General features: G+C 40.2%; 7 protein-coding genes, 1 non-coding gene and 2 pseudogenes across 8 annotated transcripts; 7 read left to right on the top strand and 3 right to left on the bottom strand.

Moving 5' to 3' along the window:
* Positions 1-1,046: 1,046 nt before the first annotated feature.
* Positions 1,047-3,791, top strand: LOC137735160 (triosephosphate isomerase, cytosolic-like). Its single transcript, XM_068474554.1, has 9 exons — positions 1,047-1,148; positions 1,403-1,478; positions 1,619-1,742; positions 1,957-2,041; positions 2,123-2,255; positions 2,382-2,476; positions 2,856-2,934; positions 3,338-3,420; positions 3,547-3,791. Exons 1-9 carry the CDS (start codon positions 1,110-1,112, stop codon positions 3,613-3,615), a joined length of 783 nt encoding a protein of 260 aa, XP_068330655.1. The 5' UTR covers positions 1,047-1,109; the 3' UTR covers positions 3,616-3,791.
* Positions 3,792-10,868: 7,077 nt separating this feature from the next.
* LOC137734807 (receptor-like cytoplasmic kinase 176) lies at positions 10,869-14,502 on the top strand. Its single transcript, XM_068474090.1, has 6 exons — positions 10,869-11,168; positions 11,951-12,237; positions 12,475-12,610; positions 12,743-12,885; positions 12,979-13,102; positions 13,736-14,502. The coding sequence occupies exons 1-6, from the start codon at positions 11,117-11,119 to the stop codon at positions 14,200-14,202; spliced, it is 1,209 nt and encodes a 402-aa protein (XP_068330191.1). The 5' UTR covers positions 10,869-11,116; the 3' UTR covers positions 14,203-14,502.
* Positions 14,503-15,191: 689 nt separating this feature from the next.
* Positions 15,192-15,308, bottom strand: LOC137735789 (U5 spliceosomal RNA). The gene has a single exon (XR_011068697.1). It is a non-coding gene; the product is annotated as a U5 spliceosomal RNA (small nuclear RNA).
* A 1,064-nt stretch (positions 15,309-16,372) lies between these two features.
* On the top strand, positions 16,373-19,440 carry LOC137734806 (uncharacterized). Its single transcript, XM_068474088.1, has 10 exons — positions 16,373-16,645; positions 16,728-16,803; positions 16,916-17,013; positions 17,212-17,313; positions 17,442-17,528; positions 17,719-17,835; positions 18,000-18,103; positions 18,246-18,385; positions 18,479-18,615; positions 18,738-19,440. Exons 1-10 carry the CDS (start codon positions 16,424-16,426, stop codon positions 18,918-18,920), a joined length of 1,266 nt encoding a protein of 421 aa, XP_068330189.1. The 5' UTR covers positions 16,373-16,423; the 3' UTR covers positions 18,921-19,440.
* Positions 19,441-19,843: 403 nt separating this feature from the next.
* On the top strand, positions 19,844-22,675 carry LOC137734063 (serine/arginine-rich SC35-like splicing factor SCL30). Its single transcript, XM_068473322.1, has 8 exons — positions 19,844-19,974; positions 20,096-20,270; positions 20,377-20,454; positions 21,403-21,567; positions 21,653-21,693; positions 21,880-21,946; positions 22,045-22,221; positions 22,391-22,675. Exons 2-8 carry the CDS (start codon positions 20,104-20,106, stop codon positions 22,509-22,511), a joined length of 816 nt encoding a protein of 271 aa, XP_068329423.1. The 5' UTR covers positions 19,844-19,974; positions 20,096-20,103; the 3' UTR covers positions 22,512-22,675.
* A 968-nt stretch (positions 22,676-23,643) lies between these two features.
* On the top strand, positions 23,644-26,219 carry LOC137735598 (16 kDa phloem protein 1). The gene is made up of 5 exons (XM_068475028.1): positions 23,644-23,897; positions 24,515-24,580; positions 25,157-25,295; positions 25,582-25,717; positions 25,829-26,219. The coding sequence occupies exons 1-5, from the start codon at positions 23,831-23,833 to the stop codon at positions 25,889-25,891; spliced, it is 471 nt and encodes a 156-aa protein (XP_068331129.1). The 5' UTR covers positions 23,644-23,830; the 3' UTR covers positions 25,892-26,219.
* A 3,880-nt stretch (positions 26,220-30,099) lies between these two features.
* On the top strand, positions 30,100-32,814 carry LOC137733336 (uncharacterized; annotated as a pseudogene).
* A 94-nt stretch (positions 32,815-32,908) lies between these two features.
* On the bottom strand, positions 32,909-37,253 carry LOC137735544 (AP3-complex subunit beta-A-like; annotated as a pseudogene).
* A 3,642-nt stretch (positions 37,254-40,895) lies between these two features.
* LOC137734607 (protein INVOLVED IN DE NOVO 2-like) lies at positions 40,896-45,848 on the top strand. Its single transcript, XM_068473846.1, has 8 exons — positions 40,896-41,035; positions 41,948-42,894; positions 43,172-43,353; positions 43,680-43,769; positions 43,867-44,154; positions 44,438-44,647; positions 45,214-45,455; positions 45,557-45,848. Exons 2-7 carry the CDS (start codon positions 41,976-41,978, stop codon positions 45,451-45,453), a joined length of 1,929 nt encoding a protein of 642 aa, XP_068329947.1. The 5' UTR covers positions 40,896-41,035; positions 41,948-41,975; the 3' UTR covers positions 45,454-45,455; positions 45,557-45,848.
* Positions 45,849-63,607: 17,759 nt separating this feature from the next.
* On the bottom strand, positions 63,608-65,371 carry LOC137733646 (expansin-A4-like). The gene is made up of 3 exons (XM_068472785.1): positions 65,167-65,371; positions 64,674-64,992; positions 63,608-64,160 (listed from the first exon to the last, which is right to left on the bottom strand). Exons 1-3 carry the CDS (start codon positions 65,321-65,323, stop codon positions 63,851-63,853), a joined length of 786 nt encoding a protein of 261 aa, XP_068328886.1. The 5' UTR covers positions 65,324-65,371; the 3' UTR covers positions 63,608-63,850.
* Between the last annotated feature and the right edge of the window lie 4,228 nt (positions 65,372-69,599).

A 69,599-nucleotide genomic window follows, 5' to 3' on the forward strand; every position in this document is an offset into this window, starting at 1 on the left:
TATCTCAAAGTTCACAGAGTATATCTTATTTCCAACAAAACGATTAGGAGCCGTGTTACAACAAGTGACCTTTTATTATAGTGGTGGAAAGATGTTGAACATTGCATGACAGCGTAGGTTCAAATTCTATCGATATCTAATCTAACATCAACATATGGTCAAATAAAAACAAAGGAATATAAAACACCACGCATGCATATAACACTAGTAGGCATGACACTAAAGAGTGTTAGGTGTAACTACATACGCCGCATTGCCGCAATTGGCATGCCCTAAAAGAAAACACCCCGCATGCAGATTGGCGTCAGGACAACATTAGAAATTTCATGAATTTGTGTCAACTACCAAAATCGATTTGTAAGGTAAGTGTGCCAAAGAAATCTAAAACCCCTAAAACTAAGCTATTTTTAGAGACAATTGAATTTGAAAGTTCCACCACGCTTCTATATTCAACGTTCTCGTTGGTCTACTATATTAATATTGTCTCGATGAAATTTTTTTATCTAAGCATTCAATTTTTTCCCTTATGGTATAATCGGTATGAAATTTATTATCTAACCTCTTTCATAGGGAAATAACAATTGAATTGCTAATTGTCAAATTGAGTATTAGTCTATGTCACAATTGCCATTCTTATCTTTTTAGGCTACTTAACAAAAACTAACCGTATAATATACGATAATCGAATACGATTGATTGATTATTTAGATTCTACAAAGAGAATCAGGAAATGATCATATTCCATCTGAATGTGGCACACACCGAACCCCATGGACTCAGCTCGCCTTGGCTCCACCTAATCCGATAAATACCCACCCACTTCTTGTGACACACAGGAAAGAAAACCCGTGGGCCATAACAGTCACTTTTAATACCACACTAGATAGACGAAACTACCCCTCACACTTCCCCATATGCCAGTCAATGCGCCAAAGCATATTCCAAATTCCTAGACCAAAACCGTAATTTCGCTCTTTGACGTGGGCCCGAGCAACTGGAATCCACATATACCCCCAAAAGCCGCAGTTAAATCAGACCCCAAAAATCCGAAAGGCTCAGACACACTATCCGCTGTGCGATTTCGAGATTATCGAGATTATCGAGAAAAGATGGGCAGGAAGTTCTTCGTCGGCGGCAACTGGAAATGCGTGAGTTCTGCGATTCGTTATCTCCTGTGTTCTTTTCTTTCAATCTGTTTGGTTGCTGAGAAAATCAAAGAAAGTCACGGAAAATAATCAGATTCCTAATATTTATCGTAGTCTCCATCGATCGATTTTCCGATACTTTCTCATCAGCCAAACAGATGCTTGAATTTTCAATTCCGATCTGTTTTATGCTGTGATTTCGATCGAAGCGAGTGATGATTTAGTTAATCTGAGCTGAAATTTGAATCTGTGTGTAGAACGGAACCTTCGATGAGGTGAAGAAGATCGTCAATATACTGAATGAGGGACAGGTTCCGTCGCAAGATGTTGTGGGTGAGTTGATTGCTCCGATTATTTACTTATGATTTGGATTTGATTTGTTAGCCTTTTTATGCTTTAATCAGCTCATGAGATTTAGTGATCTGTTCGGGTTATCAAAGTGTTAATCTGTTCTGTGGTTTTTATGATCGCAGAGGTTGTGGTTAGCCCACCGTATGTGTTTATTCCAGTGGTGAAGAGTTTGTTGAGGCCCGATTTCCATGTCGCGGCACAAAACTGCTGGGTCAAGAAGGGTGGTGCCTTCACTGGTGAAGTTAGGTGTGTATGTTTATGATTTACTAGCTTTCGTTTCAATGCGGCGTTGGCATCTGGTTTTAACTTGGTGAATTTTGAAAATTGAGAATGTATGTTGCTGATTGTGTGGTTTTAATGATTTAATGATGTGTTAAGATGTTGATACTTTAGATAGAAGAAAATTTGAATACAATTGGAACGTAAGCTTAAAAGTTGATTTTTTGTGTACGTTGTTCAGTGCTGAGATGCTAGTCAATCTCGAGGTTCCTTGGGTCATTCTTGGTCATTCTGAAAGAAGACTTATTTTGGGTGAATCCAATGAGGTATTCTCCACGCCTGTAATTCTAATCAGCTTGTCATTAACAATTGCGTGATAGTTTCTCATATCACACACTTCGTTTCAGTTTGTTGCGGACAAGGTTGCATATGCACTTTCTCAAGGTTTGAAGGTAATAGCTTGTGTCGGTGAGACCCTTGAGCAGCGAGAAGCTGGCACTACTGTGGAGGTTGTAGCCGCACAAACCAAGGCAATTGCAGGTGCATAATGCAAGCAGAACTCCAGTTTCTTGGCCTACTGTTTGTGTGAAGAATATTTGTTGTGTGTTGATGTGAGACTGCTTTATTTTCTTTGTGTACTCATTTAAGTGATGCTTTCTATTGCAGAGAAAGTGAAAGATTGGACCAATATCGTTTTGGCATATGAGCCTGTGTGGGCCATTGGAACTGGGAAAGTTGCATCTCCAGCTCAGGCTCAGGAAGTGAGTAATGCCTTTATCTGATATCTGGATGTGGTTTTGTTTATTAGCTTCAGTTTGAAATTGATGTTGTTTGTGTATGTTAGAGCAAGGCAAAAGTGTTATTTGTAAAAAGATGAAAATAAAATGGGCACGATGGAGGAGATTGTTTAAGCTTCTTTGTCTTTAAGGTCTGATAAAACTGAACTAAACGCTGCTTGAATGTGCAATTCTTTCTAAACTGTCAGCAACCCACTTTTTCGGCTGGGATTTCCTGGGTCATATACTGATTTTATGCATGCATTATATGCATGTATGCATATGCGCGTGTGTGCGCGCGCGTGTGTGTATATATACATATTTCTCCCTGTCTGTTTCACACAAATGTTTCTCCATACAACAGGTGCATTCTGAATTAAGGAAATGGCTTCAAGCAAACGTCAGTTCTGAAGTTGCTGCATCAACCCGGATTATTTATGGAGGTATCTTTTTACACCATTACCGCATCATTTTGTTGTTTATCTGCTTGTACGTCCCGTCCTTTTCTCTATTATAACTTTCTGCTTATAGTGCAAGAATGGATGCTTATTAATTTAAAACACAATTTACCTTGACTGACTTGGGTGAAAGATCGAAACTCGAAAGGTGCTAGAGGATAGGATTAATCTATTGTATGGATGGAGGCTATCATGTGCCAAAATCATTTTGAGTTATAAATATCTCTGTTCTCTTGCCAAGAATTCTTTTATGTCTTGTGTTTGAAATTTGAATTAAGGAGTCCACTCAGTTTTCATGTCTAGTGTTTGTACATATGGGAAAGATAAGTGAACTTATCTTTCTCTGTTCACTTTCACAACAATTGGCTGAATCGAATAATTTTTTCAGGGTCTGTGAACGGTGCAAACAGCAAAGAACTCGCAGGTCAGCCTGATATCGACGGATTTTTGGTTGGTGGAGCTTCTCTAAAGGTAATGATCGTAGGTTATGCATACTTATTGCGTTCACCCAGTTTCGTTAGTCAAAAAAAGTTTGCTTATCCCTAGTCAAAAAAAGTTTGCTTATCCTCGGATTCTTACATTTGTGTCTCTCTCCAGCCTGAGTTTATTGACATCATCAAGTCTGCGGAGGTGAAGAAGAGTGCCACTTTTCCATCTCTTATCTGAAGAGTTGGACCTGGTGTCACTTTTACATCTCTTATCTGTGAGGTAGCGAATATTTTCCGTTCAATTTTACGCCTACTTTTTTGAGGAAATAATTATGCGTCTTTGTTTTTTGGTTCAGCACCTGGATATGGGTTTCTCTGTATTAATAAATGTTCTCAAGTGTTATTGCTTTTTTCGCTCTCGAGATCCAAATTTTCGAGTTTATTTGATGAAAGAAAAATGAAATTATTGAAGCTTGAGTAATTGCGGTAACACCTCATATAGAAGTGATGATTTCCGGACGCTCATTTTCTTCTATTCACAATAAAGAGAAGGAGGTATTCATCAATTCCCCCCTGAACTTGTGACCATTAGCCAATTTCCCCCCTCAACTTTAATTTTGGCCAATTTCCCCCCTCAACTCTCATAATTAGTCAATTTCCCTCCTTAACTTTTATAATTAGTCAATTTGCACCCTACTGTTAATTTTTTAATTTGATCATAATTAAACAAGTGTGTGTAAGAAACTAAATAAGATGTATGTTAATCATGTTCCTATATATTTATCCTATTACAAATAGATTAAAATTTAGAATTTTTGAATTTATCATAGATAGTATTATTAGTCATGATAAATCAGTATGGAGTAATTTGATTTGATTTTTGACTATACAAAATTGATAATGAAAATGATTGATGTGTAAATTTTTTGTATGTGAATACAATTTTCTTTATAAAAGTGAAAGCTAAGTTCAAGTAAATTGCGGAGAATCGAGCCTTAGTGAAAAAATGGCTAGTCTATTCATAATTTTCGACTCCTTATTCAGAATAACCCATTTTATTGAAATAGGTCTGATCCATGAGTTTAGGATTATTATTTCTTTTTGTTATTATTTCTTCTTCTACATGCTTTAAACCCGATTCATAACTTTTTCTTATAATCAACCCACATCACATACTAATTGTATTATGTTTTTGTACATTTTACCCTATATTATGCAGGTGAGTTTATGTTAATTTTAGTACTTTGTTGGAAGTTATTAGAAAGATTGAAAATTAAGAAAAGAATAGATGGAAAATTAAAATAAATAAATAAATAATTAACAGTAGGGTGCAAATTGACTAATTTTGAGAGTTGACGGGGGAAATTGGCCAAAATTAAAGTTAAGGGGGAAAATTGGCCAATGGTCACAAGTTCAGGAGGGAAATTGATGAATACCTCTAAAAAGAAGTATGCAAAAGGAGAGTGAGCGGCGGAAATTATTTCACTCAAATTATATAACGCACCAAGTATGAGTGGGCTAAAAAATAGCACCACCAACGAACAGGGAGTGAGTAAAGCTTTCATGATTCCATGCTTATGGCCATAAGGCTTAGGCTACATATCGATCATGTTGGATTGTTGATTGGCTCGTGGCCGATAACAGTTTAACACGTGTTGAAATAACTCATTAAAAATGCAAACATGAACTTTTGCTTATACGTTTCAAACTGTAATTGGCGGTTAAGTAAGAATGATAGCTTCCACTATAACGTTTTGCCTTTGCAGTCACGTCCTTGAATTACTTCATATTTTAGTGATCCTCATAGTATTTTCGTATCATTTCGTGTATCTTTGCTTTAGTTTAGTAATATCATTTGTGTTGCGAGTCCGAAAAGGTCACCTTCCATGAGAGGATTTTATCCCGTGTGGTGCCCCCAAATAGATTATGATTCTCTCTCCTCCTAAAGGGATGGGCAGCGGTTATGGCTGGCGGGTAACTGTGGTTATTTACTTATAACTGTTTATGTTCATATCCGTATAACCGTTTACCCGTTGGGTAATTGCAACTGTTTATATTCGTAAGAGTATAAGCACGTCGAATCGACACTAGACTATATAGACACAAATATTCAAAGGTGATGTATGTCTCGATGGTAAATATGGTTCAGCCGTCAGAATGCCGAACTTTGAAACTCACTTGTGAGTATCCAATCATAAAATCACTCGGCGTTCAATACGCCGAATGTCGTAACTCGTAACACCTTATTTCCCCGTGAAGGCTAATAAGATGACTTCTGCCAATAAGGATTCGGAAACCCTTCTCGACCGAGACTTGGATAGGTAACCAGTCGGCCTCGACGCAGTGTTGTTTATCCAAACTGAAGATGCTTCGGGAACGGCTGATTCTACGGCAACAATGCTGTTTATCCAAACTGAAGATGTCACTGGTTGCCTTCACAGTGCTGTTTATCCAAACTGAATGTGTGTTGACGGAAAAAGAAAATGAAAAATCTCAAGTTGCTTGAGAGGCTTGCGTAGGGCAGTTGTGTGTTGAATTCAAGAAGGCTTGATTGTTGCATGATGTCTTGTATTTATAGCACCAAATCCTCCTTAAGATCGAGTCAAGATCCTATCTGGATTGGAACTTCTTGTTCCTTTCTAACTCCACTTCGACCAATTCTACTCCTATTAGGACTTTGAACTTACCCTTTTTTGAGGCCATATTCATTGCTAGTCAAGAATCCAAATTAAACTAGGACCCCTTATATTAGGACTTCTTTGACCTCTTTGCTCATCCAAACTATTCTTTTTTGCGACAGAACTCGACTATCCTTACTGAACGGCCCAGTATCACCAGGCAGCCCGTAGTATATTTGGAAAAGCTCTGGGCCGAACATTACCCACACTCACCCAAACCCATGTGTATTTTGCCCATCCCTACCCTCTTCTCACATTCTCTATTTTGTCTTTCTTTTTGTATAAAAAATTAATATAAGATACTAACACCATTCAAATAGAAGAGAAAAAATAAAAAATAAAAAATAAAAATAAAGGGAGAGAATCTACTCTCCCCACCCACAAAAATATCTTTATAAACCCCCCCCCCCCCCCCCCCAAAACAAAAATATCTTTATACAAATTTTGGAGTGACGTGACACGGAAACATTTGTTCTTTTTATGTCTCTTTGTTTTGACTTTTGAAACGGGCTTTCACGTGATCCAACTGCTTCCAAAGAAATTCATGCATGCATGCACGAACGTTGCAATTACAATGAAAGGGGAGTGCTAACGTAACTCGTGAGTATGTATGTCTAAATCAAATGCTCACAGTGGTTCATTGGTATTGTCGAACTAATTTATGTGTGAGGATCGAGCCTAGAATCTTAAAATAGGAAGATTCTCGATTGTATTTGAGGATATGTCTCTCTCTATGGTCACGTGATAAATGCTATCAAAAGAGTCGGTTGATGTAATTGGCGTAAACAACTCAATAAAAATGCAAAAAGAAAAAGAAAAAAGGGCGCTTTCACAAGATCCAAAGTCTTGCAAAGATATTATTCATACAATTCATGAATGTTGTGATTACAATGAAACAAAATAGGAATTGCTAGGCTCAGTCGATCATGTTTAAAAGGTGATTGTGAGTCGTTAATGCAAGTGAACATCACTATACATCGACAACTCATAGTTATGACTGATTTACACGCATTACAGAACTGAACTATGCACGGGGACTAAGCCTAGTGCATTTCTTGCAATTGGAAAGATTGTTGGCTGTGCTCAAAGATATAACTCCCTCCTTTACGATCATATGATGAATGTTATAGAGCCAAAACGGCATATCTTCGACTGTATGTAAGAATCTCGCTTACGATGGATGGATGAGGCCGGTGGTACTGGTTGTACCGCCTCTGTCCGGAAAAGCATGACAGTCGCCCGTGAGCCACATCTCTCGTGAGTTGATGTCGTTGCTCATATTCTATATGTGACCCCTATTTTGTGTGCTTATGACCTTTCCAATCATAATTTTTCAGTAAGTTTTCAACAACAAAAAAAAGATACTTTTGGATAATATTGATCAGAATCTGATTAGGGTAGTTGGGTGAGTACAAGACTAAAAAAAAAAATTATAATATTAGCATGGGGTCAAGGATTACCAAACATTAACAGACTTTAATCAATCTTTAATCACAATTATGTACATATAAAATTGAATCACAATATTTAACATGTCTTTTGCACCCTTTTGGAAAGACAAAACTTTAAGCTAAGGCCAAAGATCAAAAAACTCAAATAATCACTAATTTTCTTGCCTTTTTTTTTTCCTACGTCAAATTCATCCACTCTCATTATATAATGGTCTCAACTTTTATTTTTTCGTTACATTAGAAACGTTATAGTTACGGCCGCTGTTTATTTAGATTTCAGTTGCCAGCTTTTTATTGAAAAATATTATATTGCTGAATGGTTAATTTACTAAACATTAGGACAACCTAATAAATTGACCCCATAGAAAAATTGAAACAAATATTTGACTGTTTATTTCTAATTTTCTAATTTCCACCCACTTGTTCTGACCGTACGAAATGGGGACTTTTATATGTTTGTTCATCATTTCTTTAACTTATAGAGTGTAGACAAATTAAATCTACACAAAATTCAATTTTTTTTTAATAATTTTAATAAAAAGGTCATTTTCATGCATTTACTTTGGGTAGATTTTGTTTTAAGAATTGTTTAAGAGTCGGGGTGCCAATAGAACAATGAGATCCTCTTTGTGAGAATCCTGGAAATCCTCAAATCATGTCCATTCATCGTACATCATGCGATAAAAAATTATTTCAAATACTTTTATTTAAAATTAAATATGAATAGTATATGACAAAAATTAATCGCACAATATACAATAAACGAATACGATTTAAGAATCCTCAAGATCTTTGGAAAGAGGATTAGGATCCTCATTCCCAATAGAAGAAGCCTCGCAGCAATTAAGGTACAAATACAATATCTATTTCAAAGGAGGGCCCACTGTGACACATCGGCTGATCAGACAAGCGCACTTAAATTATTAGTTAATCAAGATAATTGCACTCAACCCTCTCAAAAGCAAGAAATTTGTATTTTCTAACCAAAAAAGCAAGACATGTAGTATTTTTAAAGAAAACTAATGAAAAAGGTTTGAAAACTTTGAGTTTTAACGATAAAGATAAAATAAAGGGTAAAGTGAATAATATCATGATTGATTTTTTAGTGTAAAAATGTGGTTTTTTGTTAAAATAAATAGTATCGGGAGCTTTTTGTTAAAATTCCTTATTTCTTATTCATTGTGTTATAATGATTAATCAGCTACAAGCGACAGCACATTTTAAGGCAAAAACCATGATGTCAACAAAGAACTCTTTCATATGAGAAATGCTAAGAATATTTTCAAAAGTGGATTTTTTATAAATTCTCTGTCACTTTATGTTTTCGGCATAATATTTTATAATGTTGGCACTAGAATTAATGTTAAACTGTGAGCTGACAAAGAATCTAATAAAAGTCTCACTTTGAGAGATTCTCTTCAAGATTTCTCATTTCGCATATATTATATAAAAAGTCATTCGTATTTATTTTAAATCATAGTCAAATGCATAAAAAAAAAACTTTTATTTTTCAACATAGAGAAGTTTTTATGCATATAGCATTGCGATTGATATTTAAGAAGAAATTATTTCTTTTATATAAAATCCAAATAATTGTCGTTAGAACATTGTGCTTGGAATTGCTTTCAAGAAACTAACGTGGGAAAGTTGAAATTTCACTTTATAATAGTAGTTTTAGTACTTTAGATATTGATATTGTATATAATAAACTCACATTTATCGCGTTATATGTGATAATATGTAAGTTAGAAATAAGGGAAACTTTGGATGCGGTCCTTAGCTATGAATATTCTTTGATTGAAATCTTGTTGGTTTTAATTTTTATTCGAGGTCCCTGAAATTAATGTGATAATTTATTTCTATGTACGTTACTATATTTTTTAAATTAAAAATGAGAAATTTTAGTTGTTTATATAAATGAGATTTTAAATTAAAAAAAATCATAATATGTGGGATTAAAAATATTAAAATATAAATATACTATTTTGTGTGTGTATATATATAAACATGGGTACATTCATCAAAATTAGCCAAAAAATTTATTGTATCAAAACATGGGTACATTCTTTAAAATCATAAAAAAGAAGAAGATATTAGGCTTAATGACATTAGTAAATTTCTTCGATTAAAATTGACATGGATGCATTTTAAAATCAAAGAAAAAAGAATGTACTCATATAAGTTTAAAAATGGATTAGAAAAAAATAGAATAGATTTTATATATTAAAAAAAAAAGGTACATTTTACATATAACAAATTGGTATATTTAAGAATGAGTACATTTTAAGATTAAATTTTTTTTACATGAATGGGTACATATAATTAGCATGGGTCCATTTAGCAAAATAATAATAAAAAAATATATGGGTACAAACACAAATAAACTTTAAAAAATATGGGCACAAAAAGAAATTAATATATAGGTACAAATTAAAACTTAAAAGAAAATTGGTACAAGTTAAAAAAGAATTACAAATTAAAACTGGGTACAAACTAAAACTAAAAATATATGATACTTAGTCATAAATATAAATATATTAATTGTAACATTTTTAACATTAAATGAATATATTTAGAAATAAAAAATATTTTATTATTGAAATAATTAATGATGTTATTAATACCCAAGGACTTTGATCAAAAATTAAAAAGGAAAATGATTTTAATCAATGGAGTAGCAAAATGAAGGATGAGAACCTAATTTCTCCTAAAAATAATATTAGAGTAATTATTAGTCAGCTGATGATCCGTCGGTCAAAATAATTCTCATGGTTAAATCATTATCATCAGCATGATTAAACCAACATTAAACCTGTAACCTGAGTGAGAGAGTTGGCTTTCATTTTTCCTTTTAAATATGAAGTTTCAACGAAAAATCGACGGTAATGTTCACTTTAACGAAAAATAACATTTTTATATTAAAAAGTCAATCCTGGTACCCTTCATTTTATCTTATTTTATTCTTATCATTTAAACTCAAAATTTTCAAACCATTTCATTAGTTTTTTTTTTTAAAACGCACAGCAGTGGGTGCAGCCATGCAAAAGCTGCCTAACGCACGATGTGAGAGAGAGAGAGAGAGAGAGAGAGAGAGAGAGAGAGGAGAAAAGAGGAAGGAGAAAGAGAGGGGGGGGGGGGGGGGGGGGGTGGTGGTTTGGATTTGGAAAATGGCAAAGAAAAGTGTGTTGGAGCTTATCCAAATTAGGCATCTCTCTCTCTCCTTCTCTCTCTCTCTCCAAGTCGCAGACAAAGAAATGTCAACCCACTTTTCTCCTTCCCGAAGGTCTAATAAAAGAACCTTCCCAGCAACCAAACACCCCCATATACCTCCAAAATCTTCCATGTTCAAAACGAGGGGCTTTCTTTGATTCCGTCAATTTTTTTCCGCCTTTCGATTAGTGGGTTGCTGCGTGCTCGTGACAGCTAGGTGTTTGTGAAAAAGCCTAGCTGAGAGAGCTTTCACACCGATTGGTGAGAACATCATCTTTGATTCGCGGGCTTCTGCTTTTGCTTGCGCTTTTCAACTTGGTTGCAAACTTGGGTTTCTATTTCTTCCTCCTTTTCTGGCAGTTGGGTCCGGAAAGACCTCTTTTTCAGGCGTTTTCAAGTGATGGGTTCTTGCTTAAGTTCTAGAATCAAAGCTGACAGCCCCCTCCACAATGGTAATTAAGTTTAATCAATTAGTTTCTGATTAACTCTGTTAATTAAAAGTTTTGAACTTTGATTGAAGTTGGTCGGATTTGATTAATGAAACATGCAGTTCTGGAGCTTATAGCAGCTCAGCTAGCTGTTTTCTGTTTTGTTTTTGCTGAAATAGTTGATTTTGTTTGGAATTTTTGTTTTCAGCAATTCTGTGTTGGGTTCTACTTCAGGGGTTATGTGATATTGTGATTGTTACTGCTCTGATTCTCCCAAATAAGAAAGTTATTCAAAGTTAATAAGAAACTTGAATTTTATTGGCTTCCATTTCTTTTGCTATATAGAGGCATATCAAAGGCTAGAGCTTTTTAAACCACAACCTTTTAAGCTCGTTACGATCGAGTTTAACTCAGATTTGCATGGACTTGCTGGTTTTTATTACACCCTTCTGTTGTTATGTTTTGGATTATTTTCTAGGATTTAATGGAGCTTATATGTTTTCCCCATCAATTGGGGAGTGGGGGACCAGAGGTTTCAAAGCAAGACCTCTTGGAACCGAACCTCGAACACCATGTTAGATTACCATTGTACTTCATAAGCTGTGGCATCATCAAAAGCTAACCATTTTGTTGTTGAAAGTTAATCGATGCCAAAATTGAGATTTTAGTTTCTGTACTGTATACAGAAGCAACTAACTTGGCCCTACTCTTTTTTATTGTGATGTTATAGATTATTTTTAGAACTTTTATATGATGACTGAATGTTGAGCATTATTTATAAGTTATATGGTATTTGAAATGTGTAGGTTTACATTCAAATAGCAGGGTATCGTCTGTCTCAGTGCCTTCAACTCCTCGGACAGAGGGTGAGATCCTGCAGTCCTCCAATTTGAAGAACTTCTGCTTTAACGAACTGAAAAATGCCACCAGGAACTTCCGTCCTGATAGTGTGGTGGGTGAAGGGGGTTTCGGTTGTGTCTTTAAGGGGTGGGTTGATGAGAATTCATTAACAGCTGCCAAGGCTGGTACTGGCTTGGTTATTGCTGCGAAAAGGCTAAACCAAGAAGGTATCCAGGGTCACAAGGAATGGTTGGTGAGTATTACTTCTATCCTTCTTTAGCTTACATGCACTTTACGAATATTTGATTGATCATTTTTCGGTGCAATCAAATATTTGAAAATCTAAACGGATGTTTTTAGTTCAAAAGGCTTATATATTGAACCAACCTGAATGAATCTTCCTCCATAATAGTTTTTGCATGTATATAACGTTATATGTAATATTTTCAGAGAATAATTTATTAACTTTGTGGAGCCTCTTGAACTATAGACGGAAATCAACTACCTTGGGCAGCTGCATCACGAAAATCTTGTAAGGTTGGTTGGTTACTGCTTAGAGGATGACCACCGTATTTTGGTGTATGAATTTATGCCTCGTGGAAGCTTGGATAATCATCTATTTAGAAGTGAGTTATGAACTTCCTTCACTTTTTAGCCTTTTCTTTTAGAGTAAGCAGTGCCATTGCTAAGGAAATCAAATATTTCAATATGAACTATGTAAGTATAACTTATTGATTAAAATGTTATTGGTGGAACAGGGGCGTCTTACTTTCAACCACTTTCCTGGAACCTTCGTATGAAGATTGCTTTTGGTGCTGCTAAGGGTCTAGCATTTCTTCACAGTGACGCGGCAAAAGTGATATATCGGGACTTTAAAACTGCTAATATCCTGCTTGATTCGGTAAGTGAGACTTTTAATTGTTGAGTTTCATTGCTTCTAGATGAATTCTGGTATAAGACTTTCTGACACAAAATTTTAATTGAAAAACAACAGACGTACAATGCCAAGCTTTCTGATTTTGGACTAGCCAAGGATGGCCCAGCCGATGATACAAGCCATGTCTCAACAAGAGTCATGGGGACATATGGGTACGCAGCGCCTGAGTATATGGCCACAGGTACGTTTAGTTAACAGGATTGAGTTCACATTACAAAAGCAACCTAATATTTGTATCTACCATTCACCAATTCAGTCTAATTGTGACCACTTAATAACACTAACCAAATAGTTCTAGGCTCTAACCACAGCCAGGCTCCGATCAATATTAGAAAGAAAAAAAGGCTAATTCCGTCATAGACGATGATCATGAGATTATCCAGTCTTTGTAGGTAGTACACCAGTCTATTTCCCATTTACTTCATTTCTACTCGGTACCTATGTTGCATCTGAAACCTCTGCTACATATTACCCTGGCCTTGCTGGAAGATTTCCCTTCAGCAGTCCCCTAATGAATGACCAGCATTTGGTTTTAATTTTCTTGTTCATTTGTTTCACCTCCATGTAGTTGCAGAAAGTTTCGCTGTACTTTCTGGATACATGATTGACTTGCTCCCCACTTCGCTGTGTTGAAACAATTTGTTCTCCTTAGATTACTTTGTTTTCCTGTCACACTTCTGCTTTATAAGAGCTACGTTCCTATGTTTCATCGTCTTAATCGGTGCTGCAGCTACCATAATGCTTTATTTTCATCTTAAATATGGTCAAGAATGCATGATTGCTCCCTGCTGATCCTTATTTTACTTTTTTTTAGGTCATTTAACTGCGAAAAGTGACGTGTATAGCTTTGGGGTTGTTATGCTCGAACTATTGTCTGGCAGACGAGCGGTGGACAAGAACCGGCCAACGGGAGAACACAATTTAGTTGAATGGGCCAAACCTTACCTTGCAAGTAAACGCAAATTTATCCAAATATTTGACCTCCGTATTGAAGGCCAGTACTCTTTGGATGAAGCCCTCAGAGCAGTTAGCCTTGCAATTCGATGCTTAGCTTTTGAACCCAAGTCTAGGCCAAACATGAATGACGTGGTAAAAGCGTTGGAGCAACTTCAGGAACCCATTGACTCGGAGGGTGCAGGTATCTCTCCAAACCAACATCGCCCGAACCCTCATGCAAATTCAAACCACGCTCCCAGACATCGCAGGCGCAGTATCAACGGAGTCAACAGAGCATCAACTCCCCATCATCCCAGGGCATCCGCTTCCCGCACCCCTACATGAGACATTCATCATTCATGCATGCTTTATCATTAGTTTTATTGGTTCAAGGGAAGAGGGGGATTCAGTCTGAAAGGAAAGGGAAGGGAAAAGAAATAGGAACAAGGCGGCGGCAGATGGTGTATATTGAAAATTGTACGTAACTGCAGACGGACAGTTGATTGTTGTACAGTTTTGTTTTGTGAATGTCTTCTTGGTCAGAGGGGGCGTTGACGGGGTGCGAAAGGTGCAGTTGCATAGGATCCCAAATTTGAAGGGGCTCCTAAAATTTGTCATCTAATATTTATATGTAATAATATTTTATATTTAAAATTGTTTTTGTTACGAAATAAATTATATATTCAAAAAATGATTTTGTTAGCATTTTAAAATATCATTTTACACTCTTTATAAGCGTAATTTTTTTTCTTTCTCAATATAAAAATTTAGAGTACAATAAGATATTTTGAGTGCCAATAATACACCATTAAAAGATGGTATTTTTTTTCAATATTATTATATAATAATGTTACATATTCAAGTGAAACTTTAAAGTTAAAGAGTTTTTGAAGTTGGTTTTCTTGTTTGGTTGTTTAAGATTGAAATGCTCTTGATTATTTAGTGAACGTTATGTTTGTAGCTCTTTTTACTTATTATTAATGACATTTTAAACTTGCAATCAATGAATGATAAACTTTGTTTTGATTTAAGTGATTGTTTTTTAACGTCAATACATTGTCCTACATTTTTTAAGATTATCTTAAGGAGGGGCGCTTTTATAAATTTTGTACAGGACCCCCAAAATCTCAGAGATGGCCCTCTTCTTGGTTCCTTTTCTCTCAAGCATTTTTTGTGTCTGCCTGGAATATGAGGAACATCGAGGTTTTAACCCAATATAACCATTAAATTGTTTCATGGAACACTCTGAACCTCTGTACTCTCTACGTAGGATTCAAACTTCATATAGTTTAGCATACACTGCAGGGTAACACATTATGAACTAGAATTGTTAGGGGCACCCACAAAGGTGCGCCCTCCAAAAATAAACGCATGCCACTTAAAACGACAAGCATACGGTATTCTTTAGTAAAAGGCGACATAATAATTCACTTTGTGCTCAACGAATGGCTCCATGCTTTTTCATTGGTCTAGGCTGCCTTGCTTTATAGTGCCAACGCTAGCTCGCTCTTTTTGGTCTAGTCGATGTGGGACTCGCCTACCGCTTATGACTCAACAGTTTCAGTTTTTTAGCAGTCGGCATAAAAAACCCACAATAGGTAGCTCGCCCTTTATTTTGTGCCATTCCTCCACAACTTTATTGTGGATTTTTCAGCATCGATCATGAAGGACTCGATCCAACTTGAGCACCTAACCAGGCTTCCATATGGTATAGGATTTGCCATTCTTTACATCTACACTTCAAAATGTTGCTCTCCATTTGTTCCTTTTACTTTGACTTACTAATTGAAGCTCCACAATTGCAAAGGACTTGTAGCTCTGTTGGCTAAGGACTTTTACCAATGCACCTAAAGTTTCAAATTTAATTCTCCCTCTCTCAGTATCACTTATAAAATAAAGTAAAGAAATTGAAGATACTTATATAAATGATAAGTATAGGTGGTTAAGTTAAAAACAATATAAATACTGAGACTAATCGCTTGTGATTGTCAATTTCTTAAGATCTCAACAATCATTCTCATAGTTATGTTCAAGAATCAAGGTGTATAGTGTATACAATACATAATTAAAACACAACTAACATTGTTCAACTAATATTATGTTACTAAAAAAACAAATTTTCTTACATATGATGAATAATAGTATATTATTTTATTAATTCTTATATCATTCACGTATTAATCAGTTGACATGAAACATAAATACGTAAACTCGATCATGATCCGTTGCCACCCTCTACCATGTTAAGAAATGCTAAGAGGATTCTCTTAGAGTGAGACTCTTCTCTACCACCTCATAATTTAACATCAACTCTTTTGTCAACATTATAAAATATTATGCAAAACACATGAAGTGACATTGTTCCACTTTTAAGTGAGTACCTTTAATATTTCTCTTACCATGGTTGGGGGTCGAGACCCAATTTATGGGCTTGATCCAACTTGGGCCTAAAGCCCATATCAAGTCCAATATCAGTAAACCGCTGAGGTTTTAGCCACACCACGCTCTTTCTTCCTCTGCTTCATCTTCTTCATCTCGCGCGAAGCCAAAAACCCAATACAGCACAATGATGACAGCCTCATCAACATCGCTAATTCAGCGCGTCTGCGCCGTTCCTCTCGCACGCGCGGCCCGCACTCGCGCCATGGCAGCGGCGAGCATGAACCTGTCCACCACCACCTCCACCACCACCACCACCGCTCCCTCCCTAGCGAAACGGGCCGACCCCCAAGTCCTCCTAGGCTTGTCGGAACCGGAGCTCCAGCAGCTCGCAATCGACTTCAGTCAGGTAAACAAGCACAAAATGCTCCCAGTTTGTTTGCGCAGAATTGAAAGTTACTGAATTTCTGTTTCTGAAAATTTATCTACAGCAAGGCTACAGAGGGAAGCAGCTCCATCATCTAATTTACAAAAGAAAGATTAAAGATATTCAGGATTTCAATCAGGGTAACTTTCTCTCTCCATCTCTCTCTCTAAAAAAAGATTTTTTTTTTTCTTTTCTGGGTTTTTTTGTGTTTTGTGGGGCAATGCTAAATTACTGTGGGGTTTTGTGTTGCAGTGCCTCTGGCATTCAGAAATGAGCTTGAGGAAGCTGGATGGAAAGTTGGGAGGTCACCCATTTACCAGAGCGTCACTGCTGCTGATGGCACTGTCAAGGTAATTTCTTGGAAGATGGTTACTGGATAATTCTGAGACTTTTTTAATGGAATATTTTTTGTTGGGATATCTTTTTATAACTCGATTCGAAGTTGAATGGTTCCCATGGATCATGATTGTTTTTAAAAGGGGGCCGTTTGATTGCCAGTAGATAATTTGTGGGTTAGCGGTTAAAAGTTGTGCCCTTGATGCTTGCAGTTGTTGATAAAGTTGGAGGATAACAGATTGATTGAAACTGTTGGCATACCAGTTAAAGATGAGAAAGGTGTGATGCGCCTTACAGCGTGTGTCTCATCACAGGTGATTTCTGAGATGAGATTTAGCCATTGAAATAAAATTTCCCTGCAGTTATGTTTTAGTATTGGTTTTGTGCATGGTTCACTGCAGTGCAGTTCGTATAGAATTTCTTATTAATTTGGGTGAAACAGGTGGGATGCCCTCTTCGTTGCTCTTTTTGTGCCACGGGAAAAGGAGGATTTTCAAGAAACCTCAAGAGGCATGAAATTGTTGAGCAGGTATCAACTGTCTTTTCCATGCTCTTATTTTCAAAATCCGTTATGAGCAACGGCTGTTTGCATGCTTGCTTGTTTATCTCATTTGTGCAAAGGCAAAATTGAAATTTTATGTAAGGGTTACCATTATTGTATGCTAATACATAAGCAAACTCAGTATACATTGTAATTCAGGATACCTTCTATTGTCCAGGTTTTGGCTATTGAGGAAATCTTCAACCATAGGGTGACTAATGTGGTGTTCATGGGAATGGGTGAACCGATGATGAACCTGAAGGCGGTTCTTGAAGCGCATCAGTGTTTAAACAAGGTGCCTTTTCAACTGTATCTTGTGATTTTTTGTAGCGGCTTCATTTCCATGTTTTATATATAGAATCAAGAACTTGACTTTGTGACATGATTATAAATATGCAAAAATTGTTAACATTATGATCTAAGTGAAAGCTTATTTATGTGGTACTTTATTTTCTACAGGATATTCAAATTGGGCAAAGAATGATCACAATTTCTACAGTGGGGGTTCCAAATACAATTAAAAAGCTGGCATCCCACAAACTTCAGTCGACATTGGCTGTCAGGTATATTATTTTTAAACGGGAATGACTTGTTCGTATTTATTGGGGCATTTTTGTTGAACTGCTTGTTCAGAAAAAGAAAAAGAAAGGGAAGAGTTCTGAAGTTAAACCAGTGCTAAACTTTTCTCATACTATTGTGCATCAGCCTGCATGCTCCTAACCAGAAGCTGAGGGAAACAATTGTGCCAAGTGCAAAAGCATACCCTCTGAGTGCACTGATGAGGGATTGCAGGGACTATTTCACTGAAACCGGTAGACGGGTTTCCTTTGAGTATGCACTCTTAGGTACTGGAATAAGATTTAGGATATTTATGTTTGTCTCTTTTGATCCCTGTGTGCTTACTTTAACAACCTGACAATGATTTTTATTTTGAGTAGCTGGAGTCAATGATGCGGTAGACCACGCAGTAGAACTTGCAGAGCTACTCCATGAGTGGGGACGAGGTTCTCATGTGAACCTGATACCATTTAATCCAATAGAAGGCTCTGAGTATAAACGTCCATCCAAGAAAGCGGTATGTAATTTTGTTTTTAAACATAAACACCTCTTTACTCCAATATTTGCTTTTTTGTTAGTTTAAATCGGTTTTTGATTCACCTGATTTGTTGTGGTTTCTGACAAAATTTCATTTGGCAGGTACAAGCATTTGCAGCTGCTCTGGAGAACAATAAAGTAACGGTCAGCACACGTCAAACAAGGGGCTTGGATGCAGATGCAGCTTGTGGTCAGCTAAGAAACAAGTTCCAGAAGAGTCCTTTGCCCGTTGACTCTGATAACTTACAAACTGATGAAGATGCTCCAGTTGCAGTTGCATGTTGACGTCGTTGTCAACTGTTTGCTCCTCTGTGCGGTGGGCTGTACGCCACACATTGCGTGTTCTTGTCCCTTCATCTCTAAGAAACTTGTTAAAAGTGTTGTTCGAAGTTGGAGGTGGTCTGCATCATCTACTTTTGCTACTGGTAGAGCGATATTTTCCCTATATGGAGTGTGTTGGTGCGGAAACCAACTTTCTCCTGTACAGATTCGGATGGTTGGGGAGAAATGTTCCGCGTCTCTGATAACGCAGCGATGTTGGTTATCTACGGCTCGCGAAGGCACAAGATTATAGCACTTCCTCCTCCTTCTCATGGCTTGAATGGTTTTTCATTGCTCATCATAAAATTGCATAATTTGGTGATTTTTTTTTTCATTTGAGAAAGAAATCTAGAACCTTGAAGGGCCACTTTTTGAGAAGTAGGAGGACCGCCAAAGGATTAAAATTTTTTACTGTTGTGATGTTGAGGAGCGCCTATGTAAATTGAACATGCATTGACGATTGACGAACCATTCTAGTTAAATACCATCAAAGACATCTTCAAATGATTGAAAACTTAGTGAAGATTTACGAGTGGAAAATGAGTGTAGAACACTAGAAAGCGAAAAAAAAAGAGAACAATTTCAAGTATACCCCGTGAACTACATCTTACGATTTGTGAAGAAATAAACAATCACTTGCCTTCGCATAGTAATATATCTTCTTCAATTCATTTAATCCGACGGTGAAAAATTTAAAAAGATATGTGAAATGTAAAAATAAGTATATGAATATCACTATTCTAAAATTTAATATGTGAATGTAAATGATTGTACGAAAGGAAATAAAGGTTCAAAAAAACTGGTCAGGGAAAACCCGGCCCAACGGCCCATCAAAGTACGTCATCAGATGGAGTGTCCGAACCAAAGAGTGGAAGCTGCGAGCCGGCTCTTAAAATCAGGGTTGCGATTCGATTGTTTGAAACAGTCTCTCTCTTCAGAAATTTCAGATCCAAAAAGTACAATTTCTTCGAAGCTCTCTCGTTGTTCGTACGATTCACCGTCTTCAGGAAACTTACAGGTAATTTCTTCTCTTGAATCTCTTCACCCGATCAGAAAAATTGACAAAACCCTAATTCCAACGGTTGTTTCTTCTTCGTGCTATGTGATCTTGAAACCAATCGAGTTGGGTACTTTTGTAGTGTTGGATATGAGGAGGTACAGCCCACAGTACTATAGTCCTCCGAGGAGGAGCTACGGCGGCGGCGGCGGAGGAGGAGGAGGAGGAGGAGGTGGGCGAGGAAGGAGCCCCCCAAGAAGGCGCAAGGAGCAGAATAATGGAAGTCTTTTGGTCCGGAACATTCCTCTGGATTGCAGGTCCTGTGAACGAAAAGTTTGGATTTTTTTGTTTGATATATATATATTTTTTTGGTGGTTTTCACTGTTCTGTTTTCTGAAATTGGGGTTTTGTTTAATTTTGCAGAGCTGAAGAGCTGAGAGCTCCCTTTGAAAGATATGGGGAAGTTCGGGATGTCTACATTCCCAAGGACTACTACACTGGGTGAGCTTTACTTTTGTCAATGCTTGTTCGTGTGTCGATAATGGTTTCGTAGGTGATAATCTTGGAAAATAAACCTGAGCTTGCTATGTTTGACAAGTGAATGAGCACTGCCTATATCATATAAAAGCTTCAAATGGATGAATTCGTTTGTTTGAAGTCGACGTCAATTTACTTTTTGTGCTTATACTTCATGCAAGTGAAACTCGGTTGATAAGCACGCTATTTGAAATTTTAGTTCTTTCAGATTCTGTACTTCCTACGTTGTTGGCATCCTTCCTTAGAATGTGCAATGTATGTGGAATTTCGTAAACTATTTTTTTTAAATATTTATTTTCCACTTTCATAGTGAATTTTTGAACTGGTTTGTCAGGGGTTGTGTTGGTTTGAAGTTTGAACTTTGAAGTTAAAACAAGTCCAAGCCTCACATTTGATGAAGGCCTACTGTTTATCGTTGCCTAACATAGTGGTACTCCAAGCGAGTTAGGAGTAATGTTCAAATGAAGAATCTTCTTTTTTATGAAGCGAAATTATATAATTACAACAATCCAATAGAAGTTTGGTGAGGACAACGTTGATTTCAAGTGCTTCTTATAATCACAAGAATGTGAAGAATTTGTGGCCAACGTTGATTTCAAGTGCTTCTTAAAGAATGAGAAGAATTTCCAAGTTACTTGCATGTTTTGAAGTTGCCTTTCATACTTGACTATAAAGAAAAGGTCAGCCACTAAGCTTCGATTTAACCTGCTTTACGTAAATTCAGCATCCACTTAGGTGGAAGTGCTTCAGAGCTGATGTAAGATATGTGAAGAAAGGTATATTGAGTAATGACATTGTGGTGGTAATGTACTATGCTGAATTTGAAAAGTCACTGCTTTATACTTCCGTCTTCGCTCACTCTTGATTTCTGCTGCTATGTACTGTACTAAGCTTTTTTGAACTTCTATGTAGGGAACCTCGAGGATTTGCATTTATTCAGTTTGTGGATTCTTATGAGGCCGCAGAGGCTCAGTATCATATGAATGGGAAGATTTTTGCTGGGAGGGAGATATCTGTGGTTGTTGCTGCAGAGACAAGGAAAAGGCCGGAGGAGATGCGCCAAAGGACTAGGGTTAGGTAGTTTCTGCTATTCTCTCTCACTCTCTTATTAAATTGGTTCTGTATGTTTGGAATACCAATTGCCTGTTTTACTTTTTTTCAGAGAGCCATCAGATCATGGTGGAAGACGATCATCTTATTATGGTATGTTTCTTCTGACAGTACAAGTAATATTCATTACGGTTTGCTGTTTCTGGCCATAGGAAATCTGGGGTTCCTATTCATTGCTGAAGTGAATAATCAAATCAGCTGAGAAATGGTTTGTTAAATCTGCGATGCCATTTCTGTTAAACACTAATCACCATTCTGTATCTGATATGTCTGTCACAGGACGTTCACGTTCTCGTTCACGCTCTCCACGCTATCCATCAGGTTCTAGAAGTCGGTACCGCTCAAGGTAAGCTTTGAAGGTGACGAATTTCCCTGATTTCATTTTATATTAGTTTTGGGACACCCATTGATCCAGGTGGATACATTGGCAAATAACTTTCTCAGGTCCTATTCTCCTGCTCCAAGACGCCGAGGCGACTCTATTTCACCAAGCAGAAGGCGGCGAGACAACCCAAGATCTCCCCGAGATCTTCCACCGGTGCGAGATGGTGATCGCAGACCCTATTCTCCAGGTTATGACAATGTTGCTGGACCAAATGAAAACGGTGATGGGTATGACAAGTGAGTTTCCAATTGCTTCACTTTTCTAGCTTATACTGCAGGTCTCTCAATATGCATTATCTTTTGGATGATGCCGTTATTATGAAGTGGTTGATTTTTTTTTTAGCATGTACCCGAACGTAATGCTGATCTTTTATGTTGGCCGTATGTTCTTGTTATGCTGTTGTAGGAAACCTATGCGCGAAGACAAGGACGGAAGAGATCACTGGAGGTCTCCTGATAGAGCATCAAGATCGCCATCTGGATCTAGGTCCAGATCTGCTGAGTTATCACCTGCGCGCAGCAGATGAGGAAAAAGGCTGTCATGTGAATGCATCAACTTCGTTCAATGATGTTTGGAAGATTTTTGAATTTTTTGGGTTTGTAAGATCAGTATGATGTGCTTGAGTAGTAGACTTGTGTGCGAACATTTGGAACAATTAAAACCTCGGTTTGGTTTCTTTGGACCGCCAAAGTTCTATGGTTTCATTTGATGCGTCTTAAAAATATGGTTTTTTTGTTAAAATGAACAGTACAATGAGCTTTTCGTTAAAGTTTCTTAATATTAATTTGTACGCTGGACAAATCCGCTGCTCAATTGATAGAAGCATGCTTATGTAATCAAGAAATTTGAAGAATGCGAAACTGAAAATGGCAATGTTGGTTCCATCAAGTAGAACATCTGTTCGAGCACTGGTTGTACAGAATCATGGTTGCGTCACGAGAGATACAGACACATGCTTGTATAGAATCATGTCAAGAGATACAAGTATATGGTTGTACAAAATCATGTCAACTCCACGAGAGATACAGAGACATGGTTGTATAACTACTGATTTGGCAGAAACATGATTGTACTTTCATAGTTTTAGTAAAATTATTGTTAGCGGTTTAATCTTCAGCGCAAAACACAATTTCGGTAAGTCACTTTGACCAGGGGCGGATCTACTTTGAGACAAGGTGGGTCATATGACCCCCGAGCTTAGAAATCCTCAATGGAAGATTTGGGACCGTTGGTGCTTCCATTTGAAATTTGAGATACCATTGAAATATGCCCTCTAATTGCTTGACGAATTGCCTCTATAGACTCTGAACATACTCACTCGGCATATGTTGGCATATGCTATTACGTTCAAAAAAAATTGCGCTATCGTATTGACTCCTTCAATAATATTTTATAGGTCCACCACTTTTAACTAATTATGTCCATAAGCAAATGTATCATGAACATAACCCTAAACCTACATATAAACGAGAAAATCAAGTATATTATGATGTAGTTGTATTCTTGTCAATGTTTTGGGTTGGAGAGACCAAGCCCTTATTTTAATGTCAAGGTTGTCCGAGTAAAAAAGTGCACCCGCTTTGCCAAATCCATAGCGTATGTTATTTGTTTTCTCCCCATAAATTCAAATGTGTATCCATAATCCACTTGAGGTTTGAGTTAATAGGCGCCTTGAGTTGACCGCCCGTCGTGCAAGAATCCACTGCCCTCTTTTTAGTATTATACATAACTTGGAATCCTTCGTTACAAATACGTCAAAGCATTCATCTTTAGTACAAGAATTCCATTGAAATTGAAATTCCCATTTCTCAGAAGTGAGAGAGAGAGAGAGTTAGAGAGAGAAAGATGGCAGTTGGGTTACTGGAGGTGAATCTTGTGAGCGCAAAGGGCCTCGGAGACACCGATTTATTCAGTATAATTTTCTCTCCTCTTTCTTTTCTTTCTTTTATTAGCAATATGTTGTTCAAATTAAACCTCAATGATTTGTTCATTTGTTTGAGATCGTAATTAGTTGAAGGCATTCATAAACTTTGATGGGGTTCTTCAAAATTTTGATTTCTTGTGTTTTCTTCCCAATATGCTCAAATACTTAATGCTGTTTTATTTTATTTATTTATTTTAATTTAGTCAACCATTTTGCTCTCCACAATTTGCATTTTCATCTCCAGCTCATTCGTGAAACGTTCAAAACTTCAAACAATTTAAAATCAACTTGTACATGTTTCAAGAAACCCGAAATTTTCCGGATTGCTTCAAAAATTTCGGTAGCAACTGTTAAAATGTACACATATTTACCAGGAGAAGTGGTTGTTTTTTATGTTATTGCTACGAGATCTGGCCTACTCCAACCCGTCACCCTACCCGCCCGCACCACTAAGCTAACGCCGGTGGCTTACAGAAGTGCTTTTTGGCTCTGCTAGACATGTGCATCAATTTCTGCATGAAAAATTACTTCTTTTTTGTTGGTTGTTGTTGTTGTTGTTCTGAGTCTGGAATGATTGTATTCTAACACAAAGTATGATTTCGCAGCTCGTATGGATCCGTATGTTGTGATGCAATACAAAGGCCAAGAGAAAAAGAGCAGCGTCGCGAGAGGTAACTTCTAAAGTTTCTAATTCACCTCCACTTGCACCGAACATCTTTGAACAAAGTGCTTTTCGTAAATCTGGTTTCTTGAGTTTTTGGAAGAACAAGGCAAGCCAACTAAATAAGAACAATTGTTGGTATAATCTTGTAACAACAAATTCAAATCTTATTTACAAATACATTCTATGCTTTGTTGCGTAATGCATCGAACTTAACTAACAGTAAACTTTTTCTGGCACAACCAGAGCAGATAGATTACTATTAGATGGCAAATCTCCCCTATACTCTACGCTGTTTGATCCGATCGGCGTATTAATATGTTGGTCAAAGCTTTCTCCTTCCCTTTTAACTTGTAATTAATTAAAACGGCGTGGCCAAGTTGCTGAAGTACTTAATAAACTCACGGCCTGCAAGTAAACGCTTATATAATTAACCAATTACATCAGATGATCACGGCACGAAAGCCTTGCTTGTTATATTAAAATTCACATTATGATACATAATCATTGTGGCAACTTCAACTTTCGTGTTCTGTTGTGCGTAAACAACAAAGAGTAGATGTACTGATTTGGAATGGTGATGCAGAACAAGGAAGTAATCCGGAGTGGAACGAGAAATTTACATTCAGGGCTGAATATCCAGGGTCGGGGGAGCAGTATAAGATCACCCTCAAAATCATGGACAAAGACACCTTCACTTCTGATGACTACATCGGCCAAGCAACGTAAGTCAAAATATTATTATTTCAGATATAATTTGATTTAGAGCTCAGATTCTTAATTACAATAGATTACTGTGATCAATACACAAGTACGTTTTTGTTTTTATATTAATGAATCTCAGCCTAAACACGAATTTTTTAAAGTCACGTGATGTTACTAATCCACGTGTTATAATATGAATGGATGAAACGTGGTACAAAGACCTATCTATTACCGAAAATAGATATGTTCTCCTTAATTCGTTATGACTGATATATATGGAAGATCAAATTTGGTCTTAATTTGCAGGATATATGTGAAGGATTTATTGGCACAGGGAGTGCAGAATGGAACTGCAGAGTTACATCCTCTTAAATATAGCGTTGTTCGCGCTGATAATACTTATCGTGGGGAGATTAAAGTTGGTCTAACTTTCACTCCGAGGGTAACTTCTTTTCGCTTCATTTTTTTTCCCTTTAAGTCTAGTACAACATTTTCAACATAACCAATTCTTGTTTGATTGATGTGTGTGTGGTTTTTTTGCTGCATTTTACAGGTAGAGCAGGATTATGGGGGACAAACGTTTGGAGGATGGAAGCATAGTGCTGCACATCAATAGAGAAACAATACTTCCGCCGATGGGATTGCATAGCAAGGTAGAGTTTCAGCTTGAATCTGGGCTGACTCCCGATCTGTGGGACTCACGATGACCGTAGTTAAGCTCCTTTAGAGAGGATTTTGGGGCATAGCAAGGGCTGGTGTTGCTATGCCTAGGCTTATTTCCACTTTAGTATTTGTTTGTTGGGGGGTCTTGAGCCTCCTTGTGATCTCTCAAATTCATAGGTTTGGAAGCAGAATTTATCGAGTATTATGTCGTTTCTCTTTTTTCTGGTTAGTTGTACTCTGTAATCTGTTTGTAGATGAATAAAATTATGTTTGAAATTAAATTTTCGATGACCCTAGTCCTTTGCCGCATCTCCTCCGGCCTAGGCATAGCAAGTGGTGCGATACTTGTGTTAAATAATTTACAACTTAAATTATAAAACTTCTCTCCACTTACGTAATAACTGTGCCGGCCACAATGAAAAAAATATAAATCAGAAGAAAAGGTGGTTTTGGTTCGGAAACCGAACTTAAATGGGCTTTACCGAAAATTAAACCGAATGGTTTAGGAAGGGAAAAAACCAAAATCGGACCTGATTATTTCGGGTTAAAGAAATTCGGTAAAGGTTCTTCAGCCCAATTTTAAGTTGCTTTTCAGCCTAAGTTTGCTTGGCTTCTGAATCTTTTTTCTTTTTTATTTTTTTTGCCAATTCACATACAAAATTCTACAACTTTTATTTTTAGTAATTTCTTATAGATTTTGCCACTTTGCTTCAAAACATTGGCACAACTTAGAGTGTTATGAAATCAATTTACTAACTTAGTCATGATAACTCTTAGTTCAAAGTTCAAGCAGTTGATGAGTATTGGCCCTTTAGGCCTCTTTCCCTTGTACATGGTCGACCCCTTCTCCTTGTATAAGCTTGACTCATTTAGATGATTGACCCCTACCACTTGATTTTGAAATGGCTGGTCGTGGAGGTAGTGAATGGCGTCATTGAATTTGAGGTGGTGGAGGCAATGGAGGAGCTACCATTTCTCTTTTGATTCAGATACTCACCTCCAAAATTAGACGCCCCTACATATAACAACAAATCGCAAATTATTTCAAATTAGTATATTGTTGTTGTTGTTATTATTATTATTATTATTATATAGCAAATTCAATCTATTGAATAAAAAATAAAAACATGAAATTAAATACTTTACTTACTTTTCTCTAACCCTTTAAGTTTCTTGTATAATATGAAATTGTCAATTGTAGGCTCCTTGTAGAAACAAAATTCATTCCCCTAAGTGAATTATGAATACACACTAAAGTCTCAATCATTGTAGATGTTAAGGAAACTCTAAAAGGATCAACAACCCACCCACCAAGACTAAAGACATTCTCACTAACAACGGTCCTATTAGGAAGAGCAAAAACATCTTTAGCAACCTTATTAGGAGTTAGATCTGTACCATAATTTCCTTTCCACAACATCCTTTGCAAGTTTGCAACCTTCTGCTTGAGGGAGTGTAGGTATTTGGCTTGTTTGTTTTCGGTTACCTAAGACCTTAGATATACTAGATTGGCTACTAGACCCTTTCATTCGAAAAATGCATAATGATATATCAGAATAATCAGTTTAACATATATAAATAGGGAACTTTAATGAAAAGCTCCAAGTACTGTTCACTTTAAAGAAAAATCACATTTTTACACTAAAAAGTCAATCCTGGTACTATTCACTTTATCATTTATTTTGTCCTTATCATTAAAACTCAAAGTTTTCAAGTATTTTTCATTAGTTTAACATATATAAATATCATATTATTAATTAAAGTTAAAACAATCAATAATAACTATAATTTTTGCAGCAAGCATAATGTTTCACTAATCTTGTATTTTTGGCACCAAGCATGATTTTCGATTTGGAACAACAAGCAACAGCTAGCTAATGACTGTTGGAGAACAATTCAGAAATAAACAAAAATAACAGAAATAAACAGAACTTGAAATTCTAATATTTTATTTACCAAATATACTTGATGTGCAGAATGAAATTATACAATAAATACATAAACTAATATAAAAATATCAATGATACTAACTTGATCACAGAAGGTAGAGGCTAGCCTAAAAGCTATGTCATTCGAACAGTATTTTCGTCACACTCTTGTGCTTGTGGTTCTACAACGTATGCTCGACCAGGATACAACTACCAAATTCTACAACCCGCACTGGATTATAGAACTCTAGCGAATTGCTTTGTGTGTTTACTCTCTGGAAATTTTGTACGGAAGATAAGGAGGAAGAAAAGATGATTCTCACTTGGATACTGTGATTACAAATATATAGGCTGTTTCACACTCTTTCAAATACATGTTCAGTGTATTTGAAAACACACAACTCTTTCTAATAGCTGTATCTTTTAATCAAAAAGTACAACTCTTTCTAACAGCTGTGTCTTTTAATCAAAACGTTTTTTAATTAATAAATTAATTAAAAAACTTAATCCGAAAATTAAAATTAATGAATCTGATTAATTTTAAATTCCAAGGCCCAAGATTCCAAGGCCCAAGACCCTTGTCTTGATTAATTAATATTAATTGTATTTAGGTTATATTATATTCAAGCCTAATCCATACAACCCAAGCCTTCAATCCATTTCCAAATGGTCCAAGTTTTAATTGCTAAGAAAAAGGAATAAGCCTATATAAAGGCTTGTGAAAAAATACTATTGACCAATGTGGGACAAGAGGGTCTCAAACTCCAACAATGACAAGAAGCAACAGGAAGTTCAGTTTTTCAATCTAATGTCAGCAAGCAAGCAACCAGAAGTTTAATGGCAGCAAATCCAATGGCAAGCATAATGGCAGCAAATCCAATGGCAAGCATAATGGCACAATCAAACAAGATGTCTAATCTTGGCGCCAAGCAACAACAATTCAACGACCATAATTTAAAACAGTTGGCAGCAAGTAAGCAACAACAATTCAACAACCATAATCTTGGCAGCAACCATTCAACAATCAAATCATCAAATCATAGAAACCTAACCTCAATATATCAAGCAGATCAATTTGCAGCACATCAGTTCTTCACTCGTCAGCGGTCCAACTGTAGCAGATTTTGGAGATGTGATTGGAACTGAGTTGTGGTGTTGTGGTCAATGGTCTGGTGTCGCCGGCGTTTTGATAGCCGGAGAAGTTGCAGTGGTGAGGTCGAGAGAGAGATGGCGTCGGAGTCGAGAGAGAAATAGTGAGGTCAGAATCGTCAAAGGGTGAGGTCGAGAAACGAACAATTGAGATCCAATCTCATCCGAATCCAACGGCCACTATTAATTTATTTAAATATAAAATTATATTAAAAACATTATTACTTCGGTTTGGGATTACCAAACAAACGGTCAAAAGAAATTGAATAACAACAAAATATTTTTCCACTAAATGAAGTCAAAAGAAACCGAATACCATACTAAATTTTTTGATGTTTTTCTATTTTTGGTATGCTTACTAAAACTTTCGATGTTTTTCTATTTTTGGTATGCTTCAGTTTCGGGGGTTTATGTTCGAATTTTCGGTTTTTTTTTCCAGCCCTAGTTAAATATATTCTCTGCAGATTTTTTTTGCTTTTCCAAATTTGGTATTTTTTTTTTCTTGTCATGGACTTCACGCCCCCACCAGCCTCCTCCAGCAGTTGAAATTAAATGAAAATTCAATTTGTAGAAAAAAGAGAGCATGGGATTGCCATGCACTTCCCTAACAACAACAATAATGATAAATAATTCCAATTGTATACAATCACTGATTCACAATCTTAAAAGATTATTCCACCCCTGTCAATTAGCTTTCGGTCAAGTAATATTTTCCTCCATTAAGCTAAAATAAGTCTTGACTTATATACATCACGAAAACAGTACACAATATATATTTGTGATAAGTTCGATAACTAATTATGTCAGCGGAAAAAAAAATTCTTGCACCACCACATTCTCATTTCTCATGAATTTCAATTTCCCAATTTTCCCTCCTCCTTCCCTCTCAATCTTCTCAAATCTCAACCTCCCCCTCTTGTTTTGCTACCTACCATTAATGGCACCCACGACGTCACCTCACTCTTTCTTTTTAAGCACCTCTCCGTGCCTCAGTAACAGTATAACTTCCAATATTCATGCAGCGTGCAGCCCTCAAATTTTACTTCCAAACTGTTAGTAGTAGTGATCTTTGCTTCTGGAAACAATGAAATTAGAAGACTTTCTAATGCAACGAAACGAGGAGAAGCAGAGAAGACTTGATCTTGAGGAAGAGGTGATGATGGTTATACAAGTTTTTTGCCCTTTTCCGACGTAGAATTTTGTGTAACATGTTAGGAATTTGTCACATAATTAGCTTGACACAGTCAAATTCTTGTGCGTTTTTACAGGTTAAGAAATTGCAGGCAAAGTTGGAAGGAGAACAAACACTTGGCAGGTTTCTGCATTGTGCACTTCATGGACCTGTTCAGTCTCATCCACGTCTTTTGTCCTTGCTTCCAGCTCAGGTATTCTTCTGTTGTCAAACTGTGAATCTGCCGGTTCGGTCAAGTTGATTCTTGCATGAACATGCCGGTCTAAATTCAGTCTGACAATGGCAGGTTGGTATCAACATATTTTTCATGGCAGGTTCAGGAGCTGTTTTCGGAGCTTGCAATGGTAGAGGAAGAGATAGGTCAACTTGGCAGAAAAGTCGAAGAGCTGAAACTGAGGTTGTACAAAGAAAGGGAACAAACAAGAGAATGGAAAGTGCATATGTGGCAATTAGGGCAACAGAAGCAGTTGTTGTGTAGAGTGGGAAACCAGTCAGTGGTAAATGACGAGAGATGCAGATCGGAAGCTTTGAGAAATTTGAGAAAAGAAAGAAGGTTGAAGGATAGAAGAGCATCTGTGGGTTCTGCAGCAGATATCCCAAGGCGGAATTTCAGAGTCCGATGGTAAACTGCTCGTTTAACAGAAAAGGCCTCAGTGATATTAGTAATCGAACCACTTACCTTACGTTGTATTTTATTTTGTAAGATTTTCGACATTAGTAATCGAACCACTTAACTTACCAACAGTCCGATTTTACTAGATGCCAACCCCATCAAAATCATGTATGCAAGACGTCTATTCTTTCTTAAAGGATGAACGATTTCCAACTTAGGTTATAAGAGTAACCGAGGCTTAAACCTGTAACCAAAGTGATTAACCGATCCGAGACTAGAATCCTCAAGTTTTAGATCTTAATGTTGATTGAATCATCGCGACACTCTAAAAGGCTAAAACAATCAACCCGTGTCAATAAATAGGATCGAAACTTAAGATTACTGAGTAGAAATGAGCGTTTCTCAATGTGTCCGTTCGTTACAAATAAATAATTATTGGTTGTGTGTTTGAACGGGAGAAACTGCTGAATTGTCAAGGAGGGTAAGTGGGAGAAGCAGGAACCAGGGCAATGGAGAAAATGATCTGAAACCAAATGAACTCTCAGAAGAACTTCTCAAGTGCCTTGTATGCATATTTCTTGAACTGTAACAAACATCACTGGACAAAGAGGGATCATCCGTTGTCCCAAAGCTTTCTCTCTCCTGCATGAACTCGAAAGGGCTCATTCCGAAGACCTCATCAGCCACAATTTTCTTCAACTACAACGCCTCGTCCAATGCCGACCCTTACTGCATATTGCCTAACTTAGCCGGCACTGTCAGGGACATTGGCCCGTATAAGAACTTTATCCAAATAAGCTGGTTCGATGTCAGCCGCTTGTCTGAGTGTTTGATGGAATCGAAAAGTTGAGGTCAATTACTTACTTGACCTACAAGCATTGTCAAAACTGGAAAGCATGGTTTTGATGACATTTTTTTTGTGAATTCAGGAATTTGATGCATCAGCTGTGTGATGTGGACCTCACTTTCTTGACCTACAAGCAAAAGTTGGCGTTCTGGATCAACATCTACAATGCCTGCATCATGCATGTACTGTAAGAGATCTTAAGCAACGTTTAGTAAAAGACCGAAAAATCCGAGAATGATATGTAATGGGAGGAGAGCTTCTATTTCTTACCAAATTTCAGGCATTTCTGGAACATGGGCTGCCTTCCACACAGGAGAAACTGCTGGCATTTATGAACAAGGTACACCAATTCTGGTATTCGTAGAAAAAAACGTAAAACTTTCAGTTGGGAGTGCAGATGGCTAAAAGATGAGTTTAGATTTATAGTTTTCAGATAATACTGAGACTAAATGATCCCGTTTTCGTCTAGGCTGCTCTGAATGTCGGAGGCAGAGTGCTGAATACTCTGGCTAGCATTTCATTCTCCGCCATCCATCTGAATCGAAACATGTACGTGAAACAGATATCAAAACTTGAGCTCTAACTGCACCCTCTCTTTTTTTCATATGTTTTTTTTCCTGATCAATTTACATCCCACTGGGTAGGGGCCTGCCTATGGGAAGGAAATGCTACTAAGGCATGCCTATGGTCTTGGATACCCTGAACCTTGCGTCACATTTGCCCTTTACCGCGGCAGTTGGTCCTCACCGGCAGTAAGTAGTGCCTAGCTCTCCCCTACTTTATTTCACAACATTTTTCTCCCTAAATTTGATGAAATTAAGCTCTGATGTGCGTGCAGCTAAGGGTTTACACCTCCGACGACATAGTCAATGAGTTAGAGAGAGCGAAACTGGAGTACTTGGAAGCTTCAGTGGAAGTCACAAGCAAGAAGAAAATTGTGGTGCCCAAGCTTCTTCAATGGCACATGCTCAATTTTGCAGACGGTATGGAATCATTGCTGGAATGGATTTACAGCCAACTGCCGCGGTCTGGTTCGCTGAAAAGATAGATAATCGAGTGCTTGAACGGAGAAACAAACTCTCCGATAAGCAAAATGGTGGAAGTCCAACCTTATGAATCCGAGTTCCGGTACTTGTTGCCATTGTGAGCCAAAATAACAAGAATTGCAGGATGGCATAGCGTAGCTTGAATGTCATCGATAAATCGCAACGTAGCTTGCTCATGCTAACGATTAATTACCGTGCAAAGAAATTAACTTGTGATTAGCTAATAACTTTTGTGCAATTCAGATGGATTTGAAGTACATCAACTTTTGTGTCCTAAAGCTTACAAATGGTACAGGCTGAGAATCAGGTAAAACACTTTCCGAGCGAAAGAAAATGAATTCGAGACAAATCCGCGAATAAGTATAATTACAAGTGGGCATGAGAGGGCTCAACTGAGAAATTTACGATCCTGTTCAGAAGATTCAACCCAAATACTGTTTCTTCACAGTTCACTTTAACTGATATTTCCAATGGTTCTGTACATCTACCTTCGACAGTAACGGTTATCAAGCAGGGGACAGAGGTGCTCAAAATCTTGCTGCTGAATCGTAAGCACAAACCTGTTGCATCATCAAGCTTCGCTGCAACTGGCAAATCAATGGATACAAGATGAAGATTTGCATTGCTAAGCATCTTCAATGCAAGACTTCGACAGATTACGAGAAATTTGTCTTCTACCAATGAACTGTCCTTGTCCAACTCCTTGATGTGATCAGTGAAGATGCACCTGTTGAAGAAAACACAACATTCAATATAGAATACACAGCAAAAGACCGAACGCGAAGGGTTGTTTTGGAAACTATGATAAATAAGTTAGAAATTTGTCTATATGACATTCGAAAAACAAGCCAGTTTACCTTCTTACGCATTCAAACATTCCACGCAGTTGAGACCCCTTATTTGTAAAGGCTTCAACATCCATAGGAAGAGCTTTTACAAAGTATCCAAAGTCAGGCCGCAATTTAATAGGATGCCTCTTGCCGTTACAATATAAGGTCAGTTTTAGAGGCAAGAGGTGGTGATGGAAGCGGACCTGGATGCTTCTTGTCATTGTCTGGCCAGGTTCCAGAGAAGTGATTTCTTCTATAGAAACCAGATTTGGCTCATTATTTTGAGGTATCGTAGAGCTGCGGTATCAAGATAATTGTAACAAAAGGTATATGATAACTGACATAACCAACATCCATCCAAGAATAAAATAAAATAAATTCAGAAGAAAACTGGAAATTTAGATTAGCATCATATCAGACAAGTACAGTTAAATTACCTTTCATCTGAAAACGAAGCTCGGTCCACAGAATCCTTGCCTGTGCCAGCCTCCTCGTCAACCAAAGTTACATCAGACATGGTCTCCTTTGAACAGTTCTTGAAGGAAACTTCTATACATATAAATCGAGGAGAGATACTTGATATCTCAGATGAAAACGAATAGTCAACCTTTAAGCCATTTCCATTCACAGGGTCCAAGAGTGGATAGCTTTTACGTCTAAATTGACCTCCGAGGTCCCCGATGGAGATTCTTGCTGAATATGTACGGACTTGACTTTGTTCTGAAGTATTTGGGTTTGAAAAACCAGGTTGGTCATCTAACCATGATTCTAAAGCTCTATTTGACAATAATTCCCCAAAATCAGAAGCAGACTGAGAAGCTCCATTTTTCCTTTCATCTGAAAACTGAATCAACTGATGAGGATCATCATCACCTTCACTAACAGAACCAGCTTCTTCACTGCAATCACTGCCACTTGAATCCACATTAGAACGTTGCGAACTATAACTAGAAGCAACTTCCTCATCCACAGATTCAGAAGCTGAGTCCTCATTGTCTGTAACATATTGGTCACCATTAGTGACTGCCTCTCCAAATTCATTCAGTCTGGGGCCATCACTGCGCAAACTACAAGGCTTCGGGAGAGGTTCATACCCAGGAGCAGCACGAAGTACTATCTGCGATTAAGAGACAGGAAGGTAAAACCGGTGATCAATGGGCCCATGGGACACTGGTTTCTTTTGTTTTCCAAACAAGATTTCTGCCAGGAGACGTGAACTATCTTTATGTTGGGCCAGACAGTTGGTTTCCTCCTCCAAACCTTGAGAATCTAGATAAGTTGAAAGAAGTTTCTTTAAGAAATGAGCTCGGTCACGAACATCATAGTTTAAGTCGCATTGGGCCAGCTCCAACACATAGATTAAAACCATTTTGATTGTCAACAGGCCATTCCCTTTTGTCCCCAATAAAACCTACAGAACAGATCACCTCAACATTTAGAAACAAACATAATGATATTTGCCACATTTACTTAGAGAAGACCACCATGCAGTAGTACCTTAACAGCGGTATTACAAATCTGAAGCTTTGTTTCCACTTCTTCAGAAGCAAAGCACCGTGCATGATACTTGAGCACTGTAGCTAACATACTTGGGATGAGATCACCTAAAGAGTTATACTCCCCCACCATCCAAACAACCATAGCACGCGCAGCAGGCACCTTTATTGAAGTTAAACTTCAAACCAATTGAATAATAACCTTGAAAAGGCATAAAAGTCCGTTAATAAATGCCCAAAAAAACCCAAAAAACGAAAGACAAGGTAACAAAGAATCGCATACTACACTAGTAAATCCCGAATATGCCCTGACTACACATCTAATGGCAGCAACTCAGCAAAAATTTTGAAAATACCTTTTCATGACTGGGTGGATCTTGCTGAATGATTGACTTTATGGACATTATTGCTTGAATCAATATATCTGCTTCAGCATCCACAGACCCAAACTCACCTGTTGTAAGTTCTGCAAAATTAGATAATAATTCAGAAATCAAAAAGCAAAGTTTTTTCAACTTCTACACACAACAGATAGTTAGTCACAGACGCTGTCTGGTCAAAGCCAATAGAAACTCCAAGCATGGATTTGACATTTCTGGAAGTCTTTGAGCACATATTCCAATTCTAGCAACAGTGTCAGTGGCAAATCTCCTGTCTGGGTCTCTAATATAACCCTAGCAACAAACAAAAACAATAAGCAAAGCTTACATGCCTTTCATTTTATAAATTTTAACAATCATAAAAGTTTGCAATTCTCAAATAAAGTCGATGATGCATGGTGAAGTCTGAAAGCCAACTACGCAACTAATAAATCAAACATAAGGACTGAAAAACTTAAAATACACCATCCACACACATGCACTTAAAGTATGAAAAATCTAGTATACATGAGTCTCTGTCGTAAGAGGAAAGGCAAAATATAATTTCTTCAGGAAAAAAAAAAAAAAAAAACCTGAAATTCTTTGAGTATAAATTAAATTGATGAATCTGTAGCGATGTAAGCCAGTATATCCAGTTTCAAAGCTTTAATTTGATATGAATCCGAAGCACATATAAAGAAATCTTCAAAGTATGGAGAGAAGAGTGAAGTAATTGCTTTGGCCAACACTTGAATGTTACATAAAACCTGCACTGGTCAATCAATACAACAATCCTCACCATCTTACCAACTGTAAACAAAAGAATTTTTATGAAATCTCAACAATATATGAGTTCAAGCGGTCACGTGCATGCATCAATAAATTAAAGAGTACTTCAATGTTACATACAAACCAATTAAATTGTAAGGAAATGTTAACTACCACGTATTTTGAGGCATTAGAATATCTTAGGACGAACAATAGTGGCTTAACGATTCTTTTCAAATCCTCCACCGGCGCCATAATCCAATGTACACCAGCAGCTGCTAGTACAACTGCACTATTATTACTCCACAACAATGGCAATGTACATTGCAGCAGGATCTTCACATCATCATTATTCTTTCCAGATGTCAAACTAGCATAATTAAATTCAGAGGAATCTTTATTCATGAAACTTAATCGCGATAAATATTCAGCTGGTCCTTCAATATAACAATGGGACACAGCATTTGTTAATTCAGACTCATAAAGATCATTACTGTTGCCATTGTCATCCAACGCAGAGTTGGTATCTGAGCAATCCTTTTCAGATCGATGATTCCAAGTTCCATGCAAAGAAAACATAATGGATTCCTTTACAAGCCCATGTCTTGCAACTACATATCTCAAAAGGATTCCAATTAAGACTATTTTACCCCATTCTTCCACATCGGGAAGAACCTCACGTAACCTTTTATAATTCCTTCCAATCAGTGACAAATTATTTGGACAAACAGAAGAGAAAGCAGCAGCAGCAGCTCCAACGACACAAGGGGAAGAGTCATTCAACAATATTCCAATAATCTGAAAAAGAAGACCATTATATGAGAGAATAGCCAGCAGATCATATGATTGAATCAAATGAACATCAACATCTTAATGATATGAACTAAAAATACAACACCAAAATCAAACCTCTTCAATCCCCACAGTATTCTCCTCCAGGCGCAAATTGTGCAGCTTAGGAAGCGCATTGGCCGCACATTTTCTAACATACACATACGGATCTCTAGCACATTTTCCTGCCGCAACAAGAACCAATGGTGCAATAACGTGTAGCCGGATTCCCGCCATTGTTCTCAGTGCCCACGCCCTCACCAACGGCCGCACATTTTATAACATACACATACGGATCTCTAGCACATTTTCCTGCCGCAACAAGAACCAAAGGTGCAATAACGTGTAGCCGGATTCCCACCATTGTTCTTAGTGCCCACGCCCTCACCAACGGATTCAGATCCCCTAAATCCTTCTGAAAATAATTAATCGACAGCAATGCTTCGTTCGGACACCTGAATTCAAGTAAACATCAAAATTTCGAAAGCAACAGCAAAAAAATTAGCTCAAAATTTGAGTAAAGATTCAAATGAAATCAAAGAGTATTGAATTCAGCTTACATTTGAGCATAATGCAACAAATACAAGTAAACGAGCTTCTTCACTTCCAACGACTGCGACGCTACGTTCTTCACAACCTGCGATTCCAATTCAACCGAAACGAAATTCAAATTATAAAATTGATTGCTCCGATTTTTCAAATTATATATCAATTTTTCGGATTCGAATTCGACAGTGATGAAGTTGGAGAGGGACCTGAGGGAGGAAATTGGAGACTTCGAATCCCTGGGCGATGAGAGCGAGCAATCGTTTGAGAGCCTCGGACTTCTCGGAGTCGAAACTGCTGTCGAGAAGAGGAGCAATGCTGACGTCGTCGGGATCGTCGTAGAGGTGGGCGTCGGTGCCGATCCGGAACACCATTGTCGACGCCTTGCTTAGAGACTCCGCCGTTGCTCCGAATTGATTGAACATCTTCATCCACGGTTTTCTGGTGCTCCTGAAAGCTCACTCGTCTCTGTGAGCGTGTCTGCGAAGGCGACCTGGCAAATGGGTCGGATCCGGCGCGTTAAATTTTATTAGCGGGTTGATGCGCGCCTAACCGATCAGCTGAAACAGTAAATATTGAATTTTTTTAGTGAACATTAGAACTGGTTCTTGACTTGCACTTTAGTTTAATTTCCACGTCTCTCAACTAAAAATTTATTAATTGAGATCAAATTTAATAAAATGTATAGTATTAGTCTTTTTCGTTAGCTAAAAGTTTTACTAACGGACTAATGTTGCACATTTTGTTAAATTCACCGATTTTAATTAACGAATTTTAATTGAGGGGCGAAACCTAAAGTGTAAATTCAAGGACTAATTCTATATTATATTTTTAGTAGAGTGATAGGGTCATTAGGTTAAATACTCAGTTGTTAGGAGGAATTTGTGACAATCGAATCCACATCATGATTGTTTTTAGCAACTGCGATTAAACGTCATTTATAATAAATATTAAGTGTTACTATGTCAGTCATATGTTATATTTCTCACTCACTCTATATTTCTAATATGGAGTAAATTGTAGCAATGGTTCCTCAACTAAAAATCAATTACCGTTGGTCCATCAACTCATCAAAACGTGCAGCTATGATTCTTTTTGTCAACTCTGTTAGAACTTCCGTCAAAATGAGTCACATATGTATTAATGGTCCATCAACTTTAATCCAACTAGAGAAACGATCTCTCAACTTTAATCCAATTGGAGCAATGGTCCCCCAACTTTAACCCAATTGTAACAATGGTCCTACCAATATAACTCATATTTACAGAATTCTGACGAAGTTGACGAAAATAAACATAGTAACATGTTTTGATGAGTTGAGGGACCAATGGTTATGGATTTTTAGTTGAGAGACCATTGCTCCAATTTGTTAAAGTTGAGGGACCATTACTACAATTTACTCTTCCAATATGAGAAGCAATAACCTATAAGCAACATTTGCACTCCACCCATCCACAACGTAAGTGTTTCAATACACGAAAATTTAAGTATGTAAAGGTCACATCTCGTGTGTCGATGTAAAAAAACCAAACATTGACTACTAGACGTTAAATTCGCACGTGCATGGTTTAATAAACTGATTAAGGAGAGAAAAAATGTGTTGCAAGTGAAACGCAAAGATGTCAAACGCGTGAGTCAATCACGAGTTACTTGTACTTGTCTGACAAAGTTAGAAAACAGCAAACCTAGAACGCACATAACGTATCTTTTTTACTATAGTACTTGCTCTCTCTCATCCGCTGTGAAAAAAATAAATGACTTGAACTCTTTTTTACAGCAACGATCACATTTGATCGGAAACTAAAATTACACACATCATAATTATATACAAACAATGAGTAAATCAACTTTGAATCCAATATATTATACATACATCTTTGTCATTAGAACAAAACTATTTACTTCAATTCGACATGAAAATGGGATGCGAAAGAGGTTTTGCATCCCCTACTAGAAATGCTCTAATTAGGGGCTCACTTAATCCTTCCCACACCATTTCCATTGCTAATACACGTATGGATGGCAATAGAGCGGGTTGGGCTCGGACGTTCCACCCTGCATCTAAACTCGTTTATCCAAATCCGAAGTCATAGAATTCCCGCCACTTCGTATTACGGTTTAATGATATTCTTCTTCACTTGTAAGTGAGAGGTCTTAAGTTTAATTCTCTTCAAAGACGAATTTGAATCATATTATTGCTAGCCTACTGTGAAACTTAGCTTACTTCCCCACTCCCTTAATGTAGATAATATCATTTGTTAAAATAAAATAAAAAATTTGTAGAATCCTCAAACGAGTTTTCCTTGTAACTAAACTCGTCGGATAATAGATTTTCCATATAATAACGGGTTTTCCATTACAAATTTACAATAATTATATATTGTATATCTATTTAAATTAATTAAATAGAGGATTTTAGATAAAAATAAAATAAAATAGACTACTGATGTTAATACAATTGATATAATGCATGAATAATATTAAATATCTTCTTTATCATAAAAATATTTATACATTTAATAATTAATAAGCATCATATAAATCATAATGAATAATAATAAAAATATGATTTGATAATTCGCTTCCCCATATAATAAATATTTATAAATTTTTATTAAAAGATGAAAACGATTCAGTTTCAAGTATGAGTGTGGGGTGGATACCTCAATAACTATAATTGAACTTGAAATCGAAAAATTTACACAACGGTTATTCATAACCGTGAAACATCCAAAATTTAATCTTCAAAACCGAACTGTTCGGAACAATTACCTGTGTAAATTAGATTTGACGGTTTAAATAATTTTATTAAATTATTTCTAAAATTTTATCAAAATAAATTATTTCTAAAATTGTGTAAAACAACAACAATGAAATGCCATAGAGAGAAATGCTAAGGCCTAAAATGGAACCCTCATTTTGTTCCCGAAAAAAGAAACGAAAAAAAAAAGATGAGACATGTTATTAACTATCTGACACTTCAAAGTTTAACGATAATTTTCAAACAAATATTATAAAACATTATACATAAAATTTATAAAAAAAATCCCATTTTGAGAGCATTGCATTTCTGATGACATAGATTAAAGAGAAATCCACCTGAGCTAGCTAATTAAACATGTCAGGAAAATTAACAGATTGGAAAAGACATGTCCCCACGGGACCCCATCAAAATTTACCCCGAATCCATAAATTTTATCTCGGAAATCCATAAATTTTCGCCAACTTTCATAACTTTTACCAACTCATCTCATCACTCCCGATTCAGTCAAAGGGTCGTTGACGTCTCCAACTTCATACATTTGTCGCCTTCTCGATGTTCTCACTTGTCACGCACACCACAGTGCTCCAATTACCAATGTCCTCTTTCGCTTTTAAGTTTTATGGCCTCTTCTGAGCACTGAGCTGCTGCGAATCTCTCAGGGCCCTGCCCCCAATTCTTCTTCCCCCGCAAACCCTAATTTTGGAGCTCAGGAGCTCCGATTTCCGCAGGTCAATCTCTCTCTCTCTCTACAATTTAGCTGATCGCTGTTGGGTTTGCTTGTTCCGCTACATGCACGTGCTTGTTTGGTTGAAATGTTGAATTTACAGCATGCATTGTTAATTTTGGGTTCGAGTTTTGGAGCTTCAGTCTCCGTTTTGTTCTGTGTTTTCACTGATCTGCGGCATCTGCTTGTATAATTTGTGTGTGTGTGTGTGTTTGGTTGCAGGAATAACAATTAGGACACTATTTATGTACTGTTTTCTTTCAATTTTTGACGATTTTCCTTTTCGAGTTTTTATGATTTTTTGGGCTTTGTGTGAATTTTGTGTACAATGCGGTTTCATATAGCAAGATGTTTCTTTTAAGGTAAAAATGGATTTTAATTTGGAAATTGTCTTATGAGTGATTTTACAGTAGAGAAATGAGGAATGATGCGGAGACCGAACCCGAATTCTATATATAGAGCTTTCACTACTGTACATGGGCCAAACTTGTGAAACCCTAAGCCTTAATTTGTGGGATTTCTTCATGTATCTTGAATGTTGGTTATGCATGTCCTTTCTTTTTATGGGTTCGATCTTTCAGCTTGTAACCTGTAACTTGTAAGTTGCTGTTAATTTTGAAACCCCTTGATTCTCTGCTTCAGGGAACAACAAATTTACCCATATGCCTTTCTTTTCCATGAACTGTTTTGGGGACATTTATGTTGGGTTTTTTAGTGCAAATATTGTTAAGTTCGAAAGAAATTAGATTAACAGTATCCTGAACTCTCCAAACTGAACAGCGGCAACTAAACACTTGCTTTTTCACTTTAACCGCGGCTGCACATGTTCATCTTGCCAGAAAATGAACTATTCAAAATCATCGAATTCACATAATAATGACTAGTGACATTGATATTTCGTATTTTCCGTTTTCAGGGTTTAGTGCTCTTTAAGTACCGTTCAAATGGGGAGCGTGGCAGATCATAGCTCTGAAGATGATACGGATATGAGCGAAACAGAACTGGATGAGGAGGTAGAAGAATATTATGAAGAGCTGAAGAATGGAAAATACAGTGTGAGAAGCTCAGATGGGAGATACACTTGCCCTTTCTGCCCGAGTAAGAAAAAGCGGGATTTTGTTCTCAAGGAACTTCTCCAACATGCTTCTGGGGTGGGAAAGAGTACTTCAGATAAGAGAAGCACAGAAGAAAAGGCTAAACACTTAGCTGTGGTGAAATATTTGGAAAAAGATCTAGCAGCTGAAGGTGGTCCATCTAAACCTGTGGCTGAAGAACCACCAATTGATTGTGACCAGGATGAAAAGTTGGTGTGGCCTTGGACAGGGGTTGTGGTTAATATTCCAACCAGACGGGCCAATGATGGGCGATATGTCGGAGAAAGTGGATCGAAACTGAGAGATGAGCTAAAAAGGAGGGGATTCAATCCCTTAAGGGTGCACCCTTTATGGAATTATCGGGGTCACTCAGGAAGTGCCGTTGTAGAGTTTAGGAAAGATTGGCCTGGTTATGTTAATGCCATGTCATTTGAGAAGGCTTATGATGTAGACCATCATGGAAAAAAGGACTGGGAGGCTAATAGTGACCAAAAATCTGGACTTTATGCCTGGGTTGCTCGTTCAGATGACTATAAAGCTTCCAACATTGTCGGAGAACACCTCCGCAAGATTGGAGACCTCAAATCAATTTCTGAAATTACGGAGGAAGAAGCCAGGAAGCAGGATAGACTAGTAACTAATCTTAACAACATCATTGAGGTCAAGTACAAAGACTTGGAAGAGATGGAGCTGAAATGTAGTGAAACTACGAATTCCATTAAGAGCGTAATCACAGAGAAAGAAAAGATCGTTCAGACTTATAATGAAGGTAAGATTTAGTTTTATTTATTCAAAAAATGGAAGAGTGCTACTTATCAAATGAAAGAATGAGTTTATATTTTTTTTGGCTTGCATTTCTGATTCCTCATTAGAGTTGAATCCGGAGTATCTATTTATATTCTATTTCTGCAGCTGTACAGTGGCTGTATGATTTGCATAAAGTGGCTTGGTTTTCACCATTTTGGGTTTATTATATTTCATTATCATTTTCTACTGGTATGATGCTGTAGCGACCTTAATTCATGCCATGCATTTTGTTTTGATAGAGATTAAAAAGATACAAACAAGTGCTCGGGATCACTTTCAGAGGATTTTTGGCGACCATGAAAAACTGAAGTTGCAACTCGAAACTCAAAAGAAAGAGCTAGAGTCCCGCATAGAAGAAATGGAGAAGCGTGCGGTTGCCAACGAAGATGAAAGTAGGAAGCTTGCTGAGGAGATTGAAAAGGTTTACTAACTTGTGCTTCATTGTTGCACATGTTGTCTTAGATTTCATGATTCAATTCTTACATAAAATTTATGAATATTAATGGGATGGAAACTAGTTTGTTGAATGTTACTAAAAATTAGCATGCTATTCAAGTGTCATCAAATCGGATCATGAATAATTTGGGCTTTATGCACTTGTGTTTAATTTTTTTACAGTGTGTGATGTTTTTGTCTTGGTTACGTTTCGATTGCAACATGAGTTGCATTTATTTGTAGTCACTGTTGTTGAAGCCTTGAAGGATGGTTTCGAACACTTGATAACAGCGATGTTGTTTGTTCTTGTAGAATTCCATTAAAAATAGTTCACTTCACTTGGCTTCTATGGAGCAACTGAAGGCTAATGCAAATTTATTGAAACTGGCCGAAGATCAAAAGGTTTGTTGGCTAGTTTTAAGGGCTTAAAAATGATCTGAATGTTATTTATAGATTTCAGAGAAGATCTTTGATGTATGTGACAACCATTTTGATCCAGAGGCAAAAGGAACAGCTCCACAATAAAATAATTAAACTGCAACAGCAACTGGATACAAAGCAAACTCTTGAATTGGAAATTGAGCAACTAAGAGTGAATTTAAATGTTGTAAGGCGCATGGGAGATGACGGTGATGTTGAAGTGCTGAAAAAGGTGGACAACATGATCAAAGGCTTGAGAGAAAAGGAAGAATCACTAGACGACTTAGAAGCTTTAAATCAAACTTTAATTGTAAAGGAGCGCAAGAGCAATGATGAGCTGCAGGAAGCCCGAAGGGAATTGATTAATGTAAGTTTTTTTCTGTTTGATTTTTAATATAAATGTTGCTCAGTTACTATTCTTTATAATAAAAAAGACGTCTGACATTTCAGATGATCTTACAAGAATTCAGGATGTAATTATGTGTCCTTACTTGTATGTTTGCAAAAACTGGTTGATATTTGACTGAAATTGGGATCTTCAGTTTTGTACTGTAATGTGGAATATGACCCTTTGTGCATCAGATATTTCTTAAAGTTCTGTTCTTAGTTTCTTATGCTTATGATAAGCTATTAATATTCTTAATCTGCAGGGATTGAAGGAAATATCAAGTAGTGCACATATTGGTGTTAGGAGAATGGGTGAGCTTGACAGTAAACCGTTCCAAGAAGTAATGAAGAGAAAGTATAATGAGGAAGAAGCAGAAGAGAAAGCAACGGAGCTGTGCTCCTTGTGGGAAGAATACCTCAAGGACCCAGAATGGCATCCTTTCAAAGTTACTACGGTTGATGGGAAACATAAGGTACTTTCTTATATCATTATTTCTCTGTGTTCGGGTTATTTTGCTGTTTTTCTTAGCACAAGAAAGCATCTGACGAAAAAAGTATCCAATATGTTGACATAATTAAAATATTTCTTAGATTGAAGTAGTTTGGCTATCCCTGTGAGTTACTTAAAAAACTAGTTGTGCAAAATATGTGATTGTGGTGGCAAAATCCTTTCCCAGTGGTGTAGCTGATGTTCATCAAATATGATCTTCACTCACATGCTTAATTGGTTTTTGTTTTAATGTCATTTATAATTTCTGGTTGGAAATGGACTCTCCGCTGTCTTAACGCATTATGCATTACAATGTGAGCATATATCAATTACTTTTGTTGATAAATCTGCCTTGAGAGCAAAGATATTTGCAGCGTTATTTCACATACAAAAAAATGTCCGCATAAATTTGGGTCTTATGCTATTATTGAATCGTCTAATTCTTTTAATCATATTCTAATGGATCTCAGTGCTTTTCCTTGTGAATCATTGGCACTTGCTCGCTGTCCCCTTTGCTTCCTTTTCACTAGTTTATGTTTTTATGTTCAGGAAGTTATATCCATTGAGGATGAAAAATTGAAAGATTTGATGAAAGAACTGGGTGAGGAAGTGTACAATGCTGTAACATCAGCTTTAACAGAGATCAATGAATACAACCCTAGTGGGAGGTACATAACGTCGGAATTGTGGAACTATAAGGAGGGACGAAGGGCTTCACTAAAGGAAGGTGTTACATTTATTCTGAATCAGTGGAAAACAAAGAAGCGGCGGATGGAGCTGGAATACTGAAGGTCAGTATTCGATGTTTGTAATAGCTTTTCTAACGATTTGACATAAATTTATTAGTCTAATTGATGATTGATTTGCGTATTTTCCATTTCTGTTTCTGCAGTTCCCTCTGGCCAGCTTAATGGATCATCCTCCCTAACACAGATTTGCTGAATAAGTGGTTAACCTGAAGGAGGACTCTGCCTTTAGATGTATTTGTTTTCGTTGTTCGTGAACTTTGCACTTCAAATAAAGGTCTGTATGTGGACAGTACCCAACTTATTATTCAAACTCTCAGGGAACAGAACCATTTCATCACTTCACCTCCATAAAAATTTGTTGCTGAGAGCGAACTGTCGGTATCTGACTTTGGGTGTATCAGTATTTGACAATGTACAATACTACTGCAAGCTTTTGTCTATCAATTGCTACCTGAATCTTGATGCTAGTCCCATGGACTTCAAGTCTTCGGGTCGAGAAAAACTAGCCTGTAATGGGGTGTATACACCTTGTTTTTCGCTCTCCTTGCGGAGAAATGTATACACCTTACAAGACAAGGTTTTCTCCATCTGATTGTACTTGAATCAGTTTTCTTTGTTGGTTAATGACTAGCTGAAAATAGCAAAAGGGTACGAGCTGATAAAAATTTATCAGCCAGTCGTACGCATAAATTGCTAACCATGTAGTAGTCTTTTTTTATTTTTTTATTTTTTTTATTTTTTTGGAGTTAACTGGAAATTCATTAACCAAGGCAAAAGCCAAAGAGTGCAGGAAAGCCACGAAGGACTAACAACCACAAACATTGAGAAAGCAAGGAGGACAAAGAAATACAAGACGCAGCTGGGCCTCGGCGAATACGTCAAATCCAACACTTTCCAAGCCACCTACAACCTCCGAGGGGGGCAAGGATGGAGGTCTAGCAACCCACAGAGTTGCACATCCAAGACTAGGTGCACACTTGAAAAGATTTCCCCAACTCCAGGACACAGCTTCGAATAGGAAGAACTTCTCAAGGAGTGCACTCCAAGCCCGCCACCAAGGATGTGATGACCAGTTTGGAATCCGATTCCACAAAAATTTGATGGAAATTCCTCTGGCGAGCAAGAGCACAACCCGGAGAAGCTAAGCAGGAAAACACGACAAGGGAAAGAGCCCTCGATCTTTCCATCTCACTCCCGAAGTCAACGCTCCCAATCCGGAGAAGCTAAGCAGCAAAAGTAGAGATAGAGGCTCGGTCCACCCAAATACCTAGGGGACCTCCAAACCACACAGTCTCAACTCAAGGGCAAATGAGGAGAAGGTGTTCAACTGACTCATCATGCTCGCCCCAAATTGGGCAAGTGGGGGAGGAGGTGCAACGACGTCGAAAAAGATTTCGATAGGTTGCAATAGCTCCTCGAGCCCTTCGCCACAAAAAGTTCCTCAGCTTGGGAGGTTCCACAAGGCCTCAAATATATCTTCCAAACTTGTGGGTCCGTTCCAACATTGGCAACACGCTACGGATGTTGACCCAACGATATCCCGATTTAACGGTATACTTTCCATTCCTTTCCGTCCGCCAAATAAGGTGGTCCGGTCTCGCAGGGTCACCAAAATGAGAGAGAACCTTCGATCGCCGTTCTATCCAACGTCGAAATAACATTGGAGATTGGACTCAAATCCCAAATCCCCGCGTCCTGATTAATGATTGAGTCAACAGTCTGATCCAAGTCCATCGAGCCATCGTCAGTGGGAATAAGATGACCAGTTGGTATATTCGGGACCCAAACATCCCTCCAAAGGCGGACCGTTGGCCACTTAGGACTTGCCAATGAGCACCCTTAAGAATAAGATCCCTTCCATCCAAAAGACTCGACCAAATTCAGGAGGAACGGCCCCCTCGCTTCGCCCCAAGAATGAGGAATGAGGAATGAGGAAAGTACCAATCCTTTAGTTAGTACAAATAAAAACGGAGAACTTGTTTACTCATCAATTAATCATTCCGAGGTTCCGAGCTCACGTTCACGTTATGCATTCGAGGTCGTGAGTTTGATGTTCAATAATCATTATCTTTTGGGATTTGGATCTCATTCGGATCCAAATTATGGAGATCTTAGGATCCTCATATCTTAGCTATTCATCGTGTGGTAATAAATTATTTAACTTTTTTCTATTTAAAATTAAACACAAATAGTACCTGATAAAAACTAACCATACGATATACGATAAACTATTAAGATGTGAGAATCCCTAAGATCCTTACATAGTTGATCCAAAGAGGAGCCTCTTCCTATCTTTTGTTGTACAATAAAGTGCAAACAAAAGTAAAATAAAAATAATAATTCAGTCAAACTGAACGCGAGAGAGAATGCTGCAAACGACGTCGCCCAACATGGGAAAATTCTTTTCTGAAGGGCGCCAACTTTCCTGATGCAGAACGACGCCGTTTTCCTTTTCCACTCTGCAAAATTAACCCTAGTGCTATATATATATTCGCGTTCTGTCTACTGAAAGCCTCAGATCTCCATCGCCTACATCTTCTGTAAAAAAATTAGGGCTGTGATTAGAAAGAGAGAGGCTTGAGCGGCGGTTCCTCCAGACAGACGCTGGAAAACCTAATGGTCAGAAGTTTCAAGGAGATCAAAGAGAGAGCAGAACACTCGCCGCCGCTTTTCATCCGAATTGCAGGCTTTTGGCGTCTCTGCCGAAACTTTTGCGCTCCTCGACTCTTTGTACCCAATTGGGTTCGACCCGCAATGACAGGCCATCCAATTCTATACACTTGATATGAGCCCCCCCAGCCCCAGCCCCCTTTTTTCGGTACAGAGGGATTTTTAATTTTTAATTTTTAATTTTTAATTTTAGGGTTTTTTGTGTGTGTGATTTGAGGGTTTTGGGAATATATGGCACTTGTTGGGTTTTTCAGAGGAAGCGATTTTGATTTGCTTTCTCGCGGAGACCAATGGTGCTTACAGTGAAGGCCCGATTCGCACCGTTTCGGTGGGAGTCGGGCAGCGGCCAGACAACCGTAGTGATGGTATCCACAGATGGCGGGTTCTCTCTGTCCCGTTTTTCTACTAAATTCCATCTCACATTTTCTTATATATCAATTAATTTTTCCAAATTTTGTTTTTTATTTGTTATTTTTTTATTGAAAATTGAAATATAATTATCTAATTAAGGGTTCTATATTACGTTTTATCATTGGTTGATTTTTGAGTTTTGGATTGGACATGATGATTAAAGACCTGGACTGCTTGAACATGATGATTAATGACCCTAAACCCTGTTTTATTAAACAAATCATAAAACCTAAACAATAATAAATCTGAAACAAAGGAGAACAATTCCCCCAAGAGATAGAAGGACTTGCTTCATGAGGATTCAAGGACTTGAAAATAATTATTAAGGATAAATCGTGGATGATAAGATGGAGAAAAACTTGCATGAAACGGACGGCATTAGGGTGTGGAAAAGTGAGAAAATTGTGCTGAAATTTTCAGCTGGCTTAAAACCCAAGACAATGAACAATTGATCTGGAACTGAAGTAAGAACTGACTATTGGGTTCAATTCAATCTATTGCTTTGGGACGGAAAAGGATCCTAGCCGGATCATTTTTCTAAAGATCCCGTGATCGTTCCCGTTCATCGTATATCGTGCGGTCAAAAATCATTTGAAAATTTAAAATTTAAAATTAAATATAAATAATATTTAACAAAAACTGACTGCACGATGTACAATGAACGATCACGATATACTGCTCTTCTCCGTTCATCTAAGTTCCTCTCCAAAACTTGAGAAAGTTGCAATCAACTGAATTAAAAAATTTACCAAGTTATATGACTATGGAACCTAATCCAACCTGATGTGGAACCAAGTTATATAGACTTCAACACAACGAATCCAACAATAGTAGAGCATGCAGAAAAGTAGTCAACAGTTTTCAGTTTAGTGGTGTGTGAAAGAAAGAAACTTGGCTTAGACTGCTTGACCACGTAGCATGTCCGACAATCAAATATCGACATATCATGGATATTATTGATAGCATTGTGTTTGGGCCTAAAATATTATTGCTGGGCCGAGCAGCAGGATGCGCTCGGCCCAAGGTGATGACAAATAATATGGGCCGAATAATAAGGCCCGGGCCAGCTGGCAGGGTCAGCCAAATCCTAAAAAGTCCAGATAAATAGAAAGGTCGAGGAAGTCCTGGTACAACTAGGATTCTCGACCAGCAAGGAATGAAGTCCCGAAAAGAAGGAAAATTCAGAATCCCAGTGGGAGTAGGTTTGTTCGAGGAAGAGGCGAAGTGGGACAAGGACTCCCAATCCAAATCGGAGTCGGATTCAAGGAATGGGGCACTATAAATACAAGAAATCATGCAAACGGAGAGGGACCTTCAACTCAGCATACAATTGCCCTGCGCAAAACCTCTCAATCACCTTGAGATTTTTCCTTTTCTTTTTCCTGCCGACACACCTTCAGTTTGGATAAACAGCACTGTGGAAGCAACCGGCGAGCACCTTCAGTTTGGATAAACAGCACTGCTGCCGCAGAATCAGCCGACCAAGAAGCATCTTCAGTTTGGATAAACAGCACTGCGTCGAGGCCGACCGATTATCTATCCAAGTCTCGGTCGAGGAAGGTTTTCGAACCTTTGTTGGCAGAGGTCACCTTACTAAGCTTTCTCGGCATAGTCAGGTGTTACGAATTACATTGCTCGGCGTACTGGTTGCCGAGTGGTTTTATGATTGGATACTCACAGGTGAGTTTCAGGGTTCGGCATTCCGACGGCCGAACTACGTTTACCATCAAGACATATATCACGTTCGAGTACCTGTGCCCATACACCTTGGTCTCGATTCGACGTGCTTATACTCTCACGAATATAATCACAGTGACCGAATCAGGCTCGGACGATTTGTGAACTCCGCAGAAGTAGCAGCCTTGTCTTCAGGCTGTAGAACCCAGAGACCGAGAGTGTTCCTTCCTCGGTCGCAATCGCAAGTTAAAGAAGTCAGCAACGCGCTCAAAGCTACATCAACAGATTTTACTCCTCGGCCAGGCTCGGCCGACGAGTTGGCACGCCCCGCATTCGACCGAAGGACGTAGTTAGCTTATTAGTTACTCGGCCTGCGCGCCACGTAGGTTTTGTAATTTTTAGGATCAACATTTTGGCACGCCCAGTGGGACCATTGTGCTAAACCTTCGGAGTTCATGACCATTGAGACACGGTCTACGAAGCAGAAAACAACCATGGGAAAGTCAACAACTGACTTGCCAGTGCAAGGCCTTGGGCAGGATTTGCATTCTACAAAAAATCCGATCATAATTGCGCCGCCCGAGGCCACTAGTATAACACGCCGGGAGAGTGAAGTCTGTCTCGGCGGACAACCTTACAACCCCACAGTCCCGAATCAAACAGCTGGAATGTTCATGGAAGGGATTGTAGAAGATTGTGATGACGATGGTGGAGAAGGTTCTGATCCACCAATTAGGACATTCCTTCGGAGACGACTGGATGAACAATATCGTCAGGTCGAGCAGTCGATTGGTCAGAAGATGAATGATTTGCTAGACGCAATACGTAGTAATAGCGATACACAGACCAGAATGCTTGAACTACTAGTCAGTAAAGCTTTCGAAGATGGCCAGGTCGGCCAACCGCGGCAGCTCCCGACGAATGTGCCCATACCAGCCGAGAGAGGGTCCGCTCGGCCACAACCAGTCCCCTTAGAAAGAAGAGGACCAGGGAATAGAGCCGAGGGACCAAGCCAGGGAGAAGAAGTCGCCTCCATAAACGTGACCGAAGTCCAGAGAATGATTGATTCGGCCCTAAAAAAAGGGCCGAAGTTTCCAAAATTCATTCACCCGTACCCGGCTTATGTGGAAAGGTTTGAATACCCACGAGGATTTAAGATCCCCGATTTCAGCCTCTTCGCCGGGGAATCATCATTATCCTCACTAGAACATGTGGCTCGGTTCACAGCGCAGTGTGGGGACGTCAATAGTGATTTTTACAAACTACGACTGTTTAACTTTTCACTGACAGGCTCAGCTTTCGCCTGGTACATTAATCTTCCACCCAACTCCGTGCAGAGTTGGGAAGAGTTGGTCGAAAAGTTCCATGAACAATTTTATCGGCCAGGGATGGAGATGTCCGTATCCTCCTTGGCCAGGATGGCTCAAGCATCTGATGAATCTCCAATGGAATACCTAACAAGGTTTAAATCGGCCAGGAATTGGTGCCGAGTGCCACTCCCCGAAGTAGAATTCGTCAGGATCGCCCTCAACGGATTAGACGTGGAATACAAAAAGAAGTTTCTGGGGGCAAATATTCGAGATATGTACGAACTTGCTCAACACGTCGAACAATATGAGTATCTGCTCCGAGAAGAGAAGATATCAAAGTCACCATCCCGGGGGACGTTGTATAAGAACCCCACGGTGAGCTATGCATCGGCCGAAAGTGAAGACCCTCAGTACGCTAGCGTGGATGCAGCTGAGATAATAATAGACAAACCCTATGTTTGCAAGGCTTTGGCACAAGTAAATACCAAAGACGCCAAAACACGTTTGACCGCCGAGGAAACGGCTAAGTCATCAAAAGTATACACTTTTGATATCACCAAAGCTGACGCAATTTTCGACCAATTATTGGCAGCAAAAATCATCAAGCTTCGGCCGGGGCATACTATCCCTAAGGCCGATGAATTAAAAGGAAAGATATACTGCAAATATCATAATTCTAATAAGCATGCAACCAATAATTGTGTTGTGTTCCGGGACACAATTCAAAGCTGGATTGAAAAAGGAAAGTTGAAATTTCCGGAAAAGATGGCGGTCGACGTTAATCCTTTCCCTTCAACAACGATTGGTATGGTGGATGCTCACCTTCCCAAAAACAAAGGGAAGGCCGAATATGTCCCAGTGCAGCATATCCGTCGACCAAATGGTCAAACAAGACTAAAGCTTGATATCTTTTCAAATGCACCACCAACGGAACAATCGGCGCAACCCGCCGATGAGCCGATGACAAGGTCAAAATCCGACGGAACTTGTGGATCGAAGGTGTTATGTGACCATTGTAAAACACCAGTGGAGCCTGGAAGGAAGATATCTTCAACACCACCTGCGGCCCCTACAACATCGTCGACAGGGTTAAGTCCACGGCATCAAGTGTTTGATCGACTCGGCCCACAAGTACGGCCGAAAGACCAGACCTCGGTCAGGCGGCGTCTGGATTTCGACGCACCTTTCTACAATGAGGATTATTACTCGCGCAATGCTAATAGTTCGGCCTCACCGGCCAATCGCAAAACTTTCAAACCACCAAGGACATCGGATCAACGCTGGTACAGTTACAATTCTCCGACTGGTTTGTATACGGCACTGTCCAAATCCCAAAAACGTCGTCGTCAACGGATAGATTGCATGGCTCGGCGACGAGGAGCACAGGCCAGCCCGGCCAATCAATGGCAACCAAAACAGGCCGTGGAAGATAGTAGCGAACGGCCAACCCCGACTATCATGACCGAGTTAGCCGAAGGGAAGAAAGTAGCGGAGGCTGATTTCGAAACCACCATTGAGGAGACTGAGAAACGTATTAAGATCCTTCTCCGGCCTGGGGAAACGAGAGCTCGTCTAGAGTACTTTACAAAAGAGGCCGAAAGGAAACTTTCTCCGTTACCACCGCGCGAGCCGCTTATCAAAATACGGCGCAACTTACACCCTCCGTTCCTCGGTGCATCCATGGAGTACATGCGAGAATTTCATAAGAAGTACTCCGCAAATGACTTGTACGGACTCCCCAAGGCATGTCAGGAAGCCCTCGACTTGGCGCTAACTTGCCCTGATGCCGAGCAAATTATCCAGAAAACTTCTGATCCAGCCATTAAAGCTAGGTTTCAACATATCCGGGAGGCTCGGGTCCTTGGCTTTGAGGTCGATCCTTATACAGATATCGACGCCGCCGAATTACCCTTTTCGCTCGAAGACCTTCAGCACTTACGATATCATTTCGAAGTCTTCTCGGCTGTATCGCTCTTCGGCCTCACGGCCGACGAGGAAAAACGGATAGCACGATTGGATACCTATTTAGACACAAGAAACGCCCGTATTGCATATGAAGAACGAGCCCGTGTAACAAAGGACCAACGAAAATCTTCGGCAGTACACATCGCCGAAGGAAATGGCTCACCCGCACTCGATTTGGTTCCCACGTCTCGGATACCGGCTTTTACCGAGGAACTCAAAAGTTTGATCGAAGATTTTCCGACGACTGCTACAGAGGATAGTTCTCCGGAAGACGACGACCATGACCCCATGGGCCCTTCGGTCCTCGAACATATGGAGATCAGTATGGTCCACGTCCTACCGGCTGAATTCCAACCGAGTACCCACCAGTCAAGTTTCTTGGACGGGGACGTAGTTGCCGAGGAAGCAACACAAGTAGACTTCGTCGCAAATGACGACGATAGAGAAAACCAGAGCGGGGACAACCTTAAAGCCGTTTTGGCCGAGCTATTTCCCCGCTCCCCCTCGGTTAATCTCCAACACCTGAAGCCGTTGTACGTCACGGCTCACATCGAAGGATTTCCCATTTCTAAAGTGTTTGTCGACTGTGGAGCCACAGTCAACATTATGCCGATATCCGTCATGAAGGCCTTACGTCGTTCTGATAATGAACTCATTCCATCAGGAATCACTATGAGCAGCTTTGTTGGTGACAAATCTCAGACCAAAGGGGTGCTCCCGTTGGAAGTTAGCATTGCCGGCCGTCAACACATGACGGCATTCTTTATCATTGATTCCAAGACCGATTATAACGCATTACTTGGCCGCGTCTGGATCCACCAAACCAGTTGCATTCCTTCCTCACTATACCAAGTCCTCATCTTTTGGGATGGCAAATCGGTCGTAGTCCACCCAGCCGATAACCAACCATTTGAAACCAACATGATTCAGGCTCGCTATTATGATGATCACGTCGGCTACATCACCCTCCAAGGCCTTAACGAGGATGGGCGGCCGACGAGAATTTCGGTACAAAAAGTGATTGAGGTCGGCGCCGAGACTGTCCAACAGGATTCGGCGAGACTTGGCTTGGCGAACTTGGTCATCAGTGCCGATGATTGAGCACACCACGCAAGAACGGCGTCAGGCCGCGGTTTCGTCTACAATGGAACGTCTGCTGGCCCATTGGTACGCCATTACCAAGCAACCACATTCTGGCATCAATTTGATCGAATTTCTGGCCGAAGCAGATAACAGCCCCGTTCTATCGTTCGATAAAGTTCAGGCTGCGCCGGCCGAACTCGAAGACCATCGACCTCAAGTCAAGGACCCGTTAGAGGAAGTTAACGTAGGCACGGCCGAGGATCCTCGAACATTATTTATTAGTGCGTTACTCCCACCGTCCATGAAGGTCGAACTCCGTAAGCTACTCCATGAGTTTAAAGATTGCTTTGCGTGGAGTTATCATGAAATGCCTGGCCTCGACCGAAACCTTGTAGAACATGAGCTACGTATCAAGGAGGGGTGTAAGCCTTTTCGACAACCTCCTCGCCGATTTTCAAACGAAGTACAACTCGGCATTAAGGAAGAATTAGTTCGGCTTCTGAAAGCCGGGTTTATTAGGACCGCTCGGTATGTCGAATGGTTGGCCAATATCGTCCCCGTTTTAAAGAAAAACGGTGCCCTTCGCATTTGCATCGATTTCCGTAATCTAAATCTGGCTACTCCCAAGGATGAATATACGATGCCGATTTCAGATTTATTAATTGATGCCGCAGCTAATCATGAACTGCTATCTTTTATGGACGGTCATGCGGGTTACAACCAGATTTTCATCGCCGAAGCTGACGTCCACAAGACGGCTTTCCGTTGCCCGGGGGCACTTGGTACTTACGAATGGGTAGTCATGCCTTTCGGCCTCAAGAATGCCGGCGCCACATACCAACGAGCCATGAATATGATCTTCCACGACTTAATCGGTACAATCGTCGAAGTTTATATCGATGATGTGGTCGTAAAATCCAAACGTCGTCAAACACACCTGGACGACCTAAGGCAAGCGTTCCTTCGCATGCGCAAAAACAACCTCAAGATGAACCCGGCCAAGTGTGATTTCGGTGTTTCGGCCGGTAATTTCCTAGGATTTTTGGTACACCATCGTGGCATCGAGGTCGATGAAAATAAAGCCCGCGCCATCATCAGCGCCCCACCTCCGACGACAAAGAAACAGCTCCAGTCGTTACTCGGGCAGATAAATTTCCTCCGGCGTTTCATCGCCAATTCGGCCGGTAAAATGAAGGCATTCTCTACGCTCCTTAAACTGAAGGAGACCGACCGATTTGAATGGCGCGAAGAGCATCAAACTGCGTTTACGCAGATCAAGGTGGCCCTTTCCACTCCACCAGTGCTCGTTCCACCTTGTCGCAACAAACCCCTTAAGTTATACATTTCGGCAGCCGACGAATCCATTGGTTGCCTCCTCGCGCAAGATAATAATGTCGGGCGTGAACAAGCTATCTTTTACCTTAGCCGAAACCTGAATTCCCCAGAGATTAATTATGCACCTGTCGAAAAACTTTGCTTAGCGCTGTTTTTTGCCGCATCCAAACTTCGGCATTACATGCTCCCCACAGTTACGCAGGTCATCGCCCAAACCGACGTAATTCGTTACATGCTGACTTGGCCCATGGTCAAAGGCCGAATCGGGAAATGGACACTCGCCTTATCCGAGTTCAGCCTTCAGTATGTACCACAAAAGGCCGTCAAGGGACAAGCCCTCGCCGACTTCCTGGCACAACACCCATCCCCTTATGGTTTTGAGGGAGGCGACGTCGACATCGGTTTCGTCACCACACGCGATAACCATTGGACTATGCATTTTGATGGTTCCAGTACTTCGACCTCGGCCGGGGTCGGTATCGCAATTCAGTCGCCGGACCACTGCCGATGGTATTTTTCTCTCAAGTTAGATTTCAGCTGCACCAATAATCAGGCCGAGTATGAAGCCCTCATTATCGGCCTCCATGTTTTACACGATCTGCGGGCCCCCCGCATTCTCGTCCTTGGTGATTCTGAACTTGTGATTAACCAGCTGAACGGCGTGTTTCGCTGCATGAGTTGTACTTTAGCTCCCTATCACATGGTCGCCACCTACCTGGCCGAGTCATTCGAACGAATCACATTTGAACACATTTCACGTATTCACAATACTGACGCCGACGAACTCGCCCAGATCGCCTCCGGAGCACAACTCATGGGGGGCAAACTAGGTCGAATTGTGGGAATTGCGACCACGGGTCAACGATCGTACCCCGCCTTGATCAATCAGCAAACTCTCCAACGCGCACACGTAATACGTACAAGGGTAATGTCGCTCCCATCCCTACTAGAACGAGGAGATCCCATGGAAGTATGTGCCGTCGAAGTAGAACCAGATGATTGGAGAAAGACGATGTTACGGTACCTCGATAACCCCAATGGGAAACACGACCGAAGAACGAAGGTGCTCACCACGAATTATGTGTCGTATCAAAATGAATTATATCGCAAGGGCGAGGATGGTTTACTACTATTGTGCCTCGGCCCACACGAGGCTGCCCAAGTAATGGCCGAGGTACATGAAGGAATTTGCGGAGCACACCAATCTGGACGAAAGATGCGCTGGTTGCTCCGACGACACGGTTATTTTTGGCCCAATATATTAAAGGATTGCATCGAATATGCACGGAGATGCGTATCATGCCAAATTCATGGACCCGTGCAAAGAGCCCCGGCCGTATTGCTACACTCGGTTACTAAACCATGGCCGTTCAGGGGTTGGGCAATGGATGTAATTGGCAAAATCACGCCGTCATCAGGGGCAGCGAAGCACGCATGGATAATTGTAGCAACCGACTATTTCACTAAGTGGGTCGAGGCAAGGTCATACGCCGAATTAACTGCTAAAGAGGTATGCAACTTCGTAGAGGAGAATATTGTGACCAGATTCGGCGTGCCAGAAACAATCATAACTGATAATGGCACTATATTCACGGCCGATAGATTTAGGGAATACGCGGCAAGTTTGAATATCCGACTCGAGCAATCTACGCCGTACTACCCACAGGCAAACGGACAGGCCGAGGCAAGCAACAAAGTGTTGATCGGCATCCTTGAAAAAATGGTAAAAGAGAAACCTGGTTTGTGGCATTTAAAGTTATATGAAGCATTATGGGCATACCGAACTTCACCCCGGTCGGCCACTGGAACCACTCCTTATGCGTTAACTTATGGACACGATGCTATGTTACCGGTCGAGTTGAGTATAAGCTCGTTGCGAGTAATCGAGCAGAATGATTTGTGCAGTATTGAATACAGTCAAGCGATGCGACAAGAGTTGGAAGACTTAGAAGAAAGTCGAATCGACGCAGGTAACTTGTTGATTGCGCAAAAGAAAATTGCCGAACGAGCATATAACCAGCGTGTAAGACAAAAAACGTTCGGCGAAGGAGAATTGGTTTGGCAAACTGTGTTGCCTATTGGAATCAAAGACCCCAGGTTTGGTAAGTGGTCGCCAAATTGGGAAGGGCCATTCATCGTTCACAAAGTCCTCGGCAAGGGGGCATATCATTTACGAGATCGGACGGGTTCAGTTCACAAATTGCCGATTAATGGAAAGTTTTTAAAGAAGTACTACCCAATTACATGGGAAATGCAAGAGTAAGACCATTATACTGACAGCAAAACGACCATTGTATTGATGGCAAAATAACCATTGTATTGATAACAAAAAGAATCATTACAAGAGAACAAATACAATGATTTAAACTCCTAGGGGGTCGAGGGGAGGAAAGTCTCAAGGGCAGCTTTCAGCTCCAGCCACTTCGCCTCGCTCAAAATTATCTCAGCCTGCCGCGTCTTCTTGTTGCACTGCAGTTGCTGGATACGCCGTGCGCCGGCAGCGAAGGCCGTCAGCCGAGCCTTGTTAGCCTCAAAATCCTTCTCAAGCTCGGAAGCAGCAGCCGACCTTTGGCGTCGAAGGTCAGAAATCTGACGCTGGAGGTCAGAGATCTGGCGATCAAACTCGGTCAGCTTTGCTTTCTTTGCCTTGAAAGCCTCCATCTCTACTTGGCCAGCCTCATGCGCGACCTTGGCCACCTTCAAATCGTCCTCGGCCTGTAGGGCACGCTCGAAGATAAGAAAGTGTTGCCGAGTCCGCTCCAGGAGGTCGGTTAGGAAAGAGATGCCCTCCGGGCTCAGGTGACCACCACTGGCGAGGTCATTAAGACATTCTCCAACAGAGTCAAGGCCCCTGCACCGGAGAGCTTGGGAGGCAGTCAGAGACAAGACTTCGTGCAGCTTCACGAAGACTTCGGCGGGCGTGGCTCCCGCCGATTCGGCCGGAGCTGCAGAGGAGCCGGCCTCACCGGTCGTGCTCTGAAGAAGAGCGTCAAGCTCCACTTCCCACGACGGCTGCACATAAAAAGAGAACTTAGTGAAGGAAAGAAAAACGTGATATAATGCATAAAAAAGGGAAGTGTTTTAGACCTGCCGAGAAGAGACTTCGGCCATGCCCTCTGGGTCATTGCTCGAACCCAGGGAACTTAATGGCCTAGCCCAGTGCCTTAGACCGCTACGCAATTCACGCGGCCGGTGGAGGTCATCTACATTTGATGGCCACGATGGCGGCCAAGAAATGTAAACAACGCCCCTCGGCGCATAAAATTGCCGGTGAAATGAGTGTTCGGGCACCTGACATTTAATAGTTTAAAAAAAAAAAAAAAAAAAAAAAAAAAGCAAGACTTACAAAGGCCGAAGAGACTTCCTGCGGAGGAATGGGAGGGTCTTCGTCCTGCGGGTGGATCGGCGTTTCAGCCGTGGCCTCAGGATCGGCAACAGGTCTCTTGCCACGATCCGCCGCAGTAGGACGTGGTCGAGCGGTCGCCTCGACGACCGAAGGAGGATGGACGGGAGGAGAGTTGACTGGTCGACGACGGCGTTCCAACGGAACTTCATCACTCTCGCTCTCGACATCCTGAACAAAAGAGATCATTTAGCATTACGACCGGAAACCTAACCAACCAAGAGTAGGAGCAGAATTATACCTCTAAAACGACCGTTGGAGTCGAGGGAGCTTCGGCAGGCGCAGCCGACTTCCCCGTTTCAGGCGCCACGACCGGCTCCGAAGCTGCAGCAGGTGCAACGATTGGATCGGCTGGGGCAGCCGGCACAGAAGGAGAGCCGGCGGGAGTAGGCGTCCCAGTAGTGTCACTGGGGACGACATGAATTTCCCGGTCGCCCTTCTTCGCAAATTTCTTGACGCGTTTAGAAGGGCGATGGGCCTCCTCCGCCGGCTCGGCCTCTCGGTGGGGGCGTTTGGAAGGGACCGTCCGCTCGGTGACAAGGGTCCTCTTCTTGGGCACAAGCTTCTTTGCCCTTGCCACCGCGGCGACCACCTCGACCGTTTTCGACCCGCGACCCCCTGAAATAGCAAAGTAATTAGTAACAAGTACAAGTGAGTTTCTCTGTTTCTGGGGTAGCAAAGTAATTAGTCAACAATATATACCTTGGACCGACTCCTTAGTTTGAGTCGAGGGCGCTGGTCTGGGCCGGTCACCAAACACTTTACTCACCACGTCTTCGGCCGAGGCACCGAAGAAGTCGCCAGTGTACTCGTCCCACCAGTCCCCAAATGTGTCGGTGCCCAAGGATTCCGGAACGGTTGGCCGAAGACGGAACTTCTTGCACCGATCCTGAAACTCTTGCTCCATCGACCGACACTCCCTCTCGGAAGAACCAGAAAGACGTCCCCGGCTCAGGAGGGAACGAGAGACGATCAGGGGTACGGGGCAACCCTGGAGGTAGCCGAGCTGTCGGGCGACAAAGGGAGGCTGGTAGACCTCCCAACCGGCTCGGCGGGCATCGTAACCAAGGGGAAGGTCGCGAGCCAGTACGATTGACCCCCATGACTGACGAAGGCCTGCGTCCTCGGCCGCGGCCCAAGTTGCCGTCGGGAGCCCGATTGAAGCAGGATACTCCTGGCGCCGGCACACCAGGAACTCGTCGTCCGAAAGGACGTCAAGGCCGAAAAAGTGCTTGAGGACCTCGTCAGCCCGGTGAGGAGGAGCCGGTCGAGAGGCAAGTTGGGGGCCGAGGGCGGCCGAGCGCCGAAAGGCGGGGACCTCAGGCCGAAGGGTGGAGAAATAGACCTGCAGCCAGAGTTGGAAAACCCAGAGGGGCCCATTCTGGTGCGGGTCAATCTTGTTGATGGTCGTCTCGGCCAAGCAACGAAAGAGGTTGGCAAAAATAGCCGAGCTGAGCGCCAGAGAATGACCACTAGCCAGAGCCTGGGCCACCGGCATATTCTCGACCAAGCACTTGTTCGACTTGGTACAACAAATAAATTTGTTGTACCAATAGAAAAGGAAGGCCTCGTGTTCTCCCTTCTTGAGACTCTCCTCGCCTCGGCCGGCAAAGTGGAGAATCAGAGTGTTGTAGTTGAAGAAGTTCTTATGAAGCTTCTGAACTTCTTCTCTGGAAGGCTCTCGATCTCCTCGGCTGAGCGTTTCGACGGCCCGCTCGTCGAAAAGTGCCTTCAGGTCAAGAAGGGAGGGACATCCAGAAAGAGCAGCGTCAATTGGGAGGCCGGATGGTGGAGTCCCAAGAATAGCCGAGATGTCAAGGATAGTAGGGCCGAGGGGTCCGAATGGAAGGACCATGGTGTTGGTGGCCGAGCACCATAGAGTCAAGGCCGCCATAAGCAGCTCCTTATCCATGGTAATCTCCATGGTCGATAACAGGATGGCATCATAGATGCCGAGGGCTTTCCATTCCTCACCGAAGGTTGATCTCATTCGATCCACCCAGGCAGCCCAGGCTGTAGTGGTCGAGGGCCAAGCTCCTTGAGGCCGAGCCAAGCACCATTTGGACCAGTCGAACCCCTGGAGCAGGGGTGTTAGGCATTGCTCTTTGAGAAGATTGGTGATACACGACGGCACTGCATCCCTGAAGAGGGGGCCCAGAATCTGATGAGAGGTAGCCATGTCATTCTCAAAGCGTAGTGTTTTGATCGCATTCCGATCAATGAAATCTTTGCATTTGTTGATCTCGTCAGAGAGCTTCGAGATAAAGGAGGCCATTTGGAAAGGTGATAGGAGATAGTTTGGAAAACTGGTGAAGAAATCGCAGAATGAAGAACGGGAAGGGTTTTGGCTTGAACAGGTCTGAGAGAATTGGGATTTTGGAGTTTCTGAAAGAGTAAGATGCGAATGGTGGAAAAGTGGGTATTTATAGGCTTTTCAGAATAAATATCAAACGTCTGAAATTCGGAAGGCGCTGGAATTAAAAAAGCACTGGTTTAATTTTGGGGGAAACTTAACCCGGAAAGATTCCAATCATTTCGGATATGTTGGGAACCTGCGAAGAGGGGATCGAGGAGTCGAAAATCCAGGACGCACGATCGCGTGCGGCGCCAGTTTCAAAGCATTAATGAGGATAAGACGTTCCAGTTAGGGCACGGTTTCGAGGCTCACGATTGAAAGTTTTAAGAGCAGCGGAGAATCGACACGTGGCCACGCGTTGGGGGCAACGAGGAAAGTGCAATCATGTCTCATAAATGCGCAGGAATAACGGTCATTAAGGAAGTAAAATCCAAAAAGCAATAAACGTTTTCGCTTCTTCAAGGTCGAGGCCCGACCAAGAGTTAACAGTCGGCGACCTCAGAAGCGAGGGGGCAATGTTTGGGCCTAAAATATTATTGCTGGGCCGAGCAGCAGGATGCGCTCGGCCCAAGGTGATGACAAATAATATGGGCCGAATAATAAGGCCCGGGCCAGCTGGCAGGGTCAGCCAAATCCTAAAAAGTCCAGATAAATAGAAAGGTCGAGGAAGTCCTGGTACAACTAGGATTCTCGACCAGCAAGGAATGAAGTCCCGAAAAGAAGGAAAATTCAGAATCCCAGTGGGAGTAGGTTTGTTCGAGGAAGAGGCGAAGTGGGACAAGGACTCCCAATCCAAATCGGAGTCAGATTCAAGGAATGGGGCACTATAAATACAAGAAATCATGCAAACGGAGAGGGACCTTCAACTCAGCATACAATTGCCCTGCGCAAAACCTCTCAATCACCTTGAGATTTTTCCTTTTCTTTTTCTTGCCGACACACCTTCAGTTTGGATAAACAGCACTGTGGAAGCAACCGGCGAGCACCTTCAGTTTGGATAAACAGCACTGCTGCCGCAGAATCAGCCGACCAAGAAGCATCTTCAGTTTGGATAAACAGCACTGCGTCGAGGCCGACCGATTATCTATCCAAGTCTCGGTCGAGGAAGGTTTTCGAACCTTTGTTGGCAGAGGTCACCTTACTAAGCTTTCTCGGCATAGTCAGGTGTTACGAATTACATTGCTCGGCGTACTGGTTGCCGAGTGGTTTTATGATTGGATACTCACAGGTGAGTTTCAGGGTTCGGCATTCCGACGGCCGAACTACGTTTACCATCAAGACATATATCACGTTCGAGTACCTGTGCCCATACACCTTGGTCTCGATTCGACGTGCTTATACTCTCACGAATATAATCACAGTGACCGAATCGGGCTCGGACGATTTGTGAACTCCGCAGAAGTAGCAGCCTTGTCTTCAGGCTGTAGAACCCAGAGACCGAGAGTGTTCCTTCCTCGGTCGCAATCGCAAGTTAAAGAAGTCAGCAACGCGCTCAAAGCTACATCAACAGATTTTACTCCTTGGCCAGGCTCGGCCGACGAGTTGGCACGCCCCGCATTCGACCGAAGGACGTAGTTAGCTTATTAGTTACTCGGCCTGCGCGCCACGTAGGTTTTGTAATTTTTAGGATCAACACATTGATTCCTTGATATTGTGTCAATATATTTGTCAAGATAAATCGATATGAAAGTAAGTGACGATGTAATGACATTTTATTAAATGATCGAACAAGACACGTGATCAGGCATTTTGATCTAAAATCTCCTCGAGTGAAATGTGAAACAAACACGAATCGGGCAAAATGTTTATTCTTATTCCGCCGCTGGTGGCAGACATCCCTTCAAAGTCTATGATTGCCGGTAAAACAACACCCCAAATGCAAAGTTGCAATTTGCAGAGCATCGCACCGAAAAGCACAAAACGCAGAACAAAATCAAAAGCAAAAAACAGAAAACAGAAAAATACTTGATCGTGTCTAATGGTCTATAAAATTAAAGTATATTAATTATAATCATGATCAGATAACCAAAGCAGCGGGCTACACGACCTTTACAGCCACCTCAGCTGCTTACAACTTTCACTTTCTGGCTTTGAGCTTTTTTCACTCCTCCACCGACCAGCAGTAAAAAAAAAAGTTCTAACTTTAACCCCACCCTCAAAGCATACTTTTACTTTCCCACTCTCTCTTTTGAAACCAGATGTATTAAAAAGCGGGAAAATTGAATAATTAGACCCTGAAGTTCTTGCCGGTGAAGGTTTGGCCGAACTGCCAGTTGGAAGGGACGATGTTCCAGGAGGTGGAGGTGCGTCGGTCACTGCCTGTCACCCTGAAGGAGAGTGACTGTCCAACCAGGACTGAGTTTGACTGCCAGTTCTGACCCCAGTTGCGGCTCAGGCTCATCCACGGAGTGTTCGTCCCTTTAACGTACGCCTTCACTATATCCCCTGCGCCCGCGACGTTGTGGATCAGAACCAAGTTGAAGTACTTGTGACCGTTGATTGTGAACCTGATTCCACCTTGCTTCCGGCATGGCACTCTGCGTAAAAAAGGGCATTTTAGTCCATTGGCTATTCACAACTTTACAAAAAAGAGGAAAAATTAAACAATGCCCCCTACTCTTAAAACCTTCATTTTTACTAATTTACCCTCACGATCTCTGCTTTAGTTCAAACTCTCGTAATCTTTTAAAACATGTTAATTTGTTCAGTAAACTTAAATTTGTCAATTTTGACTAATAACGGATTGTTTTTATCATTCAAATAAGAAAAACTAACAAAAAATGTGATCCAAATTTAATTCTAACTTGTCCATTCGACTTTCAATTTGATTATTAGACGTTAAACTTATCACATTAACTTTTAGGTTTCCGTATTTCAAAGGACAAAAATAGTCTTAATTTGACAGAAAATTTGAGAAATTTTAATCCTCGTGTTTTAAAACATTAAAAGGCTTAGAACCAAATTAAAAGTTGAGGACAAAATTCAAGAAGCATTGCTAATGTATTTTCGAACAAAAGAAAAATAGAGAGAAACAGAGAGAGCGAGCTCACCGGCGGTAAGAAACGGGGACAATGCCGGCGCGGTACTCAGCGATCTTGAGGAACATGGGCATGGCGAGATCGAAGTGGGTGCGAGGCGGGTTGCACCAGCCGCCATTGTCGCTGGGTTGGGCGAAGTTTGGGGGGCAAAAGTTTGTGGCCGTGACAAAAATGGAGGGACTGCCAGATTTGCACCACTGTGGCTGATTTGCGCACTTGAGTTCGAAGCAAGCTCCACAGCTCAAGCCGTTGTTAAAGAGAGCCGTGCTCAGCGCAGCCGTGTTCACTCCGTAGCCCTGGCTGTACAGATTTCCGTACCCACAAGCTCCTCCTATATACACACAAAAGCAATCAAAATGAGTGGACTAAATTAAAATATTGTTAAACAAATTGGGAAATTTTGATGTGGGTCTTTGAAATTGGGGGTGTAAATCCAAAAGGAATGAACTTTATGGTATGTTATGCTTAGAAAAATGCATGGGGTCATGAAATGTTTTGGGCTTACCCATAGTTCCAGAGGCATCACTGCCGCCATAGAAAGTAGCATGGGCATCCTGCCACGCGGCGCCAGTGTAAACACCAGGAATTCTGGCGTCGACTACAATGGTACTCGCCAGTGCCATGAGAGAAACAATGCAGAGCAGAGGAGCCATGGCGGCCATTGTTTTCTAGAGAGAGAGAGAGAGAGAGAGAGGTGGGGGTTTTCGGCTGTGGAGGGTTTGGGTGTGAGGAGAAAGCAGAGGGGGGTGGGGTGGTATTTATGAACAAAGTTGAAGAGAAACAACTGTCCAAAAGTGACCAAAATTATCACCTTAATTAATGCGGCTTTGGTCTCCCCCGGGCGGTAATTGCGTTCAACTCCTTTTTTATTCTCAACAGACGGAAATGCCTTTGGGTTGATTCATTTTGGGCTTTTAGCTTAAACGGTTGACGGTGAACAATCACAAAACTATTTCTATTGATTTTAAATCTTAGAAACCCAAGTGACGAGTTACGCCAATTTCAGAGACCATTTTGAATAAAAAATAAAAACTTCATTTTAACAAGTTTTATAGTGAGGATTGTAATTCGCACATTATGATCTTGGTGCATTTAAGGAGATAGGAGTTTGGTTTGCTTCAATTGCTCTGAGTGGAAAAAGAATATGCTGCTTGAAAGAAATTAAACCTTATTGTCTGAATTTGTTCGTCCCATGTTAACTTATCATCAGATTGTTTTGTTCCGTCAATAAAATTATCTTGATCTTTTTTTAAAGAAAACATTAGAAAAGAAAGATGGGGGGTTTTGTGTAAAAAGGGAGGGTGGTAAATGTAGGGTCAACAAGGTCGGGGCTCAAGGGAGTTGTGATGATATTGGATGAAACCGGTTTGCTTGGTTTGCAAGTTGTAGCATCAACTGCGCCCTCTCTCTCTTTGGCCACAAGGGAAGGATTTTCTTTCTTTTTGTTCCCTCCTTTTTGCCTTTTGACTTTCTAGATAGTGGGTGCATTGTGGACTGTATAGTGAATAGGAGGGAAGACTTTGCCTGCCCTACTCAATGGTACGGATACAATGTTTTTCACTTGAAAATTTATTTAAAAAAAATTACGCTGCAGAGTTCGATTGATATGTATTGTGCCTTGAGCAGGTGTGGTTTTAGTGTTGAATTAAGGGTTTCTCTATGTGTTGATTTGCTCACGGTTCTCTCCTTATCATTTAAATTTTGCGTACTTATTTATTACTATTGCCGAGTTTGCTTCTCAAATTGATGTCTCTTGCAATTAGAGTGGAGCATGTTTATTCATATTGTATTGATTGAGCATGGTAATTCTTTTGTAACTCATATAAAATGATTTCTTTGGAAAATAACATAAGGTTGCCAATAGTGCGAACCTTGCATTTAATGAATATGATATAATATGAAATTCGGCTCAATACAATTAATTAGCGGTGAGCATTACTTGTCACATTATGAAAAAAATACATTAAATCACTCTACAGATTTGAAATGTATAATGATAATCTCACAACATAACACGTCGATATAATCTCACAGCATAACATGTCGGTATACGTTTGTATTGTCAAAAGTAAAATCAACTAATCAAGAGTGAATCTAGGGATTGGTGGGGAAAATAGCTTCCCACTTTCCTAAAAGAGGAAATGAGATTCCAATAGGCACAGACCTTTGACGCAGCTACAATTTATCCACAAATTGTCTTCTTTTTTTTTTTTTTTTTCAATTTTCAAAGGGTGCGGATTGGGTTTTATGTTTATCCTTCAACAACGGGGCCCAATCATTTCCGCATTCGTCGGTGCTCGTATTACGCCGTGCATCTGTCGTACAACTGCGTACACAGCACATGGGTACGGTGGACCTACGCTTTGCCTACGTCACTCTGGCTTCCAGCTTTTAGTTGGGTCAAATACTCAGTATTTGCTTTGTGACACCTACTTTAATCCAATATATATATATATATATATGTACAAATGCATGTTTAAATATATAGAATTTTTATGAAAAATTTCTAGTATTGTTCATTTTAACAAAAAAAACTATATTTTTACATTAAAAAGTCAATCATGGACCTGGTACTATTCATTTTACTTTTTATTTTGTCCTTATCGTTAAAACTCAAAAATTTTAAATCATTTTCATTAATTTTCCTTTAAATATATATATATACACACACACACATACATGCATGCATATATATATATATATATATATATATACACACAAATGCATGTTTAAATATATATATATACACACACACACATACATGCATGCATATATATATATATATATATATACACAAATGCATGTTTAAATATATATATATATATATATTTTTTTTTAGGACAATATTATTGATAATTAAGTCCTTGTATATACCTAATCTTATTGAGGACGCCATTATTAAGGATACTTGGTGGCATGTTTATGTCACATCCTTACCCAGGCCCCTACCACATCCCAGACTCAACTCCACTGTAACACGATATTATCCGTTTTGGGCCTCGATCATGCCTTCGCAGTTTTATTTCTAGGAACTTACGCGAGAACTTCCCAGTGGGTCACCCATCCTTAGATTGCTCTCGAGCGAACTCGCTTAACTTCAGAGTTCCGATGAACTCCGAAACCAGTGAGCTCCTAAAAGGCCTCGTGCTAGGTACATATGGGAATATACATATAAGGCTTACAGGATCCACTCTCCTGGACGATGTGGGATATTACAATCCACCCCCTCTTAGGGGCCCGACGTCATCGTCAACACACTTCCCGCCAGGGATTGGCTCTGATACCAAATTGTCACATCCCAGCCGGGGCCCTCACCACATCTCGGGCTCAACTCTACTGTAGCATGATATTGTACGCTTTGGGCCTCGACCACACCCTTACGGTTTTGTTTTTAGGAACTCAAGCGAGCAGAACTTCTTAGTGGGTCACCCATTTTGGGATTGCTCTTGTGCAAACTCGCTTAACTTTAGAGTTCCGATGAACTCCGAAGCCAATGAGCTCCCACAAGACCTCGTGCTAGGTATATATGGGAATATACATATAAGGCTTACAGGATCCACTCCTTTGGGCGATGTGGGATGTTACAATCCATCCCCCTTAGGGGCTTGACGTCCTCGTCGGCACACTTCCAGCCAGGGATTGGCTCTTATACCAAATTGTCACATCCCAGCCCGCGCCCCTACCACATCCCGATCTCAACTACACCGTAGCATATCCCAGCCCGCGCCCCTACCACATCTCGGTCTCAACTCCACCGTAGCACGATAATGTCTACTTTGGACCTCAACCACGCCCTTACGGTTTTGTTTCTAGGAACTCAAGCGAGCAGAACTTCTTAGTGGGTCACCCATTATGGGATTGCTCTCGCGCGAACTCGCTTAACTTTAGAGTTCCGATGAACTCCGAAGCCAATAAGCTCCCACAAGGCCTCTTGCTAGGTACAAATGAGAATATACATATAAGGCTTACAGGATCCACTCCCCTGGGCGATGTGGGATGTTACAATCCATCCCTCTTAGGGGCTCAACATCCTCGTCGGCACACTTCCGGCCATGGATTGGCTCTTATACCAAATTGTCACATCCCAGCCCGCGCCCTCATCACATCCCGGGCTCAACTCCACCGTAGCACAATAATGTTCGCTTTGGACCTTGACCACACCCTCATGGTTTTGTTACTAGGAACTCACACGAGAACTTCCCAGTGGATCATCCATCATGGGATTGCTCTCGCGCGAACTCGCTTAACTTCAGAGTTCCGATAAACTCCGAAGCCAGTGAGCTCCCAAAAGGCCTTGTGCTAGGTAGAGATGGGGATATACATATAAGGCTTACAAGATCCACTCCTCTGGACGATGTGAGATGTTACATTTACGTCTTGTTTTTTTTTTTTTTTAATTGATTCATAATGGAAGAGTGATTTTTGCACATAATTTTTCACTTTCTGCATATTCAGGTTAATTTTTACCCTCGATTCATTTATGATTTGTTTAATCCCATAGTTATAAAAAGATATATATATATATATATATATATATATATATATATATATATATATATGTGTGTGTGTGTGTGTGTGTGTGTGTGTGTGTGTGTGTGGAGAAATTTTTAGGTGTACCGGGTACACCAAAAAATTTTGGTGTACCCTCACTCATAATGGTGTACCCTCGCTTTTTGTACCCCTCAATAAATAAATAAAATCAAACCATTATGAGTGAGGGTACACCTAAAAATTTCTCGTGTGTGTGTGAGCTCGCGCGCGCGCGCGCGTGTGTGAAAAAGAGTGCAGAAAACATTACTGTCGAAGCTCCCTATGAAACTCTCTTGTACCATCACCATAAGTTCTATGTATTGCACATTATAATCCCAAAATAAAATAAGAAAAAAGTCACTTGGTATGAATGCTCTACTTCACTGATACAAGAATAAATAAGATAGG

The sequence above is a fragment of the Pyrus communis genome, chromosome 5, assembly GCF_963583255.1.
Source record: "Pyrus communis chromosome 5, drPyrComm1.1, whole genome shotgun sequence".
In the NCBI taxonomy this organism is placed as follows: domain Eukaryota; kingdom Viridiplantae; phylum Streptophyta; class Magnoliopsida; order Rosales; family Rosaceae; genus Pyrus; species Pyrus communis.

Excerpts from the sequence above, each read along its gene's own strand:
- LOC137735160 (XM_068474554.1), top strand. The coding sequence starts at position 1,110 with ATGGGCAGGAAGTTCTTCGTCGGCGGCAACTGGAAATGC. Across the intron at positions 1,479-1,618 it reads TCCGTCGCAAGATGTTGTGG|AGGTTGTGGTTAGCCCACCG; the intron begins GTGAGTTGATTG and ends TTATGATCGCAG. Across the intron at positions 2,256-2,381 it reads ACAAACCAAGGCAATTGCAG|AGAAAGTGAAAGATTGGACC; the intron begins GTGCATAATGCA and ends TTTCTATTGCAG.
- LOC137734807 (XM_068474090.1), top strand. The coding sequence starts at position 11,117 with ATGGGTTCTTGCTTAAGTTCTAGAATCAAAGCTGACAGCCCCCTCCAC. Across the intron at positions 11,169-11,950 it reads TGACAGCCCCCTCCACAATG|GTTTACATTCAAATAGCAGG; the intron begins GTAATTAAGTTT and ends TGAAATGTGTAG. Across the intron at positions 12,886-12,978 it reads CTAATATCCTGCTTGATTCG|ACGTACAATGCCAAGCTTTC; the intron begins GTAAGTGAGACT and ends GAAAAACAACAG.
- LOC137734806 (XM_068474088.1), top strand. The coding sequence starts at position 16,424 with ATGATGACAGCCTCATCAACATCGCTAATTCAGCGCGTCTGCGCCGTT. Across the intron at positions 16,804-16,915 it reads TATTCAGGATTTCAATCAGG|TGCCTCTGGCATTCAGAAAT; the intron begins GTAACTTTCTCT and ends TTTGTGTTGCAG. Across the intron at positions 18,616-18,737 it reads AACGTCCATCCAAGAAAGCG|GTACAAGCATTTGCAGCTGC; the intron begins GTATGTAATTTT and ends TTCATTTGGCAG.
- LOC137734063 (XM_068473322.1), top strand. The coding sequence starts at position 20,104 with ATGAGGAGGTACAGCCCACAGTACTATAGTCCTCCGAGGAGGAGCTAC. Across the intron at positions 20,271-20,376 it reads AACATTCCTCTGGATTGCAG|AGCTGAAGAGCTGAGAGCTC; the intron begins GTCCTGTGAACG and ends TTAATTTTGCAG. Across the intron at positions 21,694-21,879 it reads AAGACGATCATCTTATTATG|GACGTTCACGTTCTCGTTCA; the intron begins GTATGTTTCTTC and ends TGTCTGTCACAG.
- LOC137735598 (XM_068475028.1), top strand. The coding sequence starts at position 23,831 with ATGGCAGTTGGGTTACTGGAGGTGAATCTTGTGAGCGCAAAGGGCCTC. Across the intron at positions 23,898-24,514 it reads CGGAGACACCGATTTATTCA|CTCGTATGGATCCGTATGTT; the intron begins GTATAATTTTCT and ends ATGATTTCGCAG. Across the intron at positions 24,581-25,156 it reads AAAGAGCAGCGTCGCGAGAG|AACAAGGAAGTAATCCGGAG; the intron begins GTAACTTCTAAA and ends ATGGTGATGCAG.
- LOC137734607 (XM_068473846.1), top strand. The coding sequence starts at position 41,976 with ATGGGGAGCGTGGCAGATCATAGCTCTGAAGATGATACGGATATGAGC. Across the intron at positions 42,895-43,171 it reads CGTTCAGACTTATAATGAAG|AGATTAAAAAGATACAAACA; the intron begins GTAAGATTTAGT and ends TTGTTTTGATAG. Across the intron at positions 43,354-43,679 it reads TTGCTGAGGAGATTGAAAAG|AATTCCATTAAAAATAGTTC; the intron begins GTTTACTAACTT and ends TTGTTCTTGTAG.
- LOC137733646 (XM_068472785.1), bottom strand. The coding sequence starts at position 65,323 with ATGGCCGCCATGGCTCCTCTGCTCTGCATTGTTTCTCTCATGGCACTG. Across the intron at positions 64,993-65,166 it reads TGATGCCTCTGGAACTATGG|GAGGAGCTTGTGGGTACGGA; the intron begins GTAAGCCCAAAA and ends GTGTGTATATAG. Across the intron at positions 64,161-64,673 it reads GTCCCCGTTTCTTACCGCCG|AGTGCCATGCCGGAAGCAAG; the intron begins GTGAGCTCGCTC and ends TTTTTTACGCAG.